Raw genomic sequence first — 72089 nt, 5'->3', positions numbered from 1 at the left:
TGCGTCGTAATGTGTCCCTTTTCGATGATTTAACTGCTTTCCTCGCCCTTTTTATGAACTGTTAAACTAACCTAATCTGATTGTTCTATCACGCCTAACAAATATAATATTTTTGGGAAATCGGATTATCATGCTAGGTCCCTTAATGCTATTTAAATCAGATAATCACGATCGAATTAGTATTACATGTTGCATATTGCTAAAATCAATTCAGATTAGTTTAATAATTAACGCATGTCCCTTCAATTATTTATGCTGAGCTGATATCCTGCCTCTGGAGTTATCGATGAGCGAAGTACTCCTCTCGGTAGTTACAGTCCCCCGAACCCTCAATCTCTACCTTGCGGGTGTATATTGAGAGATCCCCACACCAGGGATCACAAGGGAACCTACGGCCGTCGTGGTCAAACATAATTGCACTCCCTTTATGTCACGATAACCGGGTTTTGTCAGTTTTTCTCATTGTCGTTAAAAACTGAATGGCGACTCCTATATTACTAGTCAATTGGGTGTATACTCACAGGAAATCCAATTACACTTGATTGAATAAAAAGAATCGTCACACCCACGAGGGACGAAGTCACGCATTAGCCTCGCGCTTTTTCGACCCCCTCACAGTGGCGACTCCGCTGGGGATAGTGAAGGAAATACTCGTGCTTGTAGGTAATCAAAATAGCCGAAGGGTGAAACGATCCTACCCCGCGTTTATTTCCCCATCAAGTTGGGACGACCTGAAAATCAGCATATTAATGTGAACGGGCAGAACATCATAACGAATCTCGGCTCCCTCGGGAGTTGGGACTAAGGATACATTTTTTCGCCAATAGGGGGGTGCATACGCCGCGCATGTTTCCCACTCGGTACTTGTGCAGCTAGTACACCTATCCCGAACCCAATCGCTCGCCCATTAGGTCCCTCTCGCCTGCATGCCCCCTTGGCTTGCACTTGCGGGTTGGCCTCTTGAGCGAAATTCGTCTGTTGAAGACACTACCTCGACCGGGGCATGTGTTGGATCTACGATAGAAGCGGTACCAAGCCAGGCGCAAATAAACTACCCATAGAAGCCTATCATAAACTATGTGGCATATTTAATTTTCAAATCCATGTTTGTAATGTAGTTATGTGTAGCAAAATATGTGATTGTGTGTGACAAACTATCCTAGAAAACCAACGACCTTAAAAAACTGCCCAAACATTCATAAACTAATTTGCCAAAGAGTTATACCGAAACACGTGTTCCGCAAACCCGAATGATCGCCACAAAATAAGCGACGCTCGGGATGGCCTGTAACGAATCCCACAAACGCTGTTACGCGTAAAGGATGTTATTAGGCAAGCACGCAAATCGAAGTCGCATAAACAGAAGACAGAAAACGAGAACCAGCCAGGGACGCATTTTCAACGCCCCTGTCTGGGCGCCAGAATTTCTCACGCCCCTCGCTGGGCGCTGAAGTTGCTGCTTGGCCTTCTGGTCAGGCGCAGCAGCCTCGGTGCCCGCACGAAAGGAAAATACGTAGCGCAAAAAAAAATGTTCATAAAAAGAATTGCTACGAGGGCGTAAGAAAAGCACTCGATTTCAAGAGCGACTCGCAAAAAATTAATAACTCTTTGCGTCGTTGCTAGGCCTCCTACGACGGCAATGCTCGACACTAAAAGTCGACTATGCAAATAATCATGAATGTCACACGGGCAGAGATTTTCAAAAAACATAAAGAGTTCAAAGTGCACACATAACAGTCCAAATATACTAGTCCGACTTAGGGTTAGTCATAGAATGTCTAAAAAAAACCGACTCACGAAACAAACTAATGTGTCTCCTACTCCACAACAATAATGCAGGGCCCCTGAGTACTTGCCCGTGATAGTCATCAAGGAACGCGATGGAAGAACCATATCCCGAACATCTATACCTAGAGGTCGCACAAACCCAAGAGATGCATGCTCTGGGACACGACCCTTTACGTTCTCAAAGGCCACTCGCCCCAAAGAACCATGCTATGCCAAAAACGCTCCCCAACTCACACGCTTTCGGGCTATTGTTTGGGTTAGAAAAGAAAAGAGCAAAGAAAGAAACAGAAATTATGGCATTAGCTCTCCAAGATGAAGTGTTCGATCCTACTAAATTGATCGCTCCATCACCCTCAAAAGATGACCAAATCCAACGAGGGTGGCGCAAGACTTTCAAATGGACTAACGCTCGCGGGATGAAGTTTAAGATATCTGCGGGAGAGGGTCCGATGTACGAAGAATTAGAGTCTGAATCCGAGTCTGACTCTGAGTCCGAACCTAGCAAAATTGTAACCCCTCCCAAAAATAGTTTAGACCCGGAAATCTCTACTCCGGGAGATCTTTTTGATGTAATGCTTCATGACTTTAATAAGATAAACAAAACTTTTGAGTATGTGCCGCTTAAAAATCCGAGTAATAATGCAGAATGTCTCGCCACTAACGAGCACAAAAAAGAGCCAGAAGAGGAATATACCGAACTAATAAAAGTTGTAAGTGAACAAGAACTCAAAACTCCTATAATTGAGGACACAGAATCGGTAAATATTGGAACAGAAGAAAATCCTAAAATTATTAAAATTGGCCTCACCTTAACTCCCACTGAAAAGGCCGATCTAATCTCCACTTTGTGGGAATTCGAGGGTGTCTTTGCTTGGTCCTACAAAGACATGCCAGGAATAGATCGAGAAATCGCTGAGCATAAAATTCCGCTAGATCCCAAAATGACGCCAGTAAAACAAAAGCTACGGCGGCTCAAACCAGAGGTTACCTTGAAAATAAAAGAAGAAGTCACTAAGCAATTAGACGCCGGCTTTATAAAAGTCTCCAACTACCCAGAATGGGTGGCCAATATTGTCCCCGTAGCTAAAAAAGATGGACGAGTGCGAATGTGCGTAGACTTTCGAGACCTCAACAAAGCCAGTCCTAAAGATGACTTCCCTCTACCTCACATTGACATACTAGTAGACAACACCGCAGAACACGCGCTCCTCTCCTTTATGGACGGGTACGCCGGATATAACCAAATACTTATGGCAGAAGAAGACATGGAAAAAAAAACTTTCATTACCCCTTGGGGAACATATTGTTACACTGTAATGCCTTTTGATTTGAAAAACGCGGGGGCCACCTATCAAAGAACAGCCACCACGTTACTCCATGACATGATACATAAAGAAATCGAGGTCTATGTGGACGACATGATCGTCAAATCTAAAGACCGGCGCGGTCACCTCCCGGCACTTAAAAAGTTCTTCACCCGAATCTTGAAATATAACATGAGACTAAATCCACAAAAATGTGTGTTCGGGGTAACCTCGGGAAAATTGCTAGGATATGTTGTTAGTACGCGAGGAATCGAGATTGACCCATCTAAGATCAAAGCCATTACCGAAATGCCCCCACCAAAAACTGAAAAACAGATAAGGGGCTTCCTAGGAAAGCTGCAATACATTAGTAGGTTCATTTCCAAGCTTACTATGACTTGTGAGCCAATATTCAAAAAATTAAGAAAAGAAGAAAAGATCGAATGGGATGAACAATGCCAAACTGCCTTCGATAAAATCAAAGAATACCTAAGCAAACCACCCGTCCTCTCCCCGCCTTTGCCTGGAATCCCTTTACGCCTATACCTAACCGTCACGGATACTGCAGCAGGAGCTATGCTCTCACAGTGTGTACATGGATCCGAGCGAGCCATTTACTACTTGAGCAAGAAGTTCATACAGTACGAGACGAGATACACAGAACTTGAGAAAACCCGTCTCGCCCTCGTCTAGGCATCCAAAAAACTCAGACATTACCTATTGGCCCACACTGTTCATATAGTGTCACAACTAGATCCCTTAAAATACATGTTCGAAAAGCCCGCCCTAAGTGGTCGCCTGTCCAGGTGGCTAGTCATGCTCTCAGAGTTCGACCTAAAATTCATGCCGGAAAAAACAATCAAAGGAAGAGCGGTAGCCGAATTCCTGGCCGAGCATGCCACGAATGAGGAAACCACGGAAGCTTACCTCCTCCCCGACGAGGAAATTCTGATGATACAAGACGACTATTGGACACTATACTTCGATGGCGCGTCCAACCAAAAAGGATGCGGCGTCGGAGTTCTCCTAGTCAGTCCCGAAGGAGCCCATATACCAATTTCCGTCAAACTTGACTTCGAGGCCACAAACAATGCCGCCGAATACGAGGCCTGCATAGTTGGGCTAGAGGCCGCAGTTAGCCTCGGAGTCAAACACCTACAAGTCTTCGGGGATTCTTCCCTAATAATCAACCATATATCCAAAAGATGGAAGGTCCGAAGCACTAGTCTCTCAAAATATCAAGCTCACTTGGACCAAATAGTCGAGCAATTTGAAAAAATCGAGTATACGTACTTGCCAAGAGACGACAACCAATTCGCGGATGCACTAGCGAAGCTAGCTTCAATGCTCAACATCCCGAATGAATGGGACGGAATGACCCTTCGGGTCGAGCGAAGGAAAGAGCCGGCTTATTATTGTGCCATAGACTCCGAACCTGAAAACACCGAAGAAGAACCATGGTACACGGACATCCTTCGTTATAAAACAAGTGGGGAATTCCCCCCAAACACTTCCCCGCGAGCACAAAAGGCCCTACGCCTCCTCGCTTCACAATATAGCATAATTCTGGGAGAACTGTACAAATACACGCCGGATAAAATCAAGTTACTTTGTGTCCATCAAAACCAAGCCCAAAGACTAATGGAAGAATACCATAACGGTGTGTGCGGACCCCATATGAACGGAAAAATGCTATCCCGAAAAATATCCCGCTCAGGGTACTATTGGACCACTATGGAAACCGATTGTCATCACTTTGTAAAAACTTGCCCAAAATGCCAAATCTTCAGTAACCTTAACCATTTGCCTCCCTCAGAACTATACACCTTCACTTCTCCATGGCCCTTTTCCACCTGGGGTATAGATATAATCGGCAAGGTAACACCAACAGGCATAGGGGGACACGAGTACGTTTTAGTCGCAATTGATTACTTCACTAAATGGGTAGAGGCAGTCTCCTATGCAAAATTAACGGCCAAACATGTCGCTCGATTCCTAGAAAAGAACATATTCTGTCGATACGGGGTTCCACATGAAATCATAAGTGACCAAGGTTCCCACTTCAGGGCCGAAGTCCAAGACCTGCTCGAAAAATATCATGTCAAACACCATAAATCCTCTCCCTACAGGCCGCAAATGAACGGCGCGGTAGAGGCGGCCAACAAAAATATTAAAGTCATAATCGAAAAAATGGCCGAAAATTATAAGGATTGGCCCAACAAATTACACTTCGCATTATGGGGCTATCGAACCTCAATCCGCACCTCCATTGGAGTAACACCCTACTCCTTGGTATACGGAATGGCAGCAGTCCAACCGGTCGAGTTGGAGATTCCCTCCCTCCGGATCGTCCTAGAAAGCAAGCTACCCGAAGCTGATTGGGTTCAAGCTAGGTACGACGAGCTCGTCCTTTTAGACGAACGGAGGTTGAGAGCTCTACATCACGTGCAAGTGTATCAAAAGCGCATCGCAAGGCAATTCAACAAAAGAGTCAAACCTCGAAATATCAAAGAAGGCGATGTTGTATTAAAAGAAGTCCGCGCACTTACTACGGACCCTCGAGGAAAATTCCGGCCTAACTGGACAGGACCGTATTATGTAAAGACCATCCTACCTGGCGGAGCAGTCCAATTAGCTGACATAGATGGAGTGGAATTCGCTAACCTCACAAACTTAGACCAATTAAAAAGGTACCATATTTAAATTCAGTCCAGAGTTAAGGCATCTAATAAAACACATTAAGACTTATAAGCAAACATTCTGCGCATTACTCTAAGAAAACGGCATAAAACTCGATAAAGTAGAAAAAGCGAAGGACAAAACTTCAACGCCCAGGACTGGGCGCTGTTATTTTTCACGCCCAGGCCTGGGCGCCGATATTTCCTTCGCCCTAGATCGGGCGTCATTCTCTCTTGCCACCTACCCTCCCGCTTCTGCAAAGTGTTCGTACTCCTTTTTCTAACCCTCAAAAGAACCACGAACACTTGGGGGGGAAGCAGGCGTGTAATGAACACCCTTTCAAAAATTTTTTTTTTTTTCAAAAGCTACAACTACGCGCGACCTGATTCTGACAAGATACGTAGGCAATCCTTCTCAAGGATTCGGTCCAATAAAAATTAAAAAAATAATAAAGTCATGCAACGCATCAAGAAGAAAAGATATTGCAAAGGGATCTCTACCCTAACCCATGCACGGGCAAGACCAAATAGAATGAAAAAACAAAGCCACAATAATTTCCAGGAACAAGCCCAACAAAGGAGTATGGCACGAGTCGGCAAAAAACAAAAAAATAGTGAACATGCATATGTAATACCCCAAGTAGTCGGTTAGTCTAAAAATATGTGTACACTCTTATATGAACTCATTATTTTTACGAAAGTCTTTTCCTTTTCAAAATTCGTCATTGGTTTAGAAAGCTAATATTGCTATAATATGTTAAAACAAAGCCCACGGAAGGCTCAAAACATTCTTGCACCAAAAATCGCAATATATATATATATATATATATATATATATATATATATATATATATATATATATATATATATATATATATATATATATATATATATATATATATATATATATATATATATATATATATATATATATATATATATATACATGCGAAATACAAGAATGAATATGTACAAAACAGGAGGTAAGCCTAAGACTCGTCATCGGCTCCATGTCTCCAAGCCTCGCCGGTCCATCCACTCCACTCCCCGTGGTATGAGGGCCCCCAGCCAGAGTCACCCCAAAAATGAGGTTGTGACTGCAACTCGGGGCTAGGCTCTCGGGCCACCGACACGGAACGTCGCCTACGCTCCGGCTCGGACCTCTCCCCGGAAGAACTCACCCCCGCGTCAGAACGGCGATGCCGTAGGGGCGAGTGCCGTACCCTCTCTCTCTCACGACCGTGTCCCCCGCCTGAGGGACCTGCATCGTCAGCCCCGGCACGTCCAGCAGCCGTCTGCAAAAAAAAATAAAGACAAAAAGAGAGTGAATAACCGAAAGCCAAACAAAAGGTACAGATCAAAAAAAGAGGGCACATTACCCGAGTAGAGCGGGGGCTCCTGCAAGAAAGTGCAGACCGAGCTCGAACCAATGCAGACTTCAACCGGTTGATCACCCCCACCATCGCATTGGCCGTACGGGCCGGAACCTGAAACAGGAATGTTAGTAAAAAAAAGAGAGAAAAAATATAAGAAGAGTACACAAATAAAAGGCGCATACCGCCCCTACTCCCTCGGGGAGCGGAGCATGGAAAACCCGGTCTTCCGGGAAAGTCTCCACAATCTCGGATCCACTCTCTCCGGTATACGAGATCCGGGCATCAGGAAGCACCCATCCCCCTAACGAAGGGTCTGGACACTCCTGCACAAAACATGAAGGAAATAATGCCCTTGGTCCAAGTATGCATTCAATGTTAAGTCTAATAAATGCGGTTCAGTATTAATTAAACAAGTTAATAATTCAGTGAGATCAAGTGAGCTGAATGCCTAGCTAGAGGCCGCTTCAGTTCAAGTGGAATTAATGATATTAATCCACAGCTTACTCTTGACTGAACCCGTAGGGTCACACAAATAGTACGTAAACGGATCAAGTATTTAATGGCATTAAATACTCCATCTATGGATATTCGGAATCGACGGATCTTGGTTTCAGTGGGAGCTGAGATCGTCACAGGCAAGAAAAGAATACTCCGGAAACGATGATATTGCCGGAAACGGAAATATGGATCGTATCGGAAATATAAATATTATCCAAGTCGTAGATGTTGCCGGAAACGGAAACATGGTACGTATCGGAAAATATTATCGGAAATGGAAATATTGCCGGATTCGGAAATATTGCCGGAAACGGAAATATTGTCAGAATCGGAAATATTATCGGAATCGGAAAATAATTCCGGAAACGGAAAATAATTCCGGAAACGGAAATGTTAAATATTTGTTCGAAACGGAAATTAATTCCGGAATCGGAAATATTAAATATTGTTCGTATCGGAAATGAATTCCGGAATCGAGAATTTAATCGGAAGCGTATCGTACGAATTAGCATCGGACGAGGCCTGCCAGACGAAGGCCCAGCACGAAGCCGGGCCATCGCCCAGCAAGCCAAGCGCAACAACCACACGCCAAGCATACGGCCAGGCCCAGCGCAAAAGCCAGGCCCAGCCGAAGCTTGGGCGCGCGCGCGGACAAGGCTGCGACAGTGGGCCTTGCGCTGTGCGCTCGGCGTGGGCCGCAAGGCCTGCGTGCGGGCGTGCGGTGCTTGTGCGCCACTCGTGTGTGTTACTCGGAATCCTAAGGCTACCGGGATTCGTAATATGATTAAATCTAATCCTAATAGATAAACTTTGTTTAATTAGAATCCTAGTAGGGTTATAATTAAATAGATTTGTATTCTAATAGGATTATAATTCCTTTCCATAAACTCTATAAATAAGTGCCTAGGGTCACATATTTACAACGAGTTTTCAAGTATTCAAAGTGAGTTTTTGAGAGAAAAATTCAGTCACACAATTGCCTAAAAGTGCCGAAAATAATAGTACCTTAAGGGCGATTCTAGTTGGTCAATCTTAAGGCGGATCTGGACGTGCTGTGGACTATCTACGGAGGGACGACACTTGGAGTCCTAAAGACTTGTTCTTGTTCGGTTCGGGCGCAGCTAGGGAAGGCACGCAACAAAGAGTATGCATCTAAACTATGCTAAATGATTATGTGTAAATAATATGTATTCCTGGCTTTATGGTTTTTCCGCATGATTTATGAATTGTCATATGTATCATAACCTAACAGTGGTATCACGAGCCTCTTATTATTTTCATAATCTAAATTGCATGAACATGGTTAAATATTACAAATTTGCAAGAATTAAAAGGGGTGATTAATTTTCGTAATTGTTAATTAATTGCAAATTGCGTTTATTTAATTATACGTACGCAGTTTTTCGGCAGTTTCTTCGTTACTCATCCAAATCGAGTGATTTTTGTGTCAATTCCGCATGTAAAAGGCATTCTAAAATTTTGACAAAATTTGTATTTTTCTGCCGAACCCAGAAATCTCAAATTCGAAGCCTAACTATGACTTTTCGAAGGTTTTAGTTTTTCGAATGCAAAATTTCGTAAATTTAAGATGTTAAATTAAATATTTGCGATTCTTGTTGATAAATCTTGAATTTTTGATTGACCTACTGTATATGTTTAACAAGTTTGAATGCCTAGCCTTGTTAATTATGCAATCTAATTTGTAATTATGATTAATTTGTTGAAAATTAGAATAATTTAGAATTAATTTGATTTTCATAATTAATTATAATTTAATTAGATACCTATGATTAAAAACCACCATAAAAATTGTAAATTTATGATAAATTTTAAATTTTTATGACCTAGACTTGAATCCATGTTGATCGGAAATCAATTGAATAATAAATTTTCGATTTTTCGCCCTAAAATTATGAAATTAATATTATTTATTAATTTGTCATTAATTTTAAATATAAATTTTTTAAATTTTATGCGATTCGTTCTTAAAACTTGCACGCACAAAGCAATGGACGCTACGTGTTACCCTTAAGGGGTGTTGTATAGTGCGGGCATGTGACGACGAGCAAGGGAGCTCGTCGCCCATGCGGCACGAATGCAATGAGCAAGGCCATGGTGCACGAGCACAAGGCAGCAGTCCTGCCTTGTGTCGTGGGCTATGAGCAATGGACGAATGGGCATGGGCGAAGGCAAGGCACGGCAGTCGCGTGTGGGCAGCAAGCGAGCTGCGCCACAACGCGCACTGCCTCGCGCAAGCGCGCGCAGCGAGCGCAAGCTTGCGTGCCACGAATGATGCGCCCAGCGAGCGCTGGCGAGCGCGCGCAGCGAGCGCTGGCGAGCGCTGGCTCGCATCAAGCGAGCGCTGGCGAGCGCTGGCTCGCATGCAGCGAGCGCTGGCTCGCATGCAGCGAGCGCTGGCTCGCATGCAACGAGCGCTGGCTCGCATGCAGCGAGCGCTGGCGAGCGAACGCAGCGAGCGATGGCTCGCGTGCATCGAGCGCTGGGCGCGCGCAGCGAGCACAAGCTCGCGTGGAGCCTTGCGAAGGTGCACATGGCCAGCGATGGCTGTGTGCGTGTGGCCCATGGGCGTGCGATGCGTAAGGTTGTTGCGTTACGATTAGATCGTTTTGAAATTTTAATTTGAAATTTTCAGTTTACGTAATTTTAATTAATTTTAAAATTAATAATTTAAATTATTTTCTTGGATTTTAATTTTGAATATTGTAATTATAATAAATTTCATTTATTCTAATTATTTTACTAAAATTAAAATCATGAATTAATTTAAATACGACTGAAATTAAATTAAACTTTTTGGATTCAATTATAAATTTATATGAGCTTTAAATTTTAATTAAATTTTTATGTTTCCGGTTAGACTAGAAATACATTTTTATGTTTGAAATTAGTAAAGCATATGAATTTATTGGTTTAAGTGGGAGCCCTTTTAGTCATAAACTCTTGATTAGGTTTACAAATCCTTAAGGTTAAAACAACTTGATTAGAATTAATAAGGACTGAATAATTGGTAGATTATTGGTGCCCTTGATTAATTGATGCAAATGTTTACGTGATGCATAATGTGTTTTACTAACCAGCTATGTGGGCCATTCATGATAATGAATGGGTGAATGGTATATATTGTATATGTACTGTTTTGCAGGTTATGAAGTGACTAGTATGGCCCAAATAGGATAGAAAATATGGTCTGCGTACCATTAATTTGAATGTAATTGGTCTAAAGTACCAAAGTTGTTTTTCAATTCAAATATGGTCTGCGTACCATCAAATAGTTGTAATTAGTTTTAGTTATAGCTTATCCTATTTGAAGAAAATGGTGCCTCCCACGGAGATTTTCAAGACGGACTTTGAAGTTAAAGCTTCAAGATGAAGTCGGGCCATACTAGATCACATTTATCTTATGCATGCTTTAAGTTATTTATTGCTTTTAAATATGTCTTAAAATGCATGAGATTAAAAGTTTGATTATGTTGAGAGACCCACGGAGCGGTAAGAGATTCAGACTGTGATCAAATAGACCAAGATCCAATTTCGGGTCATTTCTTGGTGCATGATTAAGGATTTTAGTTCACTTAAAATCTAACTAACATAGTAAGAGCCTTAAGTTCCAAACTTAAAAATTGAGTTATAAGGTGCCATGCCAAAATATACACTTGCTTGGATATCCTTTACATTAATCTAGTAATAGTTTTCGCTCAGCGAGGTGTTACTTATTGGTCCTAAAGGGGCAAGGTACACAAATAATTGTGAGTACATGTTAGTTTTGGTGAAACTCAACGATATAAGTAAGGAGTCCTTTTATGTCGTGGCAAAATCGATAGGTTTACCTAATAAGTTCTTAGACGTACCTATCAACCAAGAATAGTTTCTAGACTATTAGCAAAAGGCTTTTGCTTACCTAAGATGTTTTAGGATTAAGTCGACAAACTGTGCTTAGTTCTTCAATGATTTTAGGATCTTGGAATCATTTTATTCACACCTGCCGGAACACATAACTTGAATAAAATGCTTAATAAACATTGAATTATGCATGTATTGTAGAATTTAAGTTTATTAAGAGAAACTGTGAATGGTTATTTATTTGTTTATTCTTTTCAATTGTAGTTTTTAATATGGCAAACAACAATTCATTCAACATTCGATCAATTCTCGAAAAGGAGAAGTTGAACGGGAAAAACTTCCTTGACTGGCAAAGGAACTTGCAAATAGTTCTTATACAGGAAGAAAAGGAGTATGTCCTAGAAGAGGCGATGCCCGAAGCCGCAGGCGACGGGGTCACTCAGGCAGCCCTCAATCGTTGGATTGATGCCAACAAGGATGTGAAATGTCTAATGCTCGCCACCATGAGTGCGGATCTGCAGAAAACGTTCATCAACTCAGATACTTTCACAATCATCAGTGAGTTGAAGAACATGTTCCAAGATCTAGCTCGAGTTAAAAGATTCGAGACTCATAGGCAAATTCTTGAGACCAAGCTTAAGAAAGGCGAGCCCGTAAGTCCACATGTTCTCAAAATGATTGGACTCATTGAGAATATGAGTCGGCTGGATCAGCAATTTTCTCAGGAAATGGCTATAGACACCATCCTCCATTCTCTTCATAGCGGGTATGATCAGTTCAAACTGAACTACAGTATGAATAGTCTGGACAAAACGCTCACTGAGCTTCACGGTATGCTGAAGACCGTTGAAAAGACGCTCAAAAGTGATAAGCAGGATGTGCTTATGGTGCGTGAGGGCAAGTTCAAGAAATCTGGAAAGAAGAGGAATGCTAAGAAAGGTGGCAACAAGGCCAGCCCAACTAAGCAAACTGGCGCCAAATCTGTAAAGAGGAAGGTCAGTCAACCCACTTCTGAATCCGAATGCTTCTACTGCAAGAAGAAGGGGCATTGGAAGAGAGATTGCTTGAAGCTAAAGGAAGATCAGAAGAACGGAACAGTCGTTCCATCTTCAGGTATTTTCGTTATAGACTGTATACTTGCTAATTCAACTTCTTGGGTATTAGATACAGGTTGTGGCTCACACTTATGTTCCAATCCACAGGGACTAAGAAGAAGTAGAAAGTTAAGCAAGGGTGAAGTCGACCTACGAGTGGGAAATGGAGCACGGATTGCTGCATTAGCTGTAGGAACTTATTATTTGTCGTTGCCCTCCGGGCTAGTTTTGGAACTGGTAGAATGTTTCCATGTTCCAAGTCTTACTAAAAACATCATTTCAGTTTCTTGCTTAGATGCTAAGGGATTTTCCTTTTTAATAAAAGACAATAGTTGTTCGTTTTATTTTAAAGAGATGTTTTATGGATCTGCTAGATTAGTCAATGGACTTTAGATCACGACAAACAAGTATATAACATAAATACCAAAAAGGCCAAAAAGGATGATTCAGATCTCACTTATCTGTGGCATTGTCGATTAGGCCATATAAACTTGAAACGCTTAGAAAGACTTCAAAAGGAAGGAATTCTAGAACCATTTGACTTAGAGGATTATGGTAAGTGCGAATCATGTTTACTTGGCAAAATGACAAAGCAACCTTTCTCTAAAGTTGGAGAAAGAGCAAATGAACTATTGGGTTTAATCCATACAGATGTATGTGGACCAATGAGTACAAATGCTAGAGGTGGTTTCAGCTACTTTATCACTTTCACTGATGACTTCAGTAGATATGGTTATGTCTACCTAATGAAGCATAAGTCTGAATCCTTTGACAAATTCAAGGAATTTCAGAGTGAAGTAGAGAATCAATTAGGCAAGAAGATTAAGGCACTGCGGTCTGATAGAGGCGGTGAATATCTGAGCTATGAATTTGATGACCATCTGAAAGAATGTGGAATTCTATCAGAATTGACTCCTCCTGGAACACCACAATGGAACGGTGTGTCGGAACGGAGGAACAGAACCTTGCTAGACATGGTCAGGTCAATGATGGGTCAGGCCAAACTTCCATTAGAATTTTGGGGACATGCACTAAATACAGCTGCACTCACTATAAATAGAGCTCCGTCTAAAGCTGTCGAAAAGACTCCATACGAATTATGGTTTGGAAAGCCTCCAAATGTGTCTTTTCTTAAGATTTGGGGATGTGAAGTATACGTCAAACGATTAATTTCAGACAAACTTCATCCAAAATCTGACAAATGTATCCTTGTGGGCTATCCAAAGGAAACAAAGGGGTATTACTTCTACAATACATCTGAGAACAAGGTGTTTGTTGCTCGAGATGGTGTCTTTTTGGAGAAAGATCACATTTCCAAAATGACAAGTGGGAGAAAAGTAGACCTCGAAGAAATTCGAGTCGAACAACAAACTCTAGAGAATGCTCAAGATGACATTCAGGATGAAACTCAGAGATCTTTAGAAGAATCTGGTGAGAATCATGGTCAATCTAGAAATGTTACCCCGCGTAGATCGCAAAGATACAGATCTCAACCGGAAAGGTACTTAGGTATTTTGACGAACGAGAGCTATGACGTTCTACTACTTGAAAGTGATGAACCTGCGACTTACAAACAAGCTATGACGAGCCCTAGCTCCAAGCAATGGCAAGAAGCCATGCAATCTGAATTAGACTCCATGTCTGAAAACCAAGTATGGGATTTGGTCGATTTGCCAGATGGCTACCAAGCCATTGGAAGCAAATGGGTTTTCAAACTGAAAAAGGACAAGGATGGGAAACTTGAAGTTTTCAAAGCTAGATTGGTTGCAAAAGGTTACAGGCAAGTCCACGGTGTGGATTACGATGAAACCTTTTCACCAGTTGCAATGCTAAAGTCTATTCGGATAATGTTAGCAATCGCTGCATATTACGATTACGAAATATGGCAGATGGATGTCAAAACTGCTTTCTTAAACGGCGTTTTAACAGAAACTGTGTTTATGACACAGCCTGAAGGTTTTGAGGATCCAAAGAATGCTAAAAAGGTATGCAAGCTAAAGAAGTCAATCTATGGATTGAAGCAGGCATCCAGGAGCTGGAATATACGTTTTGATGAAGCAGTCAGTGACTTTGGTTTCATCAAGAACGCAGACGAATCTTGTGTATACAAGAAGGTCAGTGGGAGCAAAATTGCTTTCCTAGTATTATATGTCGACGACATATTACTTATCGGAAATGACATTCCTATGTTGAACTCTGTCAAGATTTGGCTTGGGAAATGTTTTTCGATGAAGGATCTAGGAGAAGCACAGTACATATTGGGCATCAAGATTTACAGAGATAGATCTAAAAGGATGATTGGACTTAGTCAAAGCACTTATATCAATAAGGTGCTTGATAGGTTCAAGATGGCGGACTCCAAGCGAGGCTACCTACCCATGTCTCATGGAATGACTCTAAGCAAGAATCAGTGCCCAAAAACACTTGATGAGCGTAGACGAATGAATGGGATTCCATATGCATCATTGATTGTTTCAATAATGTATGCTATGATATGTACACGCCCGGATGTTGCGTACGCACTCAGTGCTACGAGCAGATACCAGTCAGACCCAGGAGAGGCGCATTGGACTGCTGCCAAGAATATTCTGAAGTACCTTAAAAGGCACAAAGATGACTTCCTGGTCTATGGGGGAGATGATGAATTAATTGTTAAAGGCTATACGGACGCAAGTTTCCAAACCGACAAAGATGATTTCAGATCACAGTCTGGGTTTGTCTTCAGCCTCAACGGAGGAGCAGTAAGCTGGAAAAGTGCTAAGCAAAGCACCATTGCGGATTCTACAACTGAAGCGGAGTACATTGCTGCACATGAAGCAGCAAAGGAAGCTATATGGCTAAGGAAGTTCATAGGTGAACTTGGTGTAGTCCCCTCCATTAAAGGACCAATAGCCCTGTATTGTGATAATAACGGAGCTATTGCACAGGCGAAGGAGCCTAGACACCACCAGAGAGTCAAGCATGTACTTCGTAGATTTCACCTTCTACGAGAGTTCGTTGAAAGAAAAGAAGTCGAGATAAGCAAAATTGGAACTGATGACAACATATCAGATCCATTGACTAAACCTCTGCCGCAGGCGAAGCACAACTCGCACACTGCAGCTATGGGAATCAAGCATATTGGAGAATGGCTTTGATGTCTCTGTTTAATGTTTTAAAGTTTTAGAGTTTAAATCTTTGTAAAACATTATTGGTTAATCATTCACAATAAATGAAAAGAATTCATTTTTCCATTTAATTTGTGGTTTATTAAATGATGAGTCCCTTCAATTTGACAATATATTCAAGATAGACTGTCAGGACCAGTCCTGTGACTAAGAAATGTCTATCAAGTGAACTTGAATGTCAAAGGTTGAAAATGGTCCCTAGTCAGAGTTTTCTATAAAATTTGGACGCATAGAAAACGTTAGACGATTAGAATGCAAGATGACTAGTAGTTCTGTTTCTTGAACTACGTGGACATGGCAATGTCATAATCATTTGCATAGATACTTACTTTGTGAAGACTAGTATCGGACAAGACCTATGAAACTTTACTGTAAGAGATGAAAATCTGTCATAAGTAAATTTCATTAAAATTATTAGACACTAAATCCTCAATACCTGAGTGATTTGAGATTACTTGTTTGAGAACTGGTTGCTTTGACGTTGACCAACCGTCGCACCGTAAAAGGAGGCTATAAAGGCAACGCTCAGGTAATCACCTATCAAACGAAGTCTAATCTCAAGATCGCAAGATTGGGATTGTCCTCCCATAAATCGGGATGAGATGCTTAAAAGTTGTACAAGGCCACTCGGAGAGCTAGAAACTGTGAAATGCATGGCCGTGCTCGGATGAATCATAGGCTATGATTATCTGTTTATTTGATCAGTTGAACTCTGAAACCGAGGAACACCTCTGGACATAATAAGGATGACAACTCTTACCTTATGTTCAAGAGCAAGCATCGAGCGACAAAGGAATTAGGAAATGCACACTTGTCCCTAAGGACAAGTGGGAGACTGAAGGAAATAATGCCCTTGGTCCAAGTATGCATTCAATGTTAAGTCTAATAAATGCGGTTCAATATTAATTAAACAAGTTAATAATTCAGTGAGATCAAGTGAGCTGAATGCCTAGCTAGAGGCCGCTTCAGTTCAAGTGGAATTAATGATATTAATCCACAGCTTACTCTTGACTGAACCCGTAGGGTCACACAAATAGTACGTAAACGGATCAAGTATTTAATGGCATTAAATACTCCATCTATGGATATTCGGAATCGACGGATCTTGGTTTCAGTGGGAGCTGAGATCGTCACAGGCAAGAAAAGAATACTCCGGAAACGATGATATTGCCGGAAACGGAAATATGGATCGTATCGGAAATATAAATATTATCCAAGTCGTAGATGTTGCCGGAAACGGAAACATGGTACGTATCGGAAAATATTATCGGAAATGGAAATATTGCCGGAATCGGAAATATTGCCGGAAACGGAAATATTGTCAGAATCGGAAATATTATCGGAATCGGAAAATAATTGCGGAAACGGAAATGTTAAATATTTGTTCGAAACGGAAATTAATTCCGGAATCGGAAATATTAAATATTGTTCGTATCGGAAATGAATTCCGGAATCGAGAATTTAATCGGAAGCGTATCGTACGAATTAGCATCGGACGAGGCGTGCCAGACGAAGGCCCAGCACGAAGCCGGGCCATCGCCCAGCAAGCCAAGCGCAGCAACCACACGCCAAGCATACGGCCAGGCCCAGCGCAAAAGCCAGGCCCAGCCGAAGCTTGGGCGCGCGCGCGGACAAGGCTGCGACAGTGGGCCTTGCGCTGTGCGCTCGGCGTGGGCCGCAAGGCCTGCGTGCGGGCGTGCGGTGCTTGTGCGCCACTCGTGTGTGATACTCGGAATCCTAAGGCTACCGGGATTCGTAATATGATTAAATCTAATCCTAATAGATAAACTTTGTTTAATTAGAATCCTAGTAGGGTTATAATTAAATAGATTTGTATTCTAATAGGATTATAATTCCTTTCCATAAACTCTATAAATAAGTGCCTAGGGTCACATATTTACAACGAGTTTTCAAGTATTCAAAGTGAGTTTTTGAGAGAAACATTCAGTCACACAATTGCCTAAAAGTGCCGAAAATAATAGTACCTTAAGGGCGATTCTAGTTGGTCAATCTTAAGGCGGATCCGGACGTGCTGTGGACTATCTACGGAGGGACGACACTTGGAGTCCTAAAGACTTGTTCTTGTTCGGTTCGGGCGCAGCTAGGGAAGGCACGCAACAAAGAGTATGCATCTACACTATGCTAAATGATTATGTGTAAATAATATGTATTCCTGGCTTTATGGTTTTTCCGCATGATTTATGAATTGTCATATGTATCATAACCTAACAAAACAAAGTAGGCATAAACACATGGGCACGAGCATGAAAACACTAAAATCAATACGAAGAGAGGAGGCAACTTACAGCGCCAGGCTCCGGGAGACGAAGAGAATCCTGGATAAACTGGTAATAGCTAGCTCCCTCTATCACCAACTCTGTCGCCGGCACGCCAGTCCTCGAGTGGACCCTCCACGACTCGCCTATCGAGCGAGTAAACAGCATGGTCGCAGGCGGATGCCTAGGCACCGAAAAAGCCCCGACCGTCTGCATACGTACCCGCTCTCCCAGGTACCAGACAGGGTCCCGGCGGCCAACAAACAAGACCCGCATCTGGCTCAGGGCATAACTATCCCTGACCGAAGCATGGGTACCCCTAAAAGAGAGCCATGGGGTCCAAACCACCTGTTTTTGTACAAACGCAGTCAGATCTCGCACATAGAAAATAAAAAAGAATGACGAAATACGAGATAGAGGATAAAATTCTGTACATGCTCAGGGTTCCCGTCCCGGATAAGATCCCGCACGGTATCGGGCGGTGGACGCACTGTCAGCTTCTTCTTCCAACCCCAACGGCGACCGGCAGGGAACTCCAAAGGCCTCTGCCCCTTTCGGGGAGCCAGCCAAGGCAAGTGCTCAAAGGCCCACAACTGCAAAAAGAAAAGGACAATAAAACATTAAAAAAAAAGAGGTCCGGTAAAAGCGAGAAAACAAAAGAAAGTCTAGGCACATACCTCGATCAAACGCGGCACTCCCGCTAATGTAATCACAAAGTGACGTCTACTCGGGTCCGAGTCGCGCACCGACAAACTCATCTGGCCGACAAACGTCGCATAGCCCAAATCGCCCCAGCGATAGTCACCTAGTGTAGACACGTCCTCCACCATGCCTATCCACCTCGGGTCAAAGGTATCAGTCGGACCCGATAGAAAAGTGGAAGTAATAAAATGGAGGTAGAACAGCCGAGCCTGTCTCGAAGGCGACTCCTCTACCCCATGCTCCAAAGCCCACATCAGGTCAGCGAAAGGTATCCCACGGGGCTGGTACGAAGGTAATCTACTACCCATCCACGAGCCCAGGAGCCTGGTACCCTCAGCAACAGTCGGCGATGGGCCATCCGACCTCAGACGAACGGGGTTCCCTGTAAAGGTCAAGCCAGTCAAAGCTGTGTAGTCCTCAGGAGTGATCGTCATCTCGCCCCAAGGAAAATGGAAGGTGTTGGTGGTATCCCACCACCACCTCATAAACGACCGTAGAAAGGACAGGGAGATATTAAGCCGAAGTATCTCCCAGAAGGTCTCAACCACCGGAAACAGTGAGCTCGCCCTCACCAAGGCCTGGGCGTCCGAGCTCAGATAGCTAAAAACGGTCTCACTCGTCGCTGCGCCATAGCCGCGAACCTTAGTCTCTCTCCTTGCGTGAAGGCGGGAAGTCACGTGGTGCTCTAGGTCGTAGTGCAGATCACGACCGTCGTAGAGCTCAGGGCCCACCCATAGGGGACCCGGGCCAGTAGACTGACGCGTCATGCCACGCTCCTCGTGGCCACCAGGAGGGGGTAACGACTCGTCAGACATGCTGATCAACAATACAACAAGGCATTATACCTTTGACAAAATCGGCACTCATACCGATCCCTAAAAAGAGTGCATTTCACTCATGAAATGGAGTCATACAATTTTTGTTCCCTAAAAACATGATACTAAGTTCATACTTAGCAAAATTCCCTAAGTAAAAATTAACTCCAGCAAAATCAAAATTCTCCCATGATTTGTCACCCATGAATTATGAGGAACGCACGCAATATACCAAGAATACCTACATTATAAGAAAATACTAGGGTCGTAGGTATACTTGGGGGCTAGCATGAAAATGCCCAAATTCAACAAAAATCAACATACTTGCAAAAATTAACATGCACAAACTAATTAACATGTTATGTGGAACATTTCCAACTATCTAATTGAAGGAAAGGGGCACAAAATCAAAAACCCCCAAATCAATTTCATGCACAAAAAAAACTTGACCAAAAATACTGAAATTGACAAAATAGCTCAAAATTACTGAAAATTACTTACATTGGGAAGATTAGGGAGTGACTTGGAGTAGAATTCGCGAAAAAAAAATGGAGAAACGAGCAAAAAATCAGTTAAAAGAGGTGAGGAGTTTTGAGCGAAAATGGCGGAAATGGGAAAGGAAGGAGACGGTCCGCGTATTTAATGACCAGTCTCCCCTTCGCATTTTCAACGCCCAGCTCTGGGCGTTAGAAATTCTCGCGCCCAGAGCTGGGCGCTGAAAATGCTTCCCAGACAGCGAATATTCGCTGTCGGGCACGCGTACTCCCCTATTTTGTGTAAGATATCCGTTATCTTGATATTTCTTTCCCAAAAAAAAAGTTATTTTGAAAAAAATATATAATATTGTTAAACAAAAATATACACAGTATGGACCCACTTATAGGACACATCTAATCATGAAATATTACGACCCACCAACAGGTTGTAATCACAAAAGCCCTTCTACATAGGCAAAATAAGAAATTCAAAATGGGCTCGCCCACCCTCAGCGGGCGGGGTCTGCGTCACTAGCCGCGCAGGTCCTCAGTTTTCGACAAAAATAAAGTCTTCAAATTTAAAATAGGCTCGCCATCTTCAGCCGGCGGGGTCTACGGCGCAAACCACGTAGGTCCTTATTTTCAAAAAAGCAAAAAAAAATTTCAAAATAGATTCGTCCACTTCTATCGGACGGGGCGTCCACCCTCAGCGGACAGGTTCGCCATCTTCAGCCGGCGGGGTCTACGTCACAAACCGCGTAGGTCCTTATTTTCAAAACATCAAAACAGATTCGTCCACTTCTACCGGACGGGGCGTCCACCCTCGACGGACAGGCTCGCCCACCTTCAGCGGGCGGGGTCTGCGTCACTAACCGCGCAGGTCCTTAGTCGCTGCAGCGATAACTTTTGCTGGATTTTCCTTCGTTTTACGTCCTATAAAAACAAGGGTGCTGGATTTTCCTTCGTTTTACGTCCTATAAAAACAAGGGGGTTTTCTCGTTTAGCTAGCCCTAAAAATGAGAATCTTTTAAAAAAAAAACGTTTTACCTCGTGATTGGGCTTGGCCAGGCCCAATTACACTTTATAGCTTTGATTTCGAAAAACTCTGTAGCTACTCCCAATGACAAAGTGAAGGAGTTTCTACGCACCTTTAGATTCTTCCAATGACAAAGTGAGGAAGTTTCTATACTATCAGTTGACAAATCCCAATGACACGTGAGTGATATGTCGACACTTCAAGTGATGACCCTTAAGTCAAATGTTATCACTCGGGGGCTCGTGAGACCCTCGCAAAACAGGTCACATACACCATAGCTTGTGTGACGCACTCCGTCTAATACTTTGACCATCGTCTTACTCCAAGACTCAGTCAAAGTGGGGGCTAATTGTAGACACCTGCTTTTGTCCCCATTCCCGAAAGGGCAAGGTTCGATGATGAGAACATAAATCTCCACTTGACAACGCATCTCCTATAAAATAAACGAATCTCGATTCCCCATTTCATTTCACCCAAAACCTACTATTTATGGAAACCTGCTAAAAATAGTAAACTGCCGTAAAGGTAGCTTCTAAAAGTGGCAAATCATAAAAGATAGAAACCTGTCAGAATTAGGTATTGCATTCCAACATAAATCCTAAATGAGATAGAAAACTGCGAGAATCCTATTCCTAATATGATTCAGAAATAAGAGTTACGTATTAATTGAAATCCTAACGAGCCTAGAGTTCGTAATGGGCCCAGATGCATTCCGTCATAAAATTGATACGCGCTAAAAGACTCGAATTAATCTCAAACTCTACGCATTTCAGGAATCCGAATCTGACTAAAGAAAACAGCCCGGACCCTATTTTCAACGCCTGGCTCTGGGCGCCGAAATCTTCGGCGCCCAGGCCTGGGCGCTGAAAGTACCTGGGTAGTTGTTTTTTCCTAATTCTTTGTGGATTAGAACTCTGCAATTCTATCTTTCCACGAACTCTTCCCTATAAATAGGCCCCTAAATTCGACGTGAAGGAACACACAACAACACACAATTCTATTCTGAGTATTGACTCCAATCCTTAGCCTAAGCCTCTCGCTGCGAAATTGTTCACGCGTTCTGTCGCAATCGATCCATAAATCGAACAGAACGTATCCTGTCCCATAATTGAGATTCGTTAAATAAAAAGGAGAAATAGCAAAGTCAAAGTGGTTAGTTTTCTGAGAACCGTGACGCACCTCTCAAGGGTGCGTCGTAATGTGTCCCTTTTCGATGATTTAACTGCTTTCCTCGCCCTTTTTATGAACTGTTAAACTAACCTAATCTGATTGTTCTATCACGCCTAACAAATATAATATTTTTGGGAAATCGGATTATCATGCTAGGTCCCTTAATGCTATTTAAATCAGATAATCACGATCGAATTAGTATTACATGTTGCATATTGCTAAAATAAATTCAGATTAGTTTAATAGTTAACGCATGTCCCTTCAATTATTTATGCTGAGCTAGTAAGGATATCCTGCCTCTGGAGTTATCGACGAGCGAAGTACTCCTCTCGGTAGTTACAGTCCCCCGAACCCTCAATCTCTACCTTGCAGGTGTATATTGAGAGATCCCCACACCAGGGATCACAAGGGAACCTACGGCCGTCGTGGTCAAACATAATTGCACTCCCTTTATGTCACGATAATCGGGTTTTGTCAGTTTTTCTCATTGTCGTTAAAAACTGAATGACGACTCCTATATTACTAGTCAATTGGGTGTATACTCACAGGAAATCCAATTACACTTGATTGAATAAAAAGAATCTTCACACCCACGAGGGACGAGGTCACGCATTAGCCTCGCGCTTTTTCGACCCCCTCACACCTGGCTAAACTTGTATTGCCACTGGGGATTTTTGGTATCTTTATTTTTGTACGGGCTAGTATAAGATAGCCCCCAGGCTAGAATGTTGATTTGCATTTTGTACTTTGAATGATTTAGTATGCCTCGTCATAATCGGAGGAAGCTTGCTGAATGCTCGACTGTTCGAGTGGCTATGGAGGACGCTTCGGATAATGAAGCGGCAGCGATGGATGTGCCAGCACCGGGCATGGTACCGCGGGCAGTACCTACCTTCGAGGGTGCCGGTTGGCAACCTTCAGATCTCGTATTTCGACCAGAGTTTCATCTGTCCCAGCGGCCACACACTGGCTTGGTGAGTTTTGTACTTGTTCACATGTATTGTTGATTTCATTGGTTGTTTTGAGAGAGGATGACGATATTAGAAATGAATGTATTATAAAAAAAGGGGTTTTATCGTAAATTCTTAATAGTTAAATTAATTTATAAGTTTCATATTGCCAAGTTTTAATTGAGTTATCATAGAGAGGTTTGTAATGTTGATTATATTTTGTTGAGATTTTGTAGCCTTGTGTTTGCCCCTAGGAAAATGCGGCAGTAATACCCTGATTCTTTATTAGTGCTTCCGTTTATGTTTAAATTTTCACAGGTTTATGAATCCTATTCTGGATGGATATTGGTGTTGTTAAAGGTAACAGGTTTTTAAATATCCCATTTTCTTGGGTTTGTTCAATTTACAAAGGAAACTCTGTCGGATTTTATACTCAAATTAATATTTTATTATTCTAAGTGATATTTTAATAGTGTCTTGAATTCAGGGTATTACACAAAGTCAAGAAGAAAACAAGGGAAAAGGCCAAGATAAAACATAGAAAGACTTGGCTTGATTTTGTGCCAATGCGTAGAGAGCGCGAAGGGGTGTTTGTTCCCAAGAAGGCCAAAGTGGCTTGAGAGCAAGCAAGGTATACCAAGTTATTGAATATGAACCCCCTTGAAAGAGAGGAGTGAGGCATTAACGAGTATCCAGAAATGGGGGATTAATCAAGCTAGTGACGTTAAAAAAACGCTTTCCGAGAGGCAACCCGAGATTATTATCCTTCACTTTATTTTATTTATATTCCATATTCATTTTGTTTTTAAATTTTTGGATTACACTTTTGTTTTATACTTTTTGATGATCTAGACGATACAACAACGACCCCCATGCAAGCATTTGGGACGCACAAAATGGTATGTAAAGAACGTTTTTCGATAAGGTATATTTGGGTCTTTTGCGGAACTTGCTCCCACGATATTTTTGGTAATATCTTTCCTCTCTCTTTATTTGCATTCTCCATGGGATGGGAATCTTACTTGTTGGGAAATGGGGTTAAATGGGTATTGGTTGTTGTTGTTGTTGTTGACTCCCTTGACTCTCGTTTTAAGCATTGGGGACAATGCTTAATTCAAGCTTGGGGGAGCGTTTCACCTTGTATGGTGAACCTTGATTGTTGGTTGGCATGAATATGCGTTTATCCGCTTTTGATTTGCATGATATTTCAAAAATACAAAAATATTTTTGTAAAGGCAAGTTTTTAGTTTGTTTTGTTCTTCGTTTTGGGCATGATAAATATGGAACTTGCATGCTTGAATGCTTTCATTCCTAATTGGTAGAGGTGTGCACGTTCTTGGATATCTAGGGTCGACTCTAGAATATTACATGCTAAGGTAGTTGGTAAGAACTTTGGAGATCACGAAGCTCAATCTCATGTTTGTGGTAAGAAGGTGTTGCTCTCTCTAGTGATTTAAGTCCGGAAAGAATAGTAATTGCTAATCAAACATATGTGAGGAATCATTTCTTTTCAAGCCTTATAAACACATTTTGTTTGACCGATGTTGGATCCTTGGCATTGGCATGCTTTAATCTAGAACTTAACTCTAATATACCAGAGATTGCGACAGAACCACCTTTGGGAAGGACAAAGGCATTTTATTCGGTGACTATTTTCTTTTTGTAGTTTTATGACAATCTTTGACTATTTTATTTTTGTAGTTTTAGGACGATCTTTTCTTATTTTCTTGTATTTTATTTTCATTTCCCCCCTTGCTAGCCATTTGAGCATTGCCCCTTCATTTCTTCCTAGCTCATTATAAGACAATAGCCTTTGTTTTATTTCTCACCCTTAGAAGTGATAGTGAAGCTTAGTGTTATTGCGGTTTGAGTTGTGATTAGTCATGAAAATTTGAGAAAATAAATGAAAAGTAGATTCAAATGAAAATCTTGGAAAAGTTTCATGTTTATGTCAAATAAAAAAGGCAAAAGCGAAAAAATTGAGAAAAAGCGAAAAATAGAGAATAAAACAAGGCAAAAAAAAAGTTGGAAAGATTCATTTCAAACGCAAAAAAAAAAAAACTTGGGGGAGTCCCAAATAAGTGGCATAGTTTGATTTTGGTTCTATTTTACTTGTTGAATAAACTTGGGGGAGTCCCAAATAAGTGGCATAGTTTGGTTTTGGTTCTATTTTACTTGAGTTAAGTTCAAATTGATCCTTTACTTTAGGTTTTAGCACCACATTCCAAATTATTTCCACACCGTTGCCCCTAGCCTAAAGTTACCTCCTAAAAAGTCATTTTGACCCTTGAGGGTTGAGTCATTGTCGGTGGAGGGAGATTTGAGTCAAGCCTATGGAACGAGTATTTCCTTGCCAAGATGTCGTGTTAGCCTTCTCTTCTCCCTTGAAACTTTATTTCTTTCGTCCTCCTTCGCGGAGTCATGAGATGCTATTCTAGAAGGATGATTTGAAACTGGAGAGAGAACGCGGAAAAAATGGTTGATTGGGGGAAAGTGGAGTGTAAACTCCCTTGTTCTCTACGCTTAGCATTTTTATGTTTCAGTCGACCTTTGATATCCATTAACGTGCAATCGCCTATTGATTTATAAATTCTAGCATCCATTCATGCTTGTTTCATTCTAAAAGCTCAATCCCTTGAACATTTGTTTTTTTTCCCCATCTTTTTCCTTTTATCTTGCCTTGATTATTTTTTAAGAGTTATGGGTAAATCTCTTAGAAAATCCTTGCGAGATCCCACTCGCCTTCATGAGCGATTGTGGGGTTTAAAGAGATTATTGCATGTGCTTTAATGAAATCGTGATTCCTAAGAAAGTGATTTGGTGTGCATTCTTGTAGTTCTTATGTTCGTTATTTTGATTTTTAAAAAAATGGGCTCATTCTCCTTCCCGTTTTTTGGTCTAGCTTTGCACAAGCAAAGGTTTAGCTCGGGGGAGTTTGATGAGCGACATTTATGTCGCTCTTAGCCTAGAATTTATTTCATTTTATTAGCATTTTTATTCTTATTTTTACTTATTTTTATCATTTTTAGTTTGTTTCTCGCGTTTTTGCATTAATCGTAACATTTTCTCGACTTGCGTATATTTTAGCCGTTTTATCTCTGAATGTGTTCTTTATGCTCAATTTAATGCGTAGAGTCATTTGAGAGTATTAACGTGTTAAATAATGCGATATTATGCTTAGACGATAATTAATATGCTTTACGATTTGTAAAAATGCAAAACGATTTAAAAATTTGTTTTGCGATTTTAATAAATTTCTATCCGATTTAATGATGTGCTTTATGATTTGCGATTAAGCTGTACGATTTTATCACGAGCTACACGATGTATTGATATTCTACTCGGTATTTTGTATTGTGCAGCGACCAAGTTAAAATGTGTATACGATGTTCTAGGATGTGCGGCGACGAGCAAGGCAATAGGTTATACGATGCCTAGCTCGTGTGCAACGACGAGCATTGCACGACAACCCCGTGGGCATGCTTTGAGCCAACAAAACATCAGCAACAGTACCACCCCATGGGCATGCCTTGCAAGCAGCATAGCAGCCCCATAGCACAGCAAGAGCGCGCAAAAGCAGCCCATGAACACAAAACACAAACAGCAGCGTTGCAGGCTTGTTGCGCCGACACAAACAGGTGGTGCGCCGGCACTAGGTTGTGCGCCCACACCCAACTGATGCGCGCCCGCAGGTTCACCGAAACTTCATTTGGAAAGCTACTGTTTGCAAGATTAAATTGACATTTTTAGAGTTGTGCGCCCGCACCAATTTCATGCGCCCGCACGGGAACACGGAGAAGCTGCTTTGCGAAAAGGGGGACTGAGTTTGGTTTTAAAGAGATAGGTAATAGCAGCGATAAATAAGGGGAGGGACGGAGAGGAGACATTATAGAGATTTGAGAGTAGAGAGAATAGCAATAGGAATTAGATTGGAGAGAAGATTAGAAACATTCGTAGCTTAGAATTGGAGAATTCGTTTTGGAGATTTCGATTATTTTTTTCCTTCTTCTTCGTGTTTTTCTTATTTTCGTTTTATGCACCCCAAATTTTTCCGATACGAAGAGAGAAATTCACGAGAATAGAAGAGGATAAGCAGCAGCAATTAGCATAAATTAGAGCATCTAGGAGTTCGAATGGGAGATTAGTCTTTTCGATTTCTAGGGATTAGAACAGAAACTTTTCAGATTCTTTTTCTCTCTTCCTTGGCTTTGTTCTTCGTTTTCAAAAATATTGTTCTTTAATTTTGGGAATTCAAATTCAATTTATGGTATAATACTATCTCTTTTATTCTTTAATTCTCTCTTGAATGGTTTGTTCTTATTGTTTAATTTGTTTTATGCTTGATTTTGTTATTGAAGATTTTGAATTTGTGGTTAAACTATATTGAACTTTTTATATTATTTTCTTATTTGAACTTTCTGAATTTTTTTTTTATGTTTGAATTAGTTTAATATTTGCAATTAGAATCATGATTCATATTTTTTAATTGGCTTATTTCCAATTTCTAATAGCATGATTTAGTAGTTCATAATCTAGAGATTAGGGATGAAGCTTTGGATGTAGAATTGAGGATTTTGGTGATTATTATGATTGTTAGTGTGAATAAATTTATTAAATGATGTTTGATTCCATGTCTAGTTATTTTAGTATTAGCTAACCTAAATGGTATAATTTTAGAGTGTTTAGCTTCGAATTGGCACATAAGTGTGATTTGTGGCTTGCATTACTTTGGCTTGTTTGTTCTGGAGTTCATCTTCAAGTCTTGATTGTAGCAAAATCTAGATGAGGATTAGTTGAGAAATTCTTGAAACCAAAAGGTGTTCGAAACCATTCATTGATCATTGCATTCATTCGTTTAGTCATTGCATGTCATGAGCATTTAGAATCTCTGGAACTCCCGATTTGAATTCCTTTGCCAATTTCCGCAATCTCTAGAGTTTCTTTTAATTGAATTTGTCTAGTTAATTTCTTAATTCTACAACACCAAAAATATCCTTGTTTGAACTAGCTTGTGTTATAATTAGTTCTTAAATTCAATAAACCATTCTCTTGGGACAATCTCTATGCTTGCCGCTATAATCAATATAGTTTGTTCATTTAGGAGATTATAAATTTTGTTTGATTTAGTGGTTTGTCAACGACGCAAAAATCTCTTGTCACTAACGTGCCTTGGGCAAGAAGCCTTTCATAGGCAGTAGTGAGAGTTAACCCGAGTGGGGTGAACCTTCTGTCTTTAACCCAATGTTGACTCTTTGAGGGTGATTTTCCTCAACAGCATGAACTTCCATTCCTTGGGAAGATTCACCTTTGCTTATACGTGTTATTTATAGGCGCATAATAGGGTTTAGCGGCACTAGTGTGAGCGCTTTTAACGAGATCGTCTTCTATCTTGATGCCTACGTCGTAGACCCTTTTGAGGAGTCCACACTGAAGGAAATGTGTCCTTCACCCAATGTGAATTGGTCTAATACCAAGGTTTAGATTAATTACGAATAATTGATTCAGTAAGATCAAGTGACTGGAACACCTAGCTTGAGAAATGTTTCCGATCAGTGAGTTCTAATCCTTATTAGGCTCATAGCTTACTCTTGACTGAACCTACAAGGTCACACCAATGACAGGAAACAGATTGTAACACCCTAATAATTACTTGCTTTTATAAAACCATTTTCCAACTTAAAATAAAGGAATTATTAAAGTATTACCGCCACCGTGATAACGGTTAAGTCTAGTATCAGAATTACGCAGCGGAAATTAATGTCAACTAACTTTCAAACCAACATAAATAATAATTATTGAGGCCTCCTACAAGTTGGAACCATAACGGTCCAAAAACCAAAGTATTTAAAAATCTAACAATTCAAAACATAAGTAAAGTATAATTTCAAATAGTTTTAAAGCACGAAAGAACGCAACCCTCTCAATCATCCCAAGCTACATGATTTCGATCGTACTTTGATCTACCAACCTGCTAGATTAATCTACTCCCCAACAATGCAAGTGCAAATGATGGATCATCATAGGGTCATTAAGGCGAAGGCCATGACCAAAAGACATAAAGCACGTAGTCAGCAAAAGCTGAGTACTTACAAGGCTAGAGTGAAATAAAACTATAAACATACATCACTCGCTAAGTACTAATCAACATGCAAAAGCCATTTAATAAACAACAAGTAAATCATGAATACAATACTCGACTCTTGATTCACAATTTAATTAGAATAAGCTTCGAACGGGCCAAAAGAATATTCCATAAAGGAAGAGTGTTGGGAGCCCACCAACACCATAATAAATAATAAATATCGGACCATACCGAGTGTCGGGCCATACCGACGGAATTCCAGCGCATAAATTAAATGAAACAACGTCTTGTATCATTAGTAGGAGATTCAAGCTTTCCGGCAAGTCTCCCCCCATTGTTCATACTCAAGGTATATACGTTCCAAGAGTTTTGAAGCTTGTTCTGGTTGCACTTTACGTTTATTAATATTTTATTAATGGTGAACTCGAGACTCGAACACACATACATACATACAATTAATAAACGGCAACCAAAACAATCTCATTTTAATCCTTTAGGACTTGTGATCAATAAATCAAGACGTAGTGAAATTACTACCAAGTTCCTTCTCACAAAAGGTGATATTCCACATCATGCCTATTAACATGAGGGTTGTGCCCTTGCACGACAAATCCTAATTCATTTCATATAAATATTCCCAACTGAACCCTACATGTGCGGTGGCTTACGTGGGCCAACCCTTCACATGTGGTAAAATAAATAGTACAACGAGGTACGAATATTTGCCTCAAAAGTATGCTAGACATCCCGTACAATTGCATAACAATAAATAATTCATCCCTTGCATGTGAAACAAACCATACATGCATAAATATTGAACAACATGATTGACAATGAAATCCATACTCACAATAGTCCCAACATGCTTGTTCAACCAATAAATCAATAATTCCAACATAATAATTCACATGATCGTTCACCAAAACAAATATGAATCCACCAAGTTCACATAATATAATTCACATCAACAACAATCATGTAATGTCCCTTGACAAATAATGTGGTCGCCCTAGATTTGTACGTACCTTGAATATCTAAGCGTAGGGGCCACTTTGTAAACACGATTACTCACTTAGAAATCACCTCCTATCATCAAAATAATGAAACCTTAATTATATCCATGTTCATTAAATTTCCTGCAACTTTATAAAATATAAAACCTTGTTAATAATTAGAATTCAATCGTTCTTTAATAAAATAATTGTCTCAATTTGTAAAACTAATCCCTAGTATGAAAACATACTTTTTCCATCCTTAAAATCAATAAAAATCAACACCTTAAACCTTTTTATAAATTTGAAAATATAATTGATTATCATAATTAAATTAATCACCTAATTATGCTAATCAATTGACCCATTAGGTCTAGGTTAAAACCCTAATTTGAATTTCCCAATAAAACCAATTTAACATCACAAAAATCAATTCTTGATTATATGAACAAATCTGAAATTCATGCTTTAATAATTAAAGCATTGAAGCAATTTAAATAATAAAATAAAACAAGAATAATTAGTAAGAAAATAAGAAAAGAAAAATAAAATAATTCTTTTTTTTTACGTTACTTTAGCCGATGACAAGTTTTTTTTTTTTTTTTAATTTTGAATATGTTTAAATTAATTCGATAAAAGTTCTTAATTCAAACAAAAAGGTTTTGAATCCTATAAGATAAATAAAAATTTTGGATTTCTTGGCCAAAATGAAAAAAGAATAATCGAACTCCCTTTTTAAATGATAAATATATAAATTCGGACCTCTTAGTTTAATATTTGGAGCTAAATTCTGAGAAATTCATTTTAGGTAACTAGTTAATTAGTTAGGCGCCTAAAAACTTAAAATAGACACGAAGGGTCAAAAACCTATAGCCCCCAAAAACCGCTTTGTAACCCCCGACAATTCTCTCTTTTCTAAAGTAACATTTTAATATAAATATAGAGAATTATAAAGGCATTATCGCCTGTGTGAAAACGTAACGGCTTATTGAGGAGTTTGCACCGGAAAACATAATAACTAACTTTAAATTTATATATAGTCAAAATTAACTCCAAAACTAGCCAACGAAAAGCAAAGTCAACGTAACCCATTCAACAAGTTCAAAGTCCACTAAAAACAAACCAAAGTCAATTTAATCTTAAAACTAAACTACAAGCTCTCCAATCCCGAACCCAATGATGCATCATCTTCAAACTTGTAGATGGACAATGCTTATTGATCCTTAGAGACTTCTCACCAAAATGGGTCATCACATGATCAATAAGGCATAGCCATGATCAACATACACAAACAAAAGTACGTAATCAGCAAAGTTGAGTACTACATATTAAATCAATAATAATCCTAACATGATTCCATTAAACGAAAAATCCTAACATGATTCTATTAAACGAACAATCCTAACATGATACTAACAAATAATAAATAATAATAAGTAACATCATAAAGACTCGCAAATAACCTTTACTAGATTGACTTGTATAACAATTCATTTAATTGGATTAGTAAATGGACTGAGTTGTCTAACTGAAATGTCTTCCATTTGGAAGATAGAATACAGGCGCGACTCCGTATTCCTATGACCTACGATATCGAGGAACCTTTTAATTAAAATAGAACACGGTGATCAATCCGGTCCCAGAAAAAGGTATCGGCTATCACCATGAACTCTAACTTCTAATTGTCCGTCAGTTCAAACGTGCACAGTCTTAAGCTATTGCTATCCGGTTTCACTTTACATGATTTACCAATTATTACTTAGTTATGACACACCAACAACATAAGTAACCACATCAACAAATAATCGCAACTTTCTTTTATCTTAGGATTAAATAAATGACCACACAACATTCAGTCCAAGATTAATTGTAACTTTAGTTTAGTCTTTCCTTAACCAATTGTCAAACTACCTTTCATAGCCATAAAATATCAACATACCAAATAAGGCCCACGGTCCTCATAAAGTAGTAAAATACTAAAATGGGAACAATGATCAATCACGATCCACGCTATCGTATATATAATAATCCCCCCATGTGAATTAATAATATTAAGTTCTCAACCAACATGCTTGCATCAATCCTCCATACAAACATAATATAATTCTCAATAATATAAATTCCATACTTAACATATTTGCAATCAAGATCCATCATGCAAAATCCAACATAATAGTAATCATATAGGTTTAACATAGTTCCTATACATGATACTAATTCCATCAATCACATAGGTATGTACGTACCTTCTGTAAAGAAATTGCGAGACCACTTTAACAACTCAAAAGTCGCCAACAGAGAATTCTCCACCTAAAAACAACCAATGTTAATTCATATCAATTCCCCTTGAATTAACAGCAACATTAGAGTACTTCAAACCCTTCCTAAACATATTTAGAACATTCCCCAACATCAAAACTTAACTACTTAACCTCCTTGCATGATTACTACACTAACGGTCACAAATCATCATAAACTCCAATAAACATCCCTTTTTTAAAATTCCAGCAATATGAAATAATTTAAAACTTCACCAAAACCTAATTAACATGCTTAGAATCATAAAAAAATTAACTTTAATAACTTATAATCATCCTACCATGGTTATAAAACTATTAAAACCTTAAAAATTCATGTTTTAATAATTAAAACCCTTATTTTAATCAAATTATATAAACTGAAAATTAATAATTTAATTATGCAAAACATATAATATGAATTTCATAATTAAATCATAAAAACTTTAAATTTAACTCAAGAAAACAAGAATTAAATTATTAAAACATAATTAAAATATTAATTAGTTTTAAGGGTTTAAGAATGAACAAAAAAGAAGAGAGAAAGGGGGCTGGCCGGCGGACAGGGGGCGCGGCAACGAGCAGGTGGTCGTGGAATTGGGCGGTGCGGCTGGCGGCAGCAGGTGGTCATGCGGTGGTCGTGCGGTGGTGGCTGTCGTGAGCAAGCAGAAACCAAGAAGTAAGGAGGAGAGAAAAACAAAAGCAAGGAAGAATGAGAGGGAGAGAATGAAGAGAGAGAACTGACCGGAGGAGGGAGCAACAGCGCAGCAGCAGTATCGGACAGGCTTGGTGGCTGTTGCGGCGGCTGAAGCAAGAAGAGGGAGGAGCAGTTTCTACGTGAAAGAGAGAGGAGGAGGAAATAACATGCGTTTGTGGGTTTGAGTGAGGGAGGAGAGAGAATTATTTGTGTGGTAAATTTTGGGGTTTGGGGGGGTTTATTTACTTTGTGGGCTTTAATAATTGGGCTAGGATTATGATTCCTTTTCCAATGTGAGAGTGTTTGAGTTCAACCCAGATTAGAAGTACTTTTCTAAAATCGAAGTGTTTCTATGCTTCAAATCGTTTTCGAATTATCATTCTAAAAATTATGTTTGATTGCTTGAATCATTAAAATATTTAGAATGTAATTAGATAAAATAAATGTACATTAAGTATATATGTATTTAATACTAAAATTTATAAATTCCATTTAAATATAAATAACTATGCGTTAAAATATATTATTAAAATTTATAAATTTACGGGGGATTACAATCTACCCCTCTTAAAAGAAGTTTCGTCCCGAAACTTGACACGAAAATTCACACATTTTTCAAAAGTTTTTAACTTATTCTTACTGGAGAAGTACTTGTGCCACTCATGTGCACTCTTTTGCCAACATAAAGTTGCTTGTGTTACTCATGAACACCTTTTTCTTATGCGGGGAATCTATTTACTTTGCACCAACATGTATAATTTGCTAAAATAAGCATAACAATGCATAAAAATACCATAAAAATAGGTGAAAAACGCGAATTTCTATCACATTCTACCCTCTTAAAGAAAACGAGTTACGCCCTCGTAACTCACTTCATGGAATAATTCTGGTTATTTCTTCTTCATTTCAGCTTTGGCTTCCCACGTTGCCTCTTCAGACTCGTGGTTCGACCAAAGCACTTTCACGATGTTGACGTCTTTATTGCGTGTACTACGCACTTTCTTATCAAGGATTTCCACAGCCCTTTCCTCATATGTGAGGCTACTATCAATCTTGATTTTCTCATGCTCTAAGACATGACGCTCATCAGGGATATAACGCTTTAGTTGGGAAATGTGAAACACACCGTGCATCTTTTCGAACTCCATTGGAAAAACCAACTTATAGGATACTTTCCCTATTCTCTATAGAATCTCATATGGGCCTACATATTTGGCACTTGGCTTTCCCATTTTCCCAAATCTCATAACTTTTTTAGTTTGTGATACTTTCAAGAACACTTTATCACATACTGCAAACTCATCATCTCTCCTCTTCAAATCTGCTTAGCTCTTTTGCATATCTTGGGCAGCCTGAATTCTAGCCTAAATCATCTTCACATTCTTGACGGTCTCCTCGATGAATTATGTTCCCAATCCTATGTTCTCACTGAAATCATTCCAGCAAGTGGGACTTCTACACTTCCTTCCATATAATGCCTCAAAAGGTGTCATATTAATGCTCGCATGATAACTATTGTTGTATGAAAATTCAATCAAGTCTAGATGGACTTCCCAACTACCCTTAAAGTCAATGGCATAAGCTCTCAAAATATCTTTCATTGTTTGGCTAGTCCTCTTAGTTTGTCCATCGGTCGCAGGGTGGATGGTAGTACTCATTTTCAATATTGTCCCAAGATTCAACTAGACCTTTTGCCAAAATTTTGAGAGGAATCTCGAATCACGGTCTGAAATAATATCGGTTGGGACCCCATGCAACCTCACTACATGCTTATTGTATGTCTTCGCAAGCTGCTTCTTCTTCCATGTCTCTTTAATCAGAATAAGCACGGCCGACTTCGTCAGACGGCCCACAATAACCCAAATAGTATCATTTTCGTTCCTTGATTTAGGCAAAGTAGTAACAAAATCCATTGAAATGGAATCCCACTTCCATCGAGGAACTTATAAGGGTTGAACTTTTTCCATGGGTCTCTTGTGATCTATCTTGACTTTCTGAAAGGTTAGGCATTTAGACACAAATTCGGCAACCTCACGCTTCATATTTGGCCACCAATAGATCTTCTTAAGGTCCTTTTACAACTTGTCACCCCCAAGGTGCACGGAATATGGAGTATTATGCCCTTCATCCATAAGACGTCTCTTAAGCTCCTCACATTTTTGTGGTACACACCACCTCCCCTCGAACCTCAAGCTACCATCATCGTGAATCTTGAAACCAACTTCCTTTTCTTGAACCATCTTTTCCTTGATCTTCTCTAGATGTTCATCCCCAACTTGACTCTCTTTGATCTTGTCGAATATGGACAACCCCAATAATAACACACTCAGTCTTGCCTTGATCTCCCCAGGGTTTACTATTTCAAGGCTAAGTCTTTGCATATCCCGACACAGCTCCTCAGAGACTACCAAGACATTCATACTATGGCTCGATTTCCTACTCAATGCATCAGCAACCACATTTGCTTTCCCTTCATGATGTTGGATGTTTAGATCATAATCCTTAATCAAATCTAACCACCTTCTCGGTCTCATATTGAGATCTTTTGGGTGAAAATGTACTTCATACTTTTATGGTCGGTAAAGATCTTACATGTTGCCCCATAAAGGTAATGTCTCCAAATCTTCAAAGCGAACACAATATCAGCTAGCTCTAGGTCATGGGTAGGGTAATTAGCCTCATAAGGTTTCAATTGATGCGACGCATATGCAATCACCTTCCCATTTTTCCGCAACACACATCCCAAACCATTCTTTGAGGCATTAATATACACCTCAAACCCCTCATTCTCATCAGGCAGTGTCAAACAAGTGCGGAGGTTAAACGCTCTTTTAAGATCTGGAAAGCTTCCTCACATTTCTCACTCCACTCAAATTTTGACTCCTTCTTCATCAGATTGGTCATTGGTCTTGATATAATCGAAAAATCCCTCACAAATCTCCTATAATAGCCAGTTCGGCCTAGGAAACTTCGGATATAGGACACATTCTTTGAAGTAGGCCACTCACTCACAGCTTGGATCTTAGCATGATCTACAGAGACTCCTTCCTTTGACACATAGTGACCCAAAAATGCTACTTTCTCCAAACGACACTACTATAAAAACGAGCAAAGAGACCCTTGAGAAAGACCCTTTAGATGACATAACGGGTCTCTTTAATAAAAGAGATCTAATATTAGAGATAACGGGTCTCTTATATACACTAGGGTCCACAAATCACCCAAAATGTAATAGGAAAGAGACCTTCTAAATAAATAAGCGGATCTCTTATATATATCGGGGGTCCACAAACCAATAAAATAGGATAGAGAAGAGAGCCTCTAAATAAGTCCAAGGGTCTCTTATGTGTAGTAGGGTCCACAAACTACAAAAAGTATGATAAAGAAAGAGACCCCTTAATACCCTTAATTGTGACCACGAATCTTTTTCTTTCATTCGATTAATACATTTGTTTATTCGTCTTCTATTTTTCCATTCTCTTCCTTCAGTTTCCATCAAAAAAATTCGTGTAGTCTCCGCCTTTCTTTCTCTCCACTCACTGGCTCTCTGTTTTTTTTTCTCTCTACGCCGCCACCCTCACAGCCATCAACTTCCTCCTCCGTCACCATACCGAGTTGGTCACTGTCACAATATTCAATCTTCAATCTATATTAGGGTTGTAGATCCCTAATTCGGAGAAAAACTAGTTCTTTTAAGGATACTTTATTTCTAAAAGGTCGGTGGAAGGAAGTTACTGAGAGTAATATCAACCCCCACAAGGCACCTCAGGTATTCTGATCTCATCTTTTTGATGTTTTAATTTATTTGCATTTCTTGGTATATATGTTAATTAGTGTTCAGATTTGTCTTTGTTTGTGTTGGTTTGATATGATTTATGTTTTTTTGCTGGAATTGTTTGAAATTGATGCTCTATTTTAAGCTATTCACTAGTAGAAAAAACCCTTATTGCAGCGGGCTTTTAGACCCCTGTTGCAGCGTACATCGTATGCTGCGACTGGGGGACCTGCAACAAGTCTGAACTTGTTGCAGCGTACAATGTTCGCTGCAAAAAGTGGTTTTTTGCAGCGTACATATGTATATACGCTGCAACAAGTGTCAAAAAATTGGCAAAAATTTGGACTTGTTGCAACGTACATACATATGTACGCTGCAAAAGACTCAACTTTTTGCAGCGTACATTTATTTGTACGCTGCAACAAGTCAGGAATTTTTTGAAATTTTTTTCCCTTGTTGCAGCGTACAATATATATGTACGCTGCAACAAAGAACTTTTGGCGGGAAAATTCTAATTTTGTTTAGGGATACCTAGAGTGCCTTGCACCAAATATAGAAACCTGCCAAAACAATAATAGAATAACGCAACTTGTATAACAAATATAAAAACAACAATTGGAGTTTTGTATATATCCCAAAACCAAAAGTGCACATACCGATACATTTAAATATATTAACGTTCCAATTTCAACGTACGCATACATTTTAACATAAAAGATTGTTCTATAACATCTAAACCAACTCGATCAAGCGCCCTCAGGTCAATAATAAATACTTGGTGGTAAAAAACTTCGCCCATTGCTCACGAACCACATCAATTTCCTCACTAGCATAAGGCGCAGTCCTCGGAGTATAGACCTTACAAAAACAAAAATTTGATGGAGCATTAGATCGATTAAATGCAAATGAAATGTCACATTTTAACATTCAAGCAACTAATGACAATGTATTAATAGTCTAGAATACGAATCAATTAGTTACTTACCTCATCTAGCCGACCTTCATAGTCATGTTGTAACGTGACTATCTCTAACATGAACTTCATAACGTAATAGCCACACTCAGTTCCGCCGATTTGTTGAGCACACTGAATAAGAAACATAATACTTTATCTTGCAAGGCCAATAGTTAATAAAAACAAAGCAAAAAGCTAATTAAGAAACATGTTATACCTCTATATGAATGGGTTTACACGACTTAAAACTCGTTTTATTCGGACAATTCCCACCATTGCACTTGTACACTTGGTATGCCCTAGAAAATTAACGAAACACGGGTACTTATGAATATGATTTTGGCTTAGGTTTCTTAAAGACTAATGTAATTTGTAAGCAAAAGAACTTACAAACTCAAGATTCCCCATGCATAATCTGTTCGACGTGGATCTCTAGCAGAATCGAAAATATATACATAACCTCTACGTAGGTCCATCACGTATAAATTCCAATGATTTCTGTATAATTTATAAATGATATAGTAAATATTTAATAACAATAATAATAATAATTGGTAAATAAAGCTCATTATTATTTGCCAAAAAAATAATAATAATAATTAATATTATATATGAAACTTATATAACACACTTACTCTTGATTATATGGGATTAAAAACCAATTAGTTAGGTTAGGATTACCCATCTTCTCCTTTTTAATTTCAGCTTGGAATTTTTTTTTCAAATACATTGTTGGCGCTCCAGGGTCGGCCTTGATTCTAGTGCTTGACATAATCTCGGGACAAATGAACGAAATCCGAGGCATTTCAAATGATTTGGCATGATCGTGCAATAAACACCTACAAAATAAACAAGATTACACTATTAAGATCGATAAAGAGAAAAAACTTCAAAGAAATAATAGTTATATTAACAACAATAAAACATTTAATTACAATATGTAGACTTGGATCGCTGAAATGTTTAAGCACGCCCCGCGAAGGAACTCTCCTATATCAGACGCAGTTATGTATGTTTCTTGATCAAAATCTGAGTGCCAAGCTGAGGCCGCCAATGGGATGGTAGTATTATCATATATATCATCAGGCGCCGAAGTCATGATAAACTGCAAGTATTTGCATGACGGGCCAAGACCTTGAATTGCATCGTATACAAGTCCCGCTTTCTTGCTTTTGATGTTTGATTCTTGTGTTTTACGATCACAACTACCCACCACCTCTTAGTTGGACTTAGGCTTAGAATTCGACTTCTTTGGATGCGAAAATTCCTATAACAATAGTCAATTAGCATTAGTCATGTAATAAGAATCAAATGAGTCCTTAGGTTCTTTAGTTCAAAGTTGGGAGCGAAAATGTCATTTTAGCTCTATATATGACCTATAGCAACCCAACGAACCTTAAATGTGCATAAATAGGTTCGAATGAGATTTAGAAACTTAAAACTATGCATATTAGTCGTGTAATAAGAATCAAATGAGTCCTTAGGTTCTTCAGTTCAAAGTTGGGAACGGAAATGTCATTTTAGCTCTATATATGACCTATAACGACCCAACGAGCCTTAAATGTGCATAATAGGTTGTAATGAGTTTTAGAAACTTAAAAATATGCATATTAGTCATGTAATAAGAATCAAATGAGTCCTTAGGTTCTTTAGTTCAAAGTTGGGAGCGAAAATGACATTTTAGCTCTATATATGACCTATAACGACCCAACGAGCCTTAAATGTGCATAAATAGGTTGGAATGAGTTTTAGAAACTTAAAACTATGCATATTAGTCATGTAATAAGAATCAAATGAGTCCTTAGGTTCTTCAGTTCAAAGTTGGGAGCGAAAATGTCATTTTAGCTCTATATATGACCTATAACGACCCAACGAGCCTTAAATGTGCATAAATAGGTTGGAATGAGTTTTAGAAACTTAAAACTATGCATATTAGTCATGTAATAAGAATAAAATGAGTCATTAGGTTCTTTAGTTCAAAGTTGGGAGCGAAAATGTCATTTTAGCTCTATATATGACCTATAACGACCCAACGAACCTTAAATGTGCATAAATAGGTTCGAATGAGTTTTAGAAACTTAAAACTATGCATATTAGTCGTGTAATAAGAACCAAATGAGTCCTTAGGTTCTTTAGTTCAAAGTTGGGAGCGAAAATGTCATTTTAGCTCTATATATGACCTATAACGACCCAACGAGCCATAAATGTGCATAAATAGGTTCGAATGAGTTTTAGAAACTTAAAACTATGCATATTAGTCGTGTAATAAGAATCAAATGACTCCTTAGGTTCTTTAGTTCAAAGTTGGGAGCGAAAATGTCATTTTAGCTCTATATATGACCTATAACGACCCAACGAGCCATAAATGTGCATAAATAGGTTCGAATGAGTTTTAGAAACTTAAAACTATGCATATTAGTCGTGTAATAAGAATCAAATGAGTCCTTAGGTTCTTTAGTTCAAAGTTGGGAGCGAAAATGTCATTTTAGCTCTATATATGACCTATAACGACCCAACGAGCCATAAATGTGCATAAATATGTTCGAATGAGTTTTAGAAACTTAAAACTATGCATATTAGTCGTGTAATAAGAATCAAATGAGTCATTAGGTTCTTTAGTTCAAAGTTGGGAGCGAAAATGTCATTTTAGCTCTATATATGACCTATAACGACCCAACGAGCCATAAATGTGCATAAATAGGTTCGAATGAGTTTTAGAAACTTAAAACTATGCATATTAGTCGTGTAATAAGAATCAAATGAGTCCTTAGGTTCTTTAGTTCAAAGTTGGGAGCGAAAATGTCATTTTAGCTCTATATATGACCTATAACGACCCAACGAGCCATAAATGTGCATAAATAGGTTCGAATGAGTTTTAGAAACTTAAAACTATGCATATTAGTCGTGTAATAAGAATCAAATGAGTCCTTAGGTTCTTTAGTTCAAAGTTGGGAGCGAAAATGTCATTTTAGCTCTATATATGACCTATAACGACCCAACGAGCCATAAATGTGCATAAATAGGTTCGAATGAGTTTTAGAAACTTAAAACTATGCATATTAGTCGTGTAATAAGAATCGAATGAGTCCTTAGGTTCTTTAGTTCAAAGTTGGGAGCGAAAATGTCATTTTAGCTCTATATATGACCTATAACGACCCAACGAGCCATAAATGTGCATAAATAGGTTCGAATGAGTTTTAGAAACTTAAAACTATGCATATTAGTCGTGTAATAAGAATCAAATGAGTCCTTAGGTTCTTTAGTTCAAAGTTGGGAGCGAAAATGTCATTTTAGCTCTATATATGACCTATAACGACCAAACGAGCCATAAATGTGCATAAATAGGTTCGAATGAGTTTTAGAAACTTAAAACTATGCATATTAGTCGTGTAATAAGAATCAAATGAGTCCTTAGGTTCTTTAGTTCAAAGTTGGGAGCGAAAATGTCATTTTAGCTCTATATATGACCTATAACGACCCAACGAGCCATAAATGTGCATAAATAGGTTGGAATGAGTTTTAGAAACTTAAAACTATGCATATTAGTCGTGTAATAAGAATCAAATGAGTCCTTAGGTTCTTTAGTTCAAAGTTGGGAGCGAAAATGTCATTTTAGCTCTATATATGACCTATAACAACCCAACGAACCTTAAATGTGCATAAATAGGTTCGAATGAGATTTAAAAACTTAAAACTATGCATATTAGTCGTGTAATAAGAATCAAATGAGTCCCTAGGTTCTTTAGTTCAAAGTTGGGAGCGGAAATGTCATTTTAGCTCTATATATGACCTATAACGACCCAACGAGCCATAAATGTGCATAAATAGGTTCGAATGAGTTTTAGAAACTTAAAACTATGCATATTAGTCGTGTAATAAGAATCAAATGAGTCCTTAGGTTCTTTAGTTCAAAGTATGGAGCGGAAATGTCATTTTAGCTCTATATATGACCTATAACGACCCAACGAGCCTTTAATGTGCATAAATAGGTTGGAATGAGTTTTAGAAACTTAAAACTATGCATATTAGTCATGTAATAAGAATCAAATGAGTCCTTAGGTTCTTTAGTTCAAAGTTGGGAGCGGAAATGTCATTTTAGCTCTATATATGACCTATAACGACCCAACGAGCCTTAAATGCGCATAAATATGTTCGAATGAGTTTTAGAAACTTAAAACTATGCATATTAGTCATGTAATAAGAATCAAATGAGTCCTTAGGTTCTTTAGTTCAAAGCTGGGAGCGAAAATGTCATTTTAGCTCTATATATGACCTATAACGACCCAACGAGCCATAAATGTGCATAAATAGGTTCGAATGAGTTTTAGAAACTTAAAACTATGCATATTAGTCGTGTAATAAGAATCAAATGAGTCCTTAGGTTCTTTAGTTCAAAGTTGGGAGCGGAAATGTTATTTTAGGTTCGAATGAGTTTTAGAGGGTTTACCTTGGATGCTAAGTCTGTTGTCTTCTTTTGGGCCGCTAATACCGTTGTCTTTTTCTTGGAGCTACCATCCCTCTCTTTAGAAACATTAGACTTGGACTTCTTTTTAGGAGGTGAAGTACAATCCTTTAAAATTCAACAAAAATAAGAGTAGGTAAGATGTCGAATGTGCTTGCGTGAACATATACATTCTAAACAATAAAACATATATACCTCGCCGTCTTCGAAAATCACTAAGTGTATGGGCCATTGCACAAAACTACCCAGAGCACCGCCTAAGTTAGTGAAACCATCTCCCGTAGGTACCTGAAGAATATCATCAACATGTCCGTCGTAAACAAAATCAACTTGGACTTTATAGTGACCAGGCTTCATCGATGTAAAATGTTGGGCCAATGCACCATCTGAGGGTTGTACCATACCATCCGCCACGACAATGTTGTTGCCTGAAACTTTATCCTCAAGGGCAAGACGACACGGAGTCCTTTCCTTCATAAACAAAGGTTTCAATGCAACTTTGTAAGTGATACAGATTATTAAGTAAATGTCAACTAAAAACATAAAAGGATCAAGCAACTATGTTAAAAAAGAGTGACTACGTCGTACCTTTAGCTCGTGTGGTTGCGGCACTAAGATGTGACGAGTGGTTCTTGTAGCACTAACATCAAGGTCAACTCTAGCAGAATCATTTAAGTGGAGGTCATCAAGTATCGGGGTAGAAATGGAGTTTAGTTGTCCTGTTTTTAACAAGGTGCTTAGTTGCTTTTGGAGGGCCTCTGCCACCCTTTTCTCTACCCTTTTCTCTAATTCACCTTCAAACTCCTTTTTCACAGAAGCTCTGATTGATTTGTAATTTTCTGATGAAGCTTCACCATGGTCACGTCTACTATGTCGATTACACGGACCGAAAGCCTTTTTGATACCAACCATGCCACCTGTTCCCTTGACACGCCCACGATGATCTTTTTTCCTATAGCTTTAGTGAGGGCATCCTCACCCTGTTCGAAAGAAAGATTTCCTTTTTCCTCTTCTGCGATGTACTCTAACTGCCAATTAGGAAAGTAAAATTACTTTATATTCTCTAATCAAAGCAAGTAAATATTAATTAATTATCACTACTTACAGCTTTTGTTGCGATTTCAACAACTTCTGTATCGTTCGGGTCAATTTCCCACTTTCCCTCTTTATTTTGTACTTGATGGGCCAAAATCCACTCCTTTGATCTGTATTTTCTAACTCTATCAACATTTGAGGTCACTGATGAGTTCACCGAGGAGCTACTCCAGATAGGTAAAGCTGCATCTGGTGGAAGTCGTCCATCTTTTATCCAATCTAGTCGCTTTCTATTATAACCTTTTGGCCGGTGCGATGTGGGTTCTTGTTGCATGATGCACTTTTCCTCGCCTTTTCACTACGAAGCTGTCAAAGACAACATAAAAAGATGGACTTAAATGTTTTTTCTGATAACTTTTTGTCCTAGAACCAATGTCAGTTTGCTACATGAAAAACTCTTTAAGGACAAGTTAAAGAAATATTATCATTACCAATGACTATGGCAGGAAATAATGTTTAACAAAAGTCTTCCAATCATCCTCTGTGATATGGTTGTAGACATCCCAAGGCATCTTGTTTGTTTGACTTTTTGGCTTATTTTCCTTCATAGTTATCCATCGGCGCACCAACTTGCTCTTGAAACAACTAAATCGTTTCGCCACACAAGAATGAAAATATTTCTCCCTCGAATGATTAGAATCATCAGTAATGTGGAACATAAGCTGTTAATAATTAAAAAAAGTTAGATTATAAAAATAGTATTTAAATCAAATTAAATAATTTTAAAAATATACAAATCAAGTTAATATCCAATGCTTACCTTAGTCTCCTCCCAAAACCCCTTCTTGGTTTGCTCATCTACCTTTGGATATAATGGGACGTTAATATTAATTCTAGTGGCACAACTCCCAACTTGCTTCCCGTATTCATGAGACCATTGTCCATCGGGGACATTATATACATTATACTCAAGGAACATAGGCTTAGCGACTTTAACACCTTTTGACGGACCACGGCCTTTAATGGTCTTTGTAATCGTACTAACATCTTGTGATTCGTCACCCGTTGTGGGAGTCTTGCCACCTTCTGATTCATGCCTAACAACAATTTGGTTTTCATTCATCGTACCTATGTTGTTCCTGCATCAAGTAAAACATACAGAAGGGTGGTTACAAAATGTGCGCGCAGCAGCAAATCAGTGCACTAGCATACAGAAGGATATCAGATCAGTGCAGATATCACAGATCAGTGCTATCAGGGTGAGGTGATCAAAAATGTACCGAACAGATACAGATCATTGCAGATCAGATCAGCACAGATCAGTGCAGATCAGATCAGTACAGATCTGATCAGCACAGATCTGATCTTCACTGATCTATGCTGATCTGATCAGCACAGATCTGATCTGCACTGATCTGTGCTGATCTGGTCTGCACTGATCTGTGCAGATCAGATCAGCACTGATCTGTGCTAATCTGATCTGCACTGATATGTGCTGATCTGATCTTCAATGTTCTTTGTCATTCTTGGTGTGTTTGTTGAGGCAATATGAGAATGCCGGGCAGCTAACTCATTCTATAAACAAGTTCTATTAATCTAGTATAGTACGGAGTAGTATGTAAGTTAGATCGTAAAATGAAATTACTTGATTGAGTTTCACTTAAACTCAAGCAACAATGATTAAGAAACTTAATGAGGAAATCTGACAATCTCACTTCTCTTATATCATGAAATCATATACTCATATGAGATAAGTCTAGAAAACACCATTTTCCGAACATTCATTACTGCATTACAGTTCAGGAACTACTGTTTCATTTACTCTGTATGAGCTTTGAAGTTTTATAGAGGGAAAGATATGAAGACTAAATCACAGAACTGCAAACTAAGATAGCACGCGTTCTCTTATAGTCTTACTAACTTACTTATACCAGCTTGAAAAATTAGAATATATACAGCTAAAAGTCTAAAACTGACTAGAACTCTGTACAAACCTTAATTCTTCAAAGTTTAAACTCTATATTCTGTGCTGAGTTCTTCAAGTCGAGGAGTCTAATATGTTTCACTGTTGAAGAGAGTTTTAGCATGACTTAAAATTGTTGTTATATGTCATAACTTCCCCGGTACATTTCTGCATTACTCTTCCCTTTACAATCATCTAAAAACAGAATGGTGTATGCAGGAAGGTGATGATGAAGCAGATTTTGCGAAATGCACTCAGGTTTTCCTTCTTTTATTTACTTAGGTCTCACAGATTATTTGAAATAAATTTCTGTGTGTTCTTACTTCTTCCATTATCTCTGTTCATCAGGAGTATGATGACTATGATGACTCAGAAGACGAAGAACCTTTCACATTAGAGACTTGTTTGGTCGTTGTGGTTCATATTTATGCTAAAATGAGGCATTTTCGCTCCCAACTATGAACTAAAGAACCTAAGAACTCATTTTTAGGCTATTATGACACTTTCGCTCCCAACTTTGAACTAACAAACCTAAACACTCATTTTAATCATTTTAAATGATTAATATGATTAGTTTTAACTTTCCTAGACTCAATCCAATCAATTTATGCCATTTGAGACTTGCTTGGTCGTTATGGTTCATATTTATGCTAAAATGAGACATTTTCGCTCCCAACTTTGAACTAACGAACCTAAGAACTCATTTCAATCTAATTACACGGTCCATATGATTGGTTTTAACTTTCCTAGACTCAATCCAATCAATTTATGCACATTTGAGACTTGTTTGGTAGTTATGGTTCATATTTATGCTAAAATGAGGCATTTTCGCTCCTAACTATGAACTAACGAACCTAAGGACTCATTTTAACCTTTTAAATGATTAATATGATTAATTTTAACTTTCCAAGACTCGATTCGATCTATTTATTCACATTAGAGACTTGTTTGGTCGTTGTGGTTCATATTTATGCTAAAATGAGGCATTTTCGCTCCCAACTATGAACTAAAGAACCTAAGAACTCATTTTTAGGCTAATATGACACTTTCGCTCCCAACTTTGAACTAACAAACCTAAACACTTATTTTAATCCTTTTAAATGATTAATATGATTAGTTTTAACTTTCCTAGACTCAATCCAATCAATTTATGCCATTTGAGACTTGTTTGGTCCTTATGGTTCATATTTATGCTAAAATGAGACATTTTCGCTCCCAACTTTGAACTAACGAACCTAAGAACTCATTTCAATCTAATTACACGGTCCATATGATTGGTTTTAACTTTCCTAGACTCAATCCAATCAATTTATGCACATTTGAGACTTGTTTGGTAGTTATGGTTCATATTTATGCTAAAATGAGACATTTTCGCTCCCAACTTTGAACTAACGAACCTAAGAACTCATTTCAATCTAATTACACGGGCCATATGATTGGTTTTAACTTTCCTAGACTCAATCCAATCAATTTATGCACATTTGAGACTTGTTTGGTAGTTATGGTTCATATTTATGCTAAAATGAGGCATTTTCGCTCCCAACTATGAACTAACGAACCTAAGGACTCATTTTAACCTTTTAAATGATTAATATGATTAATTTTAACTTTCCAAGACTCGATCCGATCTATTTATTCACATTAGAGACTTGTTTGGTCGTTGTGGTTCATATTTATGCTAAAATGAGGCATTTTCGCTCCCAACTATGAACTAAAGAACCTAAGAACTCATTTTTAGGCTAATATGACACTTTCGCTCCCAACTTTGAACTAACAAACCTAAACACTCATTTTAATCCTTTTAAATGATTAATATGATTAGTTTTAACTTTCCTAGACTCAATCCAATCAATTTATGCCATTTGAGACTTGTTTGGTCGTTATGGTTCATATTTATGCTAAAATGAGACATTTTCGCTCCCAACTTTGAACTAACGAACCTAAGAACTCATTTCAATCTAATTACACGGTACATATGATTGGTTTTAACTTTCCTAGACTCAATCCAATCAATTTATGCACATTTGAGACTTGTTTGGTAGTTATTGTTCATATTTATGCTAAAATGAGGCATTTTCGCTCCCAACTATGAACTAACGAACCTAAGGACTCATTTTAACCGAAAATAAAAATTGAACAAACCATAATTACTTGTTGTGGCAAGGAGAGTAACGCCGAGCAACCACCGGAACCAGGACGCGACGGGGGGACGCTGAACCCCCGGCCGACCAAGATTATCGACCTTTCAGGGACTGAGTAGGCGCGCGAGAACAGAACGGGATGGGGGAGATGAGGCGAGAACACAGACACACCGACAAAGACAGCGACGCAGGGCTGAGCAACGCCTGAGTTTGACGGCGACGCATGGCTGAGTTCGACGGCTGAGTTCGAAGGCCAGATGCTTGGATATTTGTTTAAGGGAAAAAGCTTGGAGAGAAGGAGTACGTACGTTGAGCGCGGTTTCAAAATTTTGTTTAAGGGAAAAAGCTATTGACGTACGTTATTGCAGCAAAATTTTTTGAAACGCAGACTTGTTGCAGGGGGCAATAGCATGTACGCTGCGATAACGTCGGGATGTTGCTGCGGGCTTTTATTTTGTACGCTGCAACATACACTTTTGCTGCGAACAATTAAAATGTACGTTGCGATAACCCTTTAAAGGGTTTGATCCGCGTTGACCGACTGGTTGTTGAAGCGTATTAATACATGTACGCTGCAACAAGGGGGCTACAACAGGGGTTTTTTCTACTAGAGATTGTTACTGTTGTGAAATGATTTGGAAGTTTTTGGCTGAATTGGTAACTTGTGGTACGGTGTTAATGTTTGACATTACGTTAGTCGAATTGATGCGCTTATCATATAAAATAAAAAGCCAAGATATTGTGCGTCAATTTGCTCCCCTCACATTAGAATTAGATACCGTATAGTATTCTTATTATTCACTCCTTAATTTGTCTGTCTTTAATAAGTTCCTTTCTTTTCTAGGTTTTGTTAATTTTGTCGATAATTAATTACTAGGTTGGTGATTTTGAGTATGTGAATGCTGGTAGTCTGGTAGTACATTCTGTTTTTCGGAGAGAGCTATGGCTATAATATCAATTCCTTAAAAAAAAGATTGTTCGATGTGAGATTTTGGATCCTTTAACTCTATCCTCATGGTATGTTCTTTTGTATTAAATCATTGGTATTACTGTTCTGATCATATATCTACACTTGTTTTATTCGTTGTTCGATCTATATCTGGTGGTTACAAAAGGTATTGAGGATAAGGTTTCCAACAACAGGTATTGCGGGAGGGTATTGAGGATAAGGCAGTTATCCTATATGATAGAATATCGAATATAGTAGAGTTATGTTATAACTAGGCTATATGATATAAGATAGAAGTCTATATGAATTAGGAAACCTATGAAGAGTAGGAGATCTAGTTTGTATTATAAATAGAGGCGTATGCCCACGTATAACAGAACACAATACAAAACACAATATTATATTTTCCCTATTAATATATTTTAACAAAAGGACCTTTCGTGCCTCGCGTTGTAATTTTCTCAAAGCCATTTTAAATGAACTTTTGGAAATCTTTCACTCTGTTGTTGGTAACTTATTATCCATCTGCATAATATTGGTACTGAATTGAAAGGTAATGGTCTTTTTGATAGTCAAATTATAGGCCGTTACAGGGGGCCTTTTATCAAAATGGCTTTTTTTACAAATTTATTTACCAAAATAACTACTTTTGAATTCAATTTTCCAAACTAGTTACTATTTTGATTTTGAAGTAAAAATCAATGAATTGGTTTGATTTTTTTTAATTGTGAACCGGTTTGGTTTTTTTTTAATAGTGAACCGGTTTGAGTTTTTTTTAATTGTGAACCAGTTTGGGTTTTTTTTAATTGTGAACTACTGAACCGGTTTGGTTTGAGTTTTTTGTTTTTTAGAATAGGTGATTTTGTTTAATAATACAAGTTATTTTTCATTAATAATAAAGTAATTATTATTTGGTTTGTAATTTATGTTTTGGGTTGATTTTATTTGAGAATACTTTACGGCTAGTAGCAAAAATTACTTGTTTTTTAGTCCAAACTCATAATTGAGTCGGACTCCGCAATCGCGGTAAAGTGGTGTAACGAGATTAATGGTGGACCGCGGAACCTCAACTTCATCACTATCTATATTCGGGGCGCATCGCAGGACGGGGATGGCATTGAAACCATCCACAAAACCAGAAAGGACTCACGAGAGCTGATGATTTCATTAGCTTGGCTGTAACTAAGGGCCAGCGATTTTTGTATTTTGATTATTTTGGTTTGTAAGTCTTAAGACTGATTTGTACTCTGAGCTTTCACAATGATTGGGCAACCGCCCAATTCTATGGCTCCTTCCTACTTAATAAAACAAACCATAGATATATATATATATAAATATATATATAAATATATATATATATATATATATATATATATATATATATATATATAACCCAAACCAAATCGGTTCATTGTTTTTTTTTGCCTCAAAGTCAAAATAGTCGTTTTGGTAAATAAATAGTAGCTAGTTTGGGAAATAGAATTCAAAAGTAGCTATTTTGGTAAATAAAATTATAAAAGTAGTCATTTTGGTAAAAGATCCCGTTACAGGATCCATAAGTTTTGAATGGTGTGTTTGAGAATGCATTATTTCTCGAGGTTTTCAAATTACAAGTTTACTAAATTGTGGAACTGCATTATTCTTTATCTTTTGGTTGTGTTTAGTATTAAAAATAAGATGTTTTGATGAGGGGGTAAAATTCTTTTGGAGCTCATTATCATAGTTGTTGATCTTCTTTTCCGTGATAGTGAAAGACAAGATCTTGTAAGAACATTTTCGGCTTTACCCACACATGATTTCTTGTCCAAGAATTTGATCTCTATTCTGCATTGATAACTTAGGGATGATCCTCTTAGTTTATACAACTTTTATTTTGTTGATTTCAGGTACTCCCCTTTCTTTCGGTTACCAGTCTTCCGTTGGTTTCCTTTCTAACCATTTTTGAAGATAAAGGTGAAAATGAGCATGAGATGAAGATTTAAGCAGCCATGAAATTCAAGGTCTACATCATTTGGAGAGATATTTTTTAATTGGGTTCATATAGGATTAAACAAGATTTGTCCATGTACGTACACAATTTGTAGAAGTAAGTTTTTACATTTGTGATAAATCATAATATAACAATTTGTATTTGTTTGTAGAAGAATTTAGATGTAATGTGTTCATTATGGTTTTTGTAGGTAATGGATGTAGACGTGCCAGCATAGTTTGTGTTTTTTTTTTTTTTTAAATATAAAATTGTTAAAGAGACCCGTTGAGTGACATAGTAGGTCTTTAGTGAGCCATATTTTTAAAAATAACAATAAGGCAAAGAGATCTGTTAGGTGAAAATAGGGGGTCTGAATTTGTTAAATAAAAAATATTAAAAAAAATCAAAGAGATCCCATTTCTTATATATGGGGTCTGAAGTTATTTAACAAAAAGACCCCAAATGTCTAATAACGGGTCTCTTCCCATTCTTAATTTCTTTTGGTATGATTTACATAAGATATCCCATTTTTTTATCTAACAGGTCTCTTGATTCTAACAAACAGACCTCCTCTAGCTGAGGGGGTCTCTTTATCAAAGAGACCTTTGAGATAGAGACCCTCTCTAATAAGGTCTCTTAGGACATTTTAGACGGGTCTTTTTTCCTATTTTTGTAGTAGTGCGAAACTCACACTTAGAGAATTTGGCATACAACTGATTCTTCCTAAGCGTCTCCAATATAACTCTCAAGTGTTCATCAGGCTCTTTTTCACTCTTTGAATAAAATTTATAAATTTACGGGGGATTACATCACTAAATGATCAAACCAACATAGAAAAAACTAGGTCCAAAAAATATTGAGTTTAGAAATTGCCTTCCAAATCAAGCACTTACAAAAATCTTCTAACCTAAGATAGTAGGTTTCAGCCAAAGCGAGGTGCTATTTTAGTATTCCTAGATGGTAAGGTATTGTAACACCCTAATAATTCCTTGCATTTATAAAACCATTTTCCAACTTAAAATAAAGGAATTACTAAAGTATTACCGCCACCGTGATAACGGTTAAGGCTATTACCAGAATTACGCAGCGGAATTAAATGTCAACTAACTTTTAAAAACATAATAAATGTAATATTGAGGCCTCCTACAATTTGGAACCATAATGGCCGAAAATCCCAAACATAAATAGTTCAAACGTTTCAAACATAATTAAAGTATAATTAGATAGTTCAAAATACGAAAACATGCAACTCTCTCGGTCATCCAAAGCCACATGGTTTCCGATCTACCAACCTGCTATTTTATTCTACTCCCCATCAATGCAAGTGCAAATGATAGATATGCATAGGGTCATTAAGGCAAAGGCCATGACCAAAACACACAAAGCACGTAGTCAGCAAAAGCTGAGTACTTACAAGCATAGAGTAAATGAAACTAAAACATGCATCACTCACTAAGTACTAATCAACATGCAAAAGCCAATAATAATAAACCATCACTCGTGAATACAAGACTCGACTCTTGACTCACAATTAATTAGAATAAGCTTCGAACGGGCCAAAAGAAAGTTCCATAAAGGAAAGGTGATGGGAGCCAACCATACACCAAATAATAAATAATAAAATCGGGCCATACCGAGTGTCGGGCCATACCGACGGAATTCCTGCGCATAATATAAATGAAACAACGTCTTGTATCATTAGTAGGAGTACGAGCTTTCCGGCAAGACTCCCCCCATTGTTCATACTCAAGGTATATACGTTCCAAGAGTTTTGAAGCTTGTTCCGGTTGCACTTTACGTTTATTAATATTTTATTAAAGGCGAACTCAAGACTCACCAACATGCACACATACAATTAATAAACAACAACCAAAACAATCTTATTTTAAATGCTTTAGGACTTGTGATCAACAAGGCAAGACACTTGTGAAATCACTACCATGTTCCTCCTCACCAAAGTGAGACTCCACATCATGCACATTAACATGAGGGTTGTGCCCTTACACGAAAAATCCTAATTAATTTCATACATAATATTCCCAACTGAACCCTACATGTGCGGTGGCTTACGTGAGCTAACCCTTCACATGTGGTAAAATAAATAGTACAACGAGGTACGAATAAATGGCTCAAAGTATGCTAGACATCCCGTACAATAGCATACATATAAATAATCCATCCCTTGCATGTGAAATAAACCATACATGCATAAATATTGAACAACGTGATTGACAATGAAATCCATACTCATAATAATTTCAACATGCTTGTTCAACAATTAATCCAATAAATCCAACATCACACATCACATGCTCGTTTACCAAAATAAACATGATTCCACATAATGTAATTCACATCATCTACAATCATGTAATGTCATTGACAAAAAGGCGTGGTCGCCCTAGACTTGTACGTACCTTTAATACTTAAGCGTAGGGGCCACTTTGCAATAACGAGCACTCAACTAGAAATCACCTCCTATCATCAAAATAATGAAACTTAAATTATTTCCATGTTCATTAAATTTCCAGCAACTTTATAAAATTTAAAACCTCATTTAGACTTTAGAATTCAATCGTTTTTCAATAATAAAATCATCTCAATTTGCAAAATCAATCCCTAGTACGAAAACATACTTTTTCCGCCTTTAAAATCAATAAAAATCAACACTTTAAACCTTTATTCAAATCTGAAAATATAATTGATTGTCATAATTAAATTCATCACCTAATTATGCTAATCAATTGACTCATTAGGTCTAGGTTAAAACCCTAACTTGAAAATCCCAACAAAACTAGTTTATTATCATAAAAATCAATGCTTTATTTAATAAACAAATCCGAAAATTCCTCCTTTAATAATTAAAACAAACCTAATGAATCACAACACACAAATCCTCAAACCACGGTATTCATAACCGGTTACCAGCATTTTAATTACTCAAAACAATATTAATAGTATAATTTAAAATACGGAAATTTAAATAGAATAGGTAAGGAAGAAGAGAATTATACCAATCCGGCCTATAGCACGGAACAACCACAAATTAATGTGATTGGGCGAAAAAGAAATTGAAAACGAACACGAACAACACACACACACACACGTCCGTGTGTGTGCGCGCAGCAAGGGGCGACGAGCAGCAACAGGCGCGAGCGAGAGGGGGCGCGCGCGCGCTGGGCGCGAAGGAGAGAGCGAGAGTGTGGGTGCAGCGCTGTGCGCGAGGGCACGAGCGAGAGGGATACGCGCGCTGGGGCGCGAGAGAGCAGAGAGGGACGCGCGCGCTGGGGCGCGAGGGAGCAGGGCAGGGCAGCACGCTAGGTGCGCGAGAGGGACGAGGGAGCAGGGGCGCTGTAGACACCTACTTTTGTCCCCGTTCCCGCAAGGGAAAGGTTCGATGATGAAAGCATAAAAACTCCACTTGACAACGCATCTCCTATAAAATAAACGAATCTCGATTCCCCATTTCATTTCACCCGAAACTTGCTATTTATGGAAACCTGCTAAAAATAGTAACTGCCGTAAAAGGTAGCTTCTAAAAGTGGAAAATCATAAAAGATAGAAACCAGTCAAAATTAGGTGTTGCACTCCAACATAAATCCTAAATGAGATAGAAAACCGCGAGAATCCTATTCCTAATAGGATTCGGAAATAAGAGTTACGTATTAATCAAAATCCTAACGAGCCTAGAGTTCGTAACGGGCCCAGACGCATTCCGTCATGAAATTGATACGCGCTAAAAGACTCGAATTAATCTCAAACTCTACGGATTTTAGGAATCTGAATCTGACTAAACAAAACTGCCCAGATCCTATTTTCAACGCCTGGCTCTGGGCGCCGAAATCTTCGGCGCCCAGGCCTGGGCGCTGAAAGTACCTGGGTACGTCTCTTTTCCTAATTCTTTGCGGATTAGAACTCTGCAATTCTATCTTTCCACGAACTCTTCCCTATAAATAGGCCCCTAGTTTCGACGTGAAACGACACACAATAACACATAATATATTCTGAGTATTGACTCTAAACCCGTAGCCTAAGCCTCTCGCTGCGAAACTGTTCCCGCGTTCTGTCGCAATCGATCCATAAATCGAATAGAACGTATCCTGTCCCATAATTGAGATTCGTTAAATAAAAAGGAGAAATAGCAAAGTCAAAGTGGTTAGTTTTCTGAGAACCGTGACGCACCTCTCAAGGGTGCGTCGTAACGTGTCCCTTTTCGATGATTTAACTGCTTTCCTCGCCCTTTTTATGAACTGTTAAACTAACCTAATTTGATTGTTCTATCACGCCTAACAAATATAATATTTTCGGGAAATCAAATTATCATGCTAGGTCCCTTAATGTTATTTAAATCAGATAATCACGATCGAATTAGTATTATATGTTGCATATTGCTAAAATCAACTCAGATTAGTTTAATAGTTAACGCATGTCCCTTCAATTATTTATGCTGAGCTAGTAAGGATATCCTGCCTCTGGAGTTATCGACGAGCGAATTACTCCTCTCGGTAGTTACAGTCCCCCGAACCCTCAATCTCTACCTTGCGGGTGTATATTGAGAGATCCCCACACCAGGGATCACAAGGGAACCTACGGCCGTCGTGGTCAAACATAATTGCACTCCCTTTATGTCACGATAACCGGGTTTTGTCAGTTTTTCTCATTGTTGTTAAAAATTGCCCAAACATTCATAGACTAATTTGCCAAAGAGTTATACCGGAACACGTGTTCCGCAAACCCGAATGATCGCCACAAAATAAGCGACGCTCGGGATGGCCTGTAACGAATCCCACAAACGCTGTTACGCGTAAAGGACGTTATTAGGCAAGCACGCAAATCGAAGTCGCATAAACAGAAAACAGAAAACGAGAACCAGCCAGGGACGCATTTTCAACGCCCCTGGCTGGGCGCCAAAATTTCTCACGCCCACTGCTAGGCGCTGAAGTTGCTGCTTGGCTTTCTGGTCATGCGCAACAGCCTCGGTGCCCAAGCAAAAAGAAAGTACGTAGCACAAAAAATGTTCATCAAAATAATTGCTACGAGGGCGTAAGAAAAGCACTCGATTTCAAAAGGCGACTCGCGAAAAATTAATAACTCTTTGTGTCGTCGTTAGGCCTCCTACGACGGCAATGCTCGGCACCAAAATCGAACATGCTAACAACTATGAATGTCACACGGGCAAGTGTTTCGAAAATCCAAAGAATGACCAAAATAAAAAAACCCCCAAAAAGTGTACCGACAGAAGAAAGAGCGAAAAGAAAACACCAATTTAGAGAGTCGAAGTCTAGACTAAGTAATGCTTGAAACTTTGGGAACCTAAACTTTAGCTTATCTTATGCCTAGGACTGGTCCTGCCACTTGGTGCCGATCAGGGAATCAACGGCTAGTGCGTCTCGAAGATACATCACCAACACCAGGTTTAGTAACTCCAAGCTCCGTCCGTCGTCCCTCATTTCAAGGATCTCCGCTTCCCCAACCTCGATTCGCACCTCCAAACATGTCCATCGAAGATTTGCGAGACCAGATGGTCCAAATGACCCAACTCATGGGTCAACTGAAAATGGAAAACGAAGCCTTAGCGGCTGCGCAAGCCAAAAATGACCTCGAAAACGAGAAGAGGATTGAAAAAATGGTCCTACAGCAAACCATGGGGAGAAAATACTTCTCCCTCGAGCCTGAACCTTTTTCTGGCAAATTACCAGAAAAGTTCAGTTCATCTGACTTACCAAAGTTCAAGGCCACGGACAACCCCCGTGATCATCTACTAAGCTTTGTGAATACCATGAACTTGAAAGGCGTGGACAAGTCCATGTACCTACCTGCCTTTCCTTTGTCCTTGGAACCTGTGCCGCTCAAATGGTACTATCACCAGGACCCTAAGCTCTTCCCCACTTGGGAAGACTTTGTCAATGTCTTCATCAAGCAGTACTCGTCGAACATGGATTTCCAAGTCACCATGCGCGAGCTGGAAGTTCTCTTCCAAAAGAAAAATGAGGGTTTCAGAACCTACTTTGCTAGATGGAGGGACCAGGCGGCCCAGCTAATCAATAGGCCTCCCGAAACAGAATTGGTCCAAAAATTCATCGACAACTTGGACCCGGCTTACAGACAACACCTTAGGTACCTGGGACTCGACACTTTCAAAAGGGTTTATGATGTGGGAATAAAAATCGAGGACGACCTCGCCAAAACCATACAGAGCAAACCCGCATATAAGACCAACACCTATAATCGGGGTAACACATCCCAAGCCCAAGAAGTCCATGTTGTAGAAGAGGCTCCCGCCCGAAGATACCCTGTAAGATGGGTCCGAGACCGAAACTTTGCCCCACTCGGGTCAACTTTGGTACAAGCCTTTGAAAGACTAACCAATCAAGGAAAGTTGAGACCTATAGGCCCCACCCGTGACCCTCCTGTCAAAAACAAATATTGGGTCGAAGGTACTTACTGCAAATTCCATCAAGGAAATGTGCATGACACTGAAAACTGCTGGAATCTAAAACATACGATCCAGGACATGATAGAGGATGAAGTAATACCTCTCCCTAACGTTGGCAAACCCAACAACAACAAGAGCCCACTCGGCTCTTGTCACATCTCTCTCGACCAACCAGAGAATTTCGACCCCACGGTGTATATTACACCTCAAGGTGCACCACTCGCTGTGGTACCTATGGATCGAATCGAGGGGGAAGTGTGCGGTGTGTGGAACGATGATGCTGAAGATATTTACCTATCTCAAGTCTCGGGCCAGGACCTCTTCACTGAAACTTGGCCCGGGTATGCTCTCATTGACACCACCCCTCATGAGCCCGAGGTCGACAACCTCACCCGATCCGGAAGGATATATCAACCGGATATTCACCCACCTCCTATGGACGACATCCCGGTTAGGCAAACTCCTGAGAACGGGCGGCACGCCACCGTCGCGGAAGTCATTGAAAATCCTCTCCTGAAACAACTGAAAAGAACCAAGGCTGAGATTACCATCTGGGATCTTATGTGTACTTCAAAGGAACATCGCGAAAAGCTTATTCGCTCACTTGACCTCATCTCAGTACCCACAGATATCACACCTGACTCATTGGTTAGCCATGTCACGAGAGATGCCGGAGAAAAGGCCATAGTTTTCACTGATAAAGACTTACCCAAAGAGGGGGGGGGTGCTCACAATAAAGCTCTTTACTTAGTGGTTGGATGCAAAGGACAAAACATCCCCCTAGCGCTCGTAGATAATGGTTCGGCGGTTAATGTCTGCCCATTGCGAACCGCCCATTGCTTGGGGCTAGGAAGCGATGACTTCCAAACCTCCTCACAAGGGGTACGAGCTTATGATAACTCCTGAAGGCCTGTATTGGGAAAAATCAACCTTACCATACAAACTGGGCCTGTGGCACGCACCACGGAGTTTCAAATAATCGACATCAAGCCCACTTTCAACCTCCTCTTGGGGCGACCTTGGCTCCATGACTTAGGAGGTGTGGCTTCAACCTTGCACCAAATGGTTAAACTTAACCATAACGGGGTAATACTAGAAATCCGCGCCCCTCCTCTCGACGTCAGTTTTACTATGGTTGGAACGTTTAAAACTGCAGACGACCTTTATGGGTTTCAAATGGAAGAAACAATCCAGTTCATCGAAGATTATGATCCAGCATTCCTAGACCCGCATGCATCCCGAGTCATCCCTAGGATGCTGTTAGCTCAAGGCTATTTTCCAGGAACCCCATTGGGCATAAGGAAGAAGGAATGCACATTCCATCCTTTTCCCAACAAATCTACTCCCTTTGGCTTAGGTTATGAGCCAACGGAGGAAGATATTGCTGACCGCCTATCCAGGCTACGCCTTAACAAAACTAAACAAACCACCCTCCTTCCCCCATATCAAAGGACCCTTAACGGGATGTTCATTCGGGAAGGAGAAGAACACCCATGCTGTGATTTCCCTGAACCCTTCGTTCAGGATGGCTTGCTAAAACCCGGATTTGAAATTTTCCATGACTGCCACACCTTGGATGAGGCACCCCACCTCACCAAGACTAAAACAGCTGAAATATTGGACAACCAGGCTCTGTGGACATTGTTTAACGAATCGAGGCCTATGGAGGACGAGACTGTGATGACTACCCTAGCTTTACAAGATGAAGGTTTCGATCCAACCCGGTTAATCTCTCCTGCATCAACACTAGAAGAGGTCGAGAACGGATGGGTGAAGACATATCAGTGGGTCAACGCAAAAGGAATAGGATTCAAGATGAGTACCGGTGAAGGACCGAAGTTTTATGAGAATAAACCCCAGGCTTGAGCCATATAGAGCACCATTAGTAAAAAAACGCCTAGTAGTTCTTTAGATTGATAGAAAAAATAATAGAGACTTTAGATGGTCCTAAGGCCCCTTAGAATATGGGTCAGTTTTATTTCAGTGTGTTTTCCTTACTTTCCAAATCAATAAAGGCGTAATATTTCTCCTAAAATTTTTATTCTAACACTAAATAAACACCAAATGTACTTGCAAAATAAAAAAAATAAGGAAGCGGCCCACTCTAGGCCCAACAAACAAAGCCCACTCGGTTTTGAAATAATGCCATGTGAACCAGTTCCCGAAACCCACAAAATAAACCACACTATCCCATCCTCAAAACCTAAAAAGCCAACCAATGTCATCATAAGAGCCAATCCATGCAACCCAAAATCAAAAGGAAATCAAAAATTTAAAACAAATGCAAATGTTACCAAAAAAATAATTTCATAAAACATAGATTCCATCATACCCTTCACTACCAACCTACCTCCAAAGCCTACACAAAGATCTTCATAAGTTCCGCACCCTAACTCCATCTTCAAAACTGTTTTGAGTCACCAATAGAAAAAATTAATCTGGACAAAAATGCGTTTCACGCTAACAGTCAAAAAAGCCTCCAAAACAGCCTCAAAATTAACTTTAACTACAAAGCAAAATATCAAGGCACAAAAAACGAAATAGAAATAAACGCAAGAACATGTGAAGCAAAACGTCAAAAATTGACCGCCCAAGTCATTGTCAGCGCCCAGGGCTGGGCGCCGAAATTTCAGACGCCCCAGCCTGGGCGTTGAAACTCTCTGCCTGCCAAAGGTTTTCTTTTTCGGAAGTGCTCGTCATTTTATCCGCACACAACGGAAAAACAAGGAACACTTGGGGGGTACAGTACGTATCCAAATAGGTTTACCAACAAATTGGTCGAATTTTACGCAACCTATAAAAAAAACGGCAGATGAAAATAAATGGCAAATACTTCACTCATTTGACCGATTAAGTAATATGTTTCCACTTCAGGACATATCTACCGAAATCCGGCATACTAAAACTTATTCTAAAGCTAGAACTACGCGCGACCTGATTCTGACAAGATACTTAGGCAATCCTTACCAAGGATTCGGTCCAAATAATAATAATAAAATTATATTCTTTGTGTAAAAAAGTGTTAGACATATAAACAAAATTGAATGGAAACTAAAAATACGCCTTTATTAAAATATAACAAGAAGGAAAACAAAGTGCTAGAAATAAAAAACAAACACAACTGAAATAAATAAAGGGCACCTACACCCTAGCAAGAACTACACTACTCTAGTTCTTCCGGATCATCAAATAAAGTCTTGTAGAGAGCAATGTTCGCAGGATCCACCCCCATAGTCTTCTGCCCTGCCCCAATATCAATCTCCATAAGAGTCGGCTCCTGGACACTAACTTCCAAAGATGTCAAGGCTTCAGAAACATTCTCGATTATAGCCCGCTCAGCCTCGAAGGCACATGCAATGGTGGGAGAACGACTACTATCATCAACTGGACTAGCCACTGTTTCTACAGGCGGCTGAGCCTTCCTAACCCATACATTGTTCCGGCGACGATCTCCGCGAGAGCTTGCATTTCTTTTAACAACAGCAGGCCCCTTCATGTTAGGCATATTTTTAGGCCTGACACTGGAACGGGGAGAAACTTCCTTTCGCTTTCGATCAGGACGAGCTTTCACAGTCTTAAAACTATAGGTACGAGGTCTGGCAGAATCAGGACCCTCATACTTAACACGAATACGAGGTATCAAAAGCTCAGCCGGCTCCCCATTACGAGCCTCGGTCCTCACATCTTTGTCATCGGAACTCATCCACAACTTATAGTTTGCAGAAAGACCCACAAAGCCATTTGTAGCTACGGCCCAACGCAGGAGACCATCATAATACCTAGCCCACGCTAAGACCCGTGTTTGTGAAAAGGCCGCTACCTTAGGTGGTACCGTATCAGAAAAGGGGATAGTCTGCCTTAAACCATATTGACGCATGACTCAGTAAGGGAAAATATAAATGGGACAAGATATCCCCAATAAAGAAACATAAACCGATACATCAGACCCCCCTGTCATAGTAGTCAAACCCCACCATGGTACCACCCACTTAATAGAACAAATGCCATAAGTAAAAAAGGAGGTCCATTCGGCCTCGTCCTGGCCTTGGTGCAAGTATTTTCGGTTACCCAAAGCTATAGGGCGATAATGTTTAGGATCGGCAGAAGCTTCCAAAAGTCTAAGCCGTTCCGCAAGCCAAATCTGCAAAAACGGGTACGATCGAATCAAAAGAATGAAAAGAAAGAAAAAAGGGTTCCTGGGGCGCAGTTTCAACGCCCAGGACCAGGCGCCGAATATTCCAGCGCCCAGCCCTGGGCGCTGAAACTAAGCCCCGGGCAAAAAGAAATATATAAAAGTGGCGTATGTGTGCGCAAAGAAAAAAATAGATTACCTGCAGTAATAGGGGGCTTCCCTTAAAAATTTCGGATTTGGCATCCTTCTTCAGCTCATCCGCACTCAGCAAAGTCTCAGCAACAACCAACGGCATAATAGAATAGCAACTTTCCATCTGGCTAATCAAGGGGATCAGCCTTATGTCACCGAACTCACCATTATTATTCGACAGCAAATAATGATTCAACAAGCAAAATACAAGGGCTCGAATGTTCAATTTTTGTTCGGTCATATTCTTACTAGGCCTAAAATGATGTTTTACGAGTTTTGCCAAGTTAACCTTTTCGTCTACAACAAGTTCAGCAAACATGTTATCATCTAGCCCTAGGAAAGCCCTTATGGTTGTTTTACCCTCTTCAATAGTGCCAGGGGTAACAGGAGTAGCATTAGTAGGATAACCAAGGATCGCAGCAAATTCATCAGGCAAAGGACATATTTCATTGCCCCGAAAGGAAAAAACATGATGATCGGAGTCCCAAAAGTTTAGGGCAGCATGCAGAAAATTATAATCAATATTTATTTGTTGTAAACCTAAAAGTGCCTCTAAGTGGTATTCTTTTAACAAAGCCTTTTCTGTGGGAGTAAGGGCTCGTAACCAACGCCTAACAGTCCGTTGGAGTGAGAAAGTAGGGATCGACATGGCAAAAGCAGTAAATAATTAGAGCACAGCAAAAGGAGAGAAAGAATTTGAGAATGGTGGAAAATAAGTACGTCCCTAGCCCCTATATATAGCTGAACGCACCCAATAACATCCTGATCCCATTCGGAAACGTGTTTAGAAATCCGAAAATCAAATATTACCAGGAAAGAACTTTCAGCGCCCACCTCTGGGCGCCGAAATTTTTAACGCCTGAGCTTGGGCGCTGAAAATGCAGCCCAAGGCCCAGATTTCACAAAACACGGAATAGGAAAGGACTTAAGACCGTGTTGCTAAAACACGAGGCCCTATTACAAGTAAGATCAAGCCCAAAGCACCTTTAGTTCCCAAATAAGCAAAAAATAATAATAACATTGAAACTTGGTCGAAACTTAGACTCGTCTCAGAAAACGCTCATGTACGCTTTTCAAAAAAAAAAGCAAGTTAAATATCATGGTCATTCTTCGAAACACCAAAAAAATGTGTCGTCAAGTCATTGGTTTTCCAAATAGAAAATGTCTGTCTGTCAAAGGGATAATCAGGGCCAAGCCAAAATCGGATGTCGCCTGAAAACTAAAGTCGCACTCCACGGCTTCACTAAAATAGCACACTACTGTAGGAGGTCGCTCGCACATACGAGCGTGACCCCAAACATGATTACAAGATGCGAAAAACAACCGACGAGCCCCAACGTTTGGGGGCTCGCAAAAAGTGGACTCCAACAAGGAGCGCGCAATCAAAATCACATTCCCAGGCTGCGCCACGCACCATATCATGTTTGGATATCTCAAAAAATATATTGTTAAATATACATAGTGTGGACCCACTTATAGGACACATCTAATCAGGAAGTATTACGACCCACCAACAGGTTGTAATCACCAAAAGCTCTTCTACATAGGCAAAATAAGAAATTCAAAATGGGCTCGCCCACCCTCAGCGGGCGGGGTCTGCATCACTAGCCGCGCAGGTCCTCAGTTTTCGAAGAATAAAGTCTTCAAATTTAAAATAGGCTCGCCATCTTCAGCCGGCGGGGTCTACGGCGCAAACCACGTAGGTCCTTATTTTCAAAAAAAAAAAAAAAAAAAAAATAAAATAAAATTTCAAAACAGATTCGTCCACTTCTATCGGACGGGGCGTCCACCCTCAGCGGACAAGTTCGCCATCTTCAGCCGGCGGGGTCTACGTCACAAACCGCGTAGGTCCTTATTTTCAAAAACATCAAACAGATTCGTCCACTTCTATCGGACGGGGGGTCCACCCTCAGCGGACAGGCTCGCCCACCTTCAGCGGGCGGGGTCTGCGTCACTAACAGCGCAGGTCCTTAGTCGCTGCAGCGATAACTTTTATCGGTTTTCCCTTTTCCGAAAATTAAAGGATTGGTTTTCCCTTTTTCCAAAAATTAAAGGATTGGTTTTCCATTTTTCCAAAAATTAAAGGATTGGTTTTTCGTTTTTCCAAAAAAGAACGATGTGTTGGATTTTCCTTCGTTTTACGTCCTATAAAAACAAGGGGGTTTTCTCGTTTAGCTAGCCCTGAAAATGAGAATCTTTAAAAACGTTTTACCTCGTGATTGGGCTTGGCCAGGCCCAATTACACTTTACAGCTTTAATTTCGAAAACATCTGTAGTTACTCCCAATGACAAAGTGCGGGAGTTTCTACGGTTCTTTAGATCCTTCCAATGACAAAGTGAGGAAGTTTCTATAATATCAGTTGACAAATCCCAATGACACATGAGGGATATGTCGACACTTCAAGTGATGACCCTTAAGTCAAATGTTATCACTCGGGGGCTCGTGAGACCCTCGCAAAACAGGTCACATACACCATGGCTTGTGTGACGCACTCCGTCTAATACTTTGACCATCGTCTTACTCCAAGACTCAGTCAAAGTGGGGGCTAACGGTAGACACCTACTTTTGTCCCCGTTCCCGCAAGGGAAAGGTTCGATGATGAAAGCATAAAAACTCCACTTGACAACGCATCTCCTATAAAATAAACGAATCTCGATTCCCCATTTCATTTCACCCAAAACCTGCTATTTATGGAAACCTGCTAAAAATAGTAACTGCCGTAAAAGGTAGCTTCTAAAAGTGGCAAATCATAAAAGATAGAAACCTGTCAGCATTAGGTGTTGCACTCCAACATAAATCCTAAATGAGATAGAAAACCGCGAGAATCCTATTCCTAATAGGATTCGGAAATAAGAGTTACGTATTAATCAAAATCCTAACGAGCCTAGAGTTCGTAACGGGACAAGACGCATTCCGTCATGAAATTGATACGCGCTAAAAGACTCGAATTAATCTCAAACTCTACGGATTTTAGGAATCCGAATCTGACTAAACAAAACTGCCCAGATCCTATTTTCAACGCCTGGCTCTGGGCGCCGAAATCTTCGGCGCCCAAGCCTGGGCGCTGAAAGTACCAGGGTACGTCTCTTTTCCTAATTCTTTGCGGATTAGAACTCTGCAATTCTATCTTTCCACGAACTCTTCCCTATAAATAGGCCCCTAGTTTTGACGTGAAACAACACACAACAACACATAATATATTCTGAGTATTGACTCTAAACCCCTAGCCTAAGCCTCTCGCTGCGAAACTGGTCACGCGTTCTGTCGCAATCGATCCATACATCGAACAGAACGTATCCTGTCCCATAATTGAGATTCGTTAAATAAAAAGGAGAAATAGCAAAGTCAAGGTGGTTAGTTTTCTGAGAACCGTGACGCACCTCTCAAGGGTGCGTCGTAACGTGTCCCTTTTCGATGATTTAACTGATTTCCTCGCCCTTTTTAAGAACTGTTAAACTAACCTAATTTGATTGTTCTATCACGCCTAACAAATATAATATTTTCGGGAAATCACATTATCATGCTAGGTCCCTTAATGTTATTTAAATCAGATAATCACGATCGAATTAGTATTATATGTTGCATATTGCTAAAATCAACTCAGATTAGTTTAATAGTTAACGCATGTCCCTTCAATTATTTATGCTGAGCTAGTAAGGATATCCTGCCTCTGGAGTTATCGACGAGCAAATTACTCCTCTCGGTAGTTACAGTCCCCCGAACCCTCAATCTCTACCTTGCGGGTGTATATTGAGAGATCCCCACACCAGGGATCACAAGGGAACCTACGGCCGTCGTGGTCAAACATAATTGTACTCCCTTTATGTCACGATAACCGGGTTTTGTCAGGTTTTCTCATTGTTGTTAAAAACTGAATGGCGACTCCTATATTACTAGTCAATTGGGTGTATACTCACAGGAAATCCAATTACACTTGATTGAATAAAAAGAATCGTCACACCCACGAGGGACAAGGTCACGCATTAGCCTCGCGCTTTTTCGACCCCCTCACAGGCGCTGTGCGCTGGGGCGTGAGGCCGAGCAGCAGCGACGCAACAGCAGGAGGGCACGAGCACGAGGGCACGAGGGTCGTGCAGCGTGCGGACGAGCCGAGCAAAGAGGGGAGGAAAGAGGAGTGTTGGGCAAGCAAAGAAAAAATAGGGTTTATGAATTTAGGGGCTCATTTAATGATGGGGGAGTCCTATTTATAGGCTCCCTAATCCCTTAATGGGCTAGGCTTAGGATATTTGAGTTGGGATTAGGAACTAAATGAACTGGGCTAGCTTAGGATTTAAATTAAACTCTTTGGATTGGGCTCGATCAATAAAACGAATTGGAATTTTTATTTAAAACCCGAAGCTTTAAAAATCATTTGCAACTCATTTAATTTCCCGACTCAAGAATTAAATTCGTTTCGTAATTAATTAAAATAATAAATATTCTAATTAATTAAAATACATTAAATGCAATGCATTTAAATATTATTTAAATGATAATAAATCGTAAAATGCTTTATAAATATAATACAATATACTTTATAAATATTATTAAAATACGAGGTATTACAGTCTACCCTCCTTAAAAGAAGTTTCGTCCCGAAACTTGGGTTCGGAAATCAAAATTCAACTCAAAACTTGAGACTTTCTGAGACTTTCAATACGTTCGTTTACCAAAAAAATTTAAGTTGTTGTACTCTTTACATGATTAAACAGGACAATAATAAGTGCAAATTCAATAGAAAGCACTAAATTGAGCATAAAATAGGGGAAAACAAGGTAAAAAGCGCGAAATTCTACCGCACTCTACCCCCCTTAAAAGACACGAGTTACGACCCCGTAACTCAACTAACCTCGGGAAAAAGCTCGGGATATTTCTTTCTCATTTCGTCCTCCGCTTCCCAAGTGGCTTCCTCAGATTCTTGATTAGACCACAACACTTTGACAATTTTCACATCTTTAGTACGCGTACTACGCACTTTGCTATCAAGGATTTTGACAGGTCTTTCCTCAAAGGTTAGACTTTGGTCTAATTCTATGGTCTCCGGTTGCAACACATGCGATTTATCCGGGATATATTTCCTTAACTGAGATATGTGGAACACATTACGCACTCTATGCAAGTCCATAGGCAAGGCTAGTCTATATGCTACCTTTCCAATTCTTTCTAAGATTTCATATGGGCCTATGTACTTAGGGCTTAACTTCCCTTTCTTTCCAAATCTCATGACACCTTTCATTGGTGACACTTTGAGAAACACTTTATCACCTATGTTGAACTCTTCATCCCTACGTTTCAAGTCTGCATAACTCTTTTGGCGATCCTGCGCCGCTTGAATCTTTGATTGGATGGTTCAGATTTGGTTCATAGTGTCCTCTATCATTTAAGGTCCCAACACTACGGTTTCACTAATATCGTTCCAACAAAGTGGACTTCTACACTTTCGTCCATACAGAGCCTCAAATGGTGCCATTCCGATGCTAGCATGATAGCTATTGTTATAGGAAAACTCAATCAAATCTAGGCTATCTTCCCAACTTCCTTGGAAATCAATTACGCATGCCCGAAGCATGTCCTCCAGGGTTTGGATAGTCCTTTCAGTTTGTCCATCCGTGGCTGGGTGGAAGGCTGTACTCATTTTCAATGTCGTACCAAAGCTCTTCTGCACACTTTTCCAGAAATTCGAAAGAAACCTTGAATCCCTATCTGATACGATATCCTTAGGAACTCCATGTAACCTCACAACAATCTTAATGTAGGATTTAGCAAGTTGTTCCATTTTCCAGGTTTCCTTCATTGGTATAAACACTGCTGACTTAGTCAACCTATCTACCACAACCCAAATTGTATCATTCCCAGTCTTTGACTTAGGTAAACAAGTGACGAAGTCCATAGAAATACAGTCCCATTTCCAGCTTGGAATTTCTAAAGGTTGGACCTTCCCTTGAGGTCTCCTATGCTCAATTTTAACCTTCTGACAAGTCAGACATCTAGCCACAAATTCAGCCACTTCGTTCTTCATCCTTGGCCACCAATAGATCTTTTTCAAGTCCTTATACAACTTGTCACCCCCTGGGTGCACAGAATATAGTGTATTATGCCCTTCTTTCATCAATCTCTCTTTCAGTTCTCCACACTTTTGAGGCACGCACCATCTGCCTTTGTACCTCAAACTTCCATCATCATGGATTCGGAATTCTAACTCCTTCCCTTGCAAAATCTTTTCCTTGATTCGCTCTAACTTCACATCACCAGCTTGATTCTCCCTAATCTCATCAAATACTGACGGCTGGATGGTTAAGGCATTCATCATTCCCTCAAGGCTTTCACCACTCACTATTTCAAGGTTCAAACGCTGCATGTCCTTACACAGCTCGTTAGCAACTACTAAAGCATTAACACTATGACTTGATTTCCTACTCAAGGCATCCGCAACTACATTGGCTTTTCCTTCATGATACTGGATAACCAAATCATAGTCCTTAATCAGCTCCAACCACCTTCGTTGGCGCATATTCAAATCCTTCTGTGTGAAGATGTATTTTAAACTTTTGTGGTCCGTAAATATCCTACACTTCACACCATACAGATAGTGTCTCCATATCTTCAATGCAAACACTATAGCAGCCAACTCTAAATCATGGGTAGGGTAATTGGATTCATATGGCTTCAATTGCCTTGACGCATACGCAATAACCTTCCCGTTCTGCATCAATACACACTCTAAACCATTCTTAGAGGCATCACTATACACATCGTATGCACCACTCTCATCTGGTAAGGTTAATACTGGCGCGGTTGTCAATCGCGTCTTTAAGGCTTGGAATGCTTCCTCACACTGGTCATTCCATTCAAACTTGGCTTCCTTCTTCATCAAGGTAGTCATGGGCTTGGCTATCCTAGAGAAGTCTTGCACAAATCGCCTATAGTAGCCAGCTAATCCCAGAAAACTACGAATGTCAGTCACACTCTTGGGTGTAGGCCATTCACTAACAGCTTTGATCTTAGCAGGGTCAACTGCCACTCCTTCCTTTGACACAAAATGTCCCAAAAATGCAACTCTTTCCAACCAAAACTCACACTTTGAGAACTTGGCATACAACTGGTTATCTCTCAAGGTACTCAACACCGATCTCAATTTTTTCGCGTGATCTTCTTCACTCTTTGAATACACTAGGATGTCATCTATGAAAACCACTACAAACTTGTCCAAATAGGCATGGAATACACGGTTCATTAAGTCCATAAATATTGCAGGGGCATTGGTTAACCCAAAAGGCATAACAGTGAACTCATAATGTCTGTATCTAGTCCTAAATGCGGTCTTTGGTATGTCATGGTCAGCGATTCTCAATTGATAATAACCCGAACGCGAATCGATCTTTGAAAAGATTCCTGCTCCTTTTAGTTGGTCAAATAGGTCTTCTATCCTAGGTAATGGATATTTGTTCTTGATTGTGACCTTATTGAGCTCCCTGTAGTCTATACAGAGCCTCATACTTCCATCCTTTTTCTTCACAAACAACACTGGTGCTCCCCAAGGCGATGCACTTGGCCTAACATAACCTTACTCCAATAGATCCTCTAGTTGGCCTTTTAACTCATTCATTTCTGCTGGAGCCATTCGATAAGGTGCTTTTGAAATAGGGGCGGTTCCAGGCACTAAATCTATGGTAAAGTCGATAGGTCGATTGGGAGGCATCCCCGGGATCTCTTCTGGAAATACATCAAGGAATTCATTGATTACTGCAATATCCTCAGGCTGATCCTTGATCACATGCTCTAGGTTTCTCACATTACATAAGAAGGCTGGGTTCCCTTTACTTACTAGCTTCACGAGTTCCATTGCCGTGATGATTCCTATGTTCTTAGGCTTACCAAAATGACGATATGACACTACTTTGCCTAGGCTAGTCCTCAAGTGAACCTTCTGCTTCTCACAATCTATTTTGGCTTTGAACTTGGCCAACTAATCTATCCCTAGAATTACATCTAGCTCTCCTAACTCAAATTCGATTAGGTTAGATAAGAACACGGTCTTGGCTATGGTCAAAGGCACATCTCTATGAATTTTGGTACACTTCACTATACTACCAGTAGGTATGACTATAGGTACTTCAATTGTTTCAGGCTCTTTCAACCCTAGTTTCCCCAAAGCATCTACTGATATAAAAGAATAAGTCGCACCAGAATCAAATAGAACTTTAACTGAAACGGAATTAATAGAAAAAGTACCCGCTATGACGTCAGAGGAAGTTTCCGCTTCTTGCCTAGATATCACATTCAACTTTCCTTGGGCAACTCCTTTGTTATAGCCACCTCCATTGGTGTTCCCATTGCTGTTTCGGTTCCCATTCTGCTGTTGGTTTCCTCCAGGCTTTCCATGGTTCTGGTGATTGCCATTGCTATTGCCATTGTTACACCTTGGTATTTCCTTTGGTTTCCACCTCCATTTCCCCCATTCCGGTTCTGATTGTTCCGGTTATTGCCTTGGTGTTTACCTTGGTTAGGTTTTCCATTCTTAGAATAGCATTCATACTCCCTATGGCCTAACTTCTGACAGAATCTACAAGTCACCAAATTTCCATCACAATCCTTTCCAGGGTGATTCATGTTACAGCACCTACATTCGTAGGTCCGTACTCCATTCCTTCCAGACTGGTTTCCACCACCTTGGTTGTTGCGATTACCACCATTGTTAGCCCTAAACTGGAAGTTCCCATTTCCTTTGTGCTTCTTAAAATTCCCCTGATTCTGATAGTTATTTCCTTGATTCGAGCTTCCACCATCCTTTCTCTTTTCAGCACTACCATTCTTCCTTTGCTGTAACCCACACAGGTGAGCAGCTTTTCCGTACAGGGTGTCTAATGAGGTAAAGGTCTCTCCAGACAACAACAACTGTAAATCCATGGTTAAACCATTCTCAAATCTTTGAGCCCTGAGCTCCTCCGTTGCCACCACTTCAGGTGCAAACCTAGACAGCTCTATAAACTTAGAATAGTATTCCGTCACAGACAGACCTCCCATTTTGAGTTCAATGAACTCCTGCGCCTTTTGCTTCTTCAAGTAAGGTGGGTAAAACTTGTTCCTTAGTGCAGTTTTGAATGCTTCCCATCCAAAGTTAGGTGTGGCTCTAAGGGTGTTTTCACATCGTTGCCACCATAAATCAGCTTCACCTCTCAGGTAGTACACAACACTATTCACCCTAAGGTTTTCGGGGCAATTCAAAGCTACAATGAGTTTATCAAACTCTCTCAACCAGTTCTCAAGCACACTGGGTTCAATCTCTCCGCTATAGAGTGGAGGCTTGCTTTGATCTATTTTCTTAAACATTTCCCCAGCCGGATCATGCATTGGGTTGGCTCTGGTTTGAGCTAGGTCTCGAACTACCTCAGCTAGTTGTCTAACTACTTCAGAAATCTCTTGGTTAGCCATATCCCTTCTCCTGAATAAATAAAAAGGCTAACTTTAATATTGGTTGGACACGACATTACTAAGGCACTAGTTCGACAACAAACCTGCTCACAACAAGAACACATTTAGGCGCACCCTAGGGGAAGAGTTGGCGCCATTTTTGGGCCTTCTCACCCCACTATTCGATGCAAGTAAATTTAGATGGTTGCTATTGACCACCTTGCACATAAAATTTCATTGAAGAAATAACAATTAATCCCTTTGCGATACCCACAAGACTTAGAATTTAGAATTGAACTTAAAGGATAACGAAAGAAAATTCTATTCTGTTATTAAAACTCCAATGAATAAGTCTTACATCCACTAATGCCATAACATTTATTCTCCAACTATAATAAAACTAAAAACCATAAATAGTAGCTTTGCTACTTTATTATTCAACGAAAAATAAAACTAAGGATTACATTTCTCTAGAGACTAACTTCATCACGACGATCATTTCTTTCCTTGTATTGCTCCAGAGTAAAGTCTTGATCATTAGGGTCATCCAAGTCTTCTTCCGGATCCGAGTCTTCATCCATAGCCTCATCATTTTGTTGTGGCTCACTATCAACCACGTTGTTCTCTTCAAGCTCATCTTCAGATCCACTGGATATCTCAATAGTTGGTTCAGGAACTATAGGGTTAGGATTTTCAATCTCTACCACATCATCATCACTATCCTCCTCAACATCACTAGCTTGCTCATCATGGATCATGCCATCCTCACCATCACTTTCTATTCCTCCATAGCCCATACCTAGACCCGCAGAATACTTTCCATCCTCATAGCTATTTTCTGCAACCTCTAAGATAGTAGCAAGAACCTCAGAGTCATACTTCCACCTACCATCACTAGTCCCATATTTGTACCAATTAGGGGTACCATCACCAAAATGCATGTCACTGAACTTGTTCTTGAGGTCTATGTAAGGGTTCTTATGGGGTAAACAATGTATAACCATACTAGCCATCATATCTTTGTGCCTAAGGTAGGGCATATTCTTGGTCGAGGCCAAATAGTCACAAGCAAACACGGTCTTCTGAACATACGTGCGAGGGGTCTCATTATCCATCTTCGTTAAGTATCCTAGACTGGTGAACTTAGAAGGTAGCATCCTTAATTCCTGAAAATTCACAACTCAAAAGTCTTACTAACGCGTTTCCATAGAAATTCCAACCCCAAAGGATACAATAAATAGTTCGTGGAGCCATACAATTTCAATGCACAAATATATGCTCAACATGAAATATGATGCAATTAATCACATAAGGGAAGATAAAACATGATTAGAAAATATACATGGCAATTAATAATCCACATAATCACATAAAATGCATACTTAAACTAATATGCCTTTTCTTAATCT

General features: G+C 39.5%; 1 protein-coding gene and 2 long non-coding RNA genes across 3 annotated transcripts; 1 reads left to right on the top strand and 2 right to left on the bottom strand.

The window, feature by feature from the left end:
• Positions 1 to 39213: 39213 nt before the first annotated feature.
• On the bottom strand, positions 39214 to 42732 carry LOC130469812 (uncharacterized). Its single transcript, XR_008930087.1, has 3 exons — positions 42647 to 42732; positions 42437 to 42559; positions 39214 to 39256 (listed from the first exon to the last, which is right to left on the bottom strand). It is a non-coding gene; the product is annotated as an uncharacterized lncRNA (long non-coding RNA).
• A 1251-nt stretch (positions 42733 to 43983) lies between these two features.
• On the bottom strand, positions 43984 to 44697 carry LOC130469716 (uncharacterized). Its single transcript, XM_056839151.1, has 2 exons — positions 44307 to 44697; positions 43984 to 44208 (listed from the first exon to the last, which is right to left on the bottom strand). Exons 1-2 carry the CDS (start codon positions 44607 to 44609, stop codon positions 43984 to 43986), a joined length of 528 nt encoding a protein of 175 aa, XP_056695129.1. The 5' UTR covers positions 44610 to 44697.
• A 3663-nt stretch (positions 44698 to 48360) lies between these two features.
• Positions 48361 to 50723, top strand: LOC130469033 (uncharacterized). The gene is made up of 2 exons (XR_008929409.1): positions 48361 to 48607; positions 50426 to 50723. It is a non-coding gene; the product is annotated as an uncharacterized lncRNA (long non-coding RNA).
• Positions 50724 to 72089: the final 21366 nt, after the last annotated feature.

The sequence above is a fragment of the Spinacia oleracea genome, chromosome 3 (genome assembly GCF_020520425.1).
Source record: "Spinacia oleracea cultivar Varoflay chromosome 3, BTI_SOV_V1, whole genome shotgun sequence".
Classification (NCBI taxonomy): domain Eukaryota; kingdom Viridiplantae; phylum Streptophyta; class Magnoliopsida; order Caryophyllales; family Amaranthaceae; genus Spinacia; species Spinacia oleracea.
Note: the sequence above shows the minus strand (reverse complement) of the source record. Positions and strands in the feature narration are given on the sequence as shown.

Bases quoted from the DNA above. Each gene is read 5' to 3' on its own strand.
- LOC130469716 (XM_056839151.1), bottom strand. From the start codon at position 44,609: ATGAATGAAAACCAAATTGTTGTTAGGCATGAATCAGAAGGTGGCAAG. The intron at 44,209-44,306 runs GTAAGCATTGGA...AATTATTAACAG, and splicing joins GGTTTTGGGAGGAGACTAAG to CTTATGTTCCACATTACTGA.